At 40.8% G+C, this 72,089-nt stretch overlaps 1 protein-coding gene across 3 annotated transcripts; it reads left to right on the top strand.

The window, feature by feature from the left end:
* Positions 1-13,263: 13,263 nt before the first annotated feature.
* mapk6 (mitogen-activated protein kinase 6) lies at positions 13,264-33,803 on the top strand. Of its 3 annotated transcripts, none has more exons than XM_059952779.1 (6): positions 13,264-13,593; positions 19,270-20,491; positions 28,327-28,471; positions 28,806-28,970; positions 29,937-30,138; positions 31,334-33,803. In XM_059952779.1, exons 2-6 carry the CDS (start codon positions 19,937-19,939, stop codon positions 32,451-32,453), a joined length of 2,187 nt encoding a protein of 728 aa, XP_059808762.1. In that variant the 5' UTR covers positions 13,264-13,593; positions 19,270-19,936; the 3' UTR covers positions 32,454-33,803. The 3 variants fall into 3 exon arrangements, with proteins under 3 accessions (XP_059808762.1, XP_059808763.1, XP_059808764.1); XM_059952780.1 differs by lacking the exon at positions 13,264-13,593 and adding an exon at positions 15,135-15,279; XM_059952781.1 differs by lacking the exon at positions 13,264-13,593 and adding an exon at positions 15,704-15,812.
* Positions 33,804-72,089: the final 38,286 nt, after the last annotated feature.

Here is a 72,089-nt window from a genome sequence, read left to right as displayed (position 1 = left end):
CAACTTCAGAGCTTCTATAGTAATGTAGGAATACTGAACTTGGATGACGCAGGGAATTATTATCAATTCTATGTGTAATAATAAACTAAATTGCACACAGTATTTCAGTGTAGCCTAACCAAAGTCTTGTACAACTGAATCATGGTGTCTCAACTCCCCTGCATGTCAATGCCTTTGAACGGAAAATCCTACAAAAGGTAGTGGATTTGGCCCAGTACATCACAGGTAAAGCCCTCCCAACACTGACCACATCTACATGAAACACTGTCATCGGAAAGCAGCATCCATCATCGGAGATCCTCACCACTCAGGCCATACTCTTTCCTCACTGCTGCTATCAGGTAAGAGGTACAAGAGCCTCAATACTCGCTGCTTCGGTTTAAGAACAGTTACCACCCCTCAACCATCAGCCTCCTGAACAAAAGGGGAAAACTACACTCATTTGCCCATCCATTGAGATGTTTCCACAACCAATGATCTCACTTTAAGAACTCTCTATCTTGTTATTTCATATTCTCATTATTTATTGCTATTTATTTATATTTGCATTTGTACAGCTTGTTGTCTTCTGGTTGATCTTTCATTGATCCTGTTATAGTTACTATTCTGTTGATTTGCTGTGTGTACCTGCAGAAAAATGAATCTCAGGGTTGCATATGGTGATGTATATGTACTCTGCTAATAAAACTTACTTTGAACTTTGGAGTTAAATGCTTTTTTCATTACCCTCTCCGCCTGTGTCATCATTTTCATGGAGCTATGAACTTGCACTCCAATGTCCCTTTGTACATCAACTCTTCAAAGGTTCCTGTAATTTACCATATATAGCCAGCCAGAAGAAATGTGCAAGAAAACAATATTGTAATCTAATCCTAGTTTCATGTGTTAATCATAGAACATGGCTATTTATTTTTGTTGTCTTCTGCTTCTGAAATTCGGATTAGAGTTTACAGGGAAATGTCAGTGCAGCCTCATAGAACTCTGCATAGTCCAAGTTCAGTATTCCTGCATAAATACAGGAGCTATGAAATAGCTGGGTGCACTTTGTTAGTCTTATTCTGACCGGGCCCCACCCCTGGACTCCTAAAGGAGCCTAGAGATAGCGCATAGAGTTTTACCAGTTCCCTGCCTCTTGCACTGGTGAATCTGCGGGCTGAACTTAGGTTAATAATTGCAACTGGGCAACCTGGAAGTGCTTTAACTGACTTAGGACTGGTGCAGGTCATTCAAAGGTGTCACTAAGCAAATGGGGATATACAACCAGCCCGACAACTTGTGAATGTGGAACTGAGCAACATCACCTGCAATGCCCATCGCTAGAGGGACCCTGTACTGATGCAGATCTTGCGGAATTCAACAACAAGGCGCAAAAACGTGTCCCGTTCTGGCTGGCCCACATATAGACTGTCCGTGGACACGAAAAGAAGAAGACCTAGGTTAAGGATGGGGGCAGAAACAGTGACTCCATTCATTCAGACAGAAGGGAATGGTTGTGAGGGACTTAAGTATTAGATAATTCACTATTTATAAATGAATTAAGTTTGCTTAAAATTTTTAACTGTTTGCACCTAATTTGTTCATGTATTAGTTACTTGTAGACTCCAGTCAGTTCAGATTAATAAAAACATTTCCTCCACAATCTCCATCAGCACAGGAGCACAACAGGGATGTGTCCTTAACCCCTGCTCTACTCGCTTTACACCTGTGACTGTGTGGCTAAGGACAGCTCCAACACCATATACAAGTTTGCTGATGACACAACTATTGTGGGTGGTATCAAAGGAGGGAGATTGAAAATTTGGCTGAGTAGTGTCATAACAACAATCTCTCACGTAATGTCAACAAGACCAAGAAACTGATTGTAGACTTCAGGAGAGGGAAACCAAAGGTCCATGAGCCAGTAAACATCAGAGGATCAGAGATGGAGAGGGTCATCTTTAAAGTCCTGAGTGTCATCTTGCTAAGAAAGCACAACAAAGCCTCTACTTCCTCAGGCGTCTGTGGAGGTTTGACATGTCATCGTAAACCTTGGCAAGCTTCTATAGATGTATGGTGGAACATGTGCTGACTGGCTGTGTTTACAGCCTGGTATGGGAACACCAATGCCTTTGAACGGAATATCCTACAAAAGGTAGTGGATTCAGTCCAGCACATCACGGGTAAAACCCTCCCAACCATTGAGTACATCTACATGAAATGTTGCTGTAGGAAAGCAGCATCCATCATCAGAGATCCTCACCACCCAGGCCATGCTCTTTTCTCGCTGCTGCCATCAGGTAGAAGGTACACGTGGCTCAGGACTTGCACCACCAGGTTCAAGAACAGTTGCTACCCCTCCACCATCAGGCTCTTGAACAAAAGAGAGTAGCTACACTCATTTAAGTACTCAGTTATATTGATATTCCATGCTCATTATTTATTGCTATTTATTTGTATCTGCATTTGCACAGTTTGATTACAGTTAATAGTTCCTGATGTTTACAGTTTACAGTTACTGTTCTATAGTTTTGCTAAGTTTGGCCCACAGACAAAGAATCTTGGGGTTTTATGTGATGATGTGTATGTACTCTGATAATAAATTTTACTTTGAACATTGAATTTTGTTTCATTTAAATTCCATCAACATTTTAATTGTTTTCAATAATATTGATTGTTGTTTAATATTCCTGATTGTCAGAGGCATTCAGCAATATGCCGTTTTTATTTGGTTTGACAGCTGGCTAAACCAAGGGCATGGCTTTGCTGACTGTTAATTTTCTTTTGGTTTCTCATATTTTTAGGGCCATTTCTATTCAACCCCTACCCAGCAACATGGCTCCGGTAAAAGAGTACCCTCTTCCATCAAGCAGCTTTGGAGCTACTGCTGGCAGAGACGCTGGAGAGAATAGTTCAGAAGGCCATTTACTCTGGAGCTCCAGTTGAAAGTAAAAGGAGATATTGTCCAGCTTGTGACCTCAGCAAAAGTGTACAACATTCACTGGCCTCAGAAGGATTGCTACAAGGAGTGGACTAACGTTTTGCTTCCTGTTACAACATTGAATTACCAGTGCTTGCTTTTCCAGTGTTGAACCTACAATTACTTACAGTAATTATTTCTGGCAACACAGTTATAGAGTCAAAGAGCAGAGAAGCAGGCCTATCATGCCAAGCTAACCATCAAGTACCGATATACTAATCCCTTTTGTCTGTAGCCTTCTATGCCCCAGTGATTCAAATTCTTCTGAGGTGCTACAGAAACCTCTGCCTCCACCAATCACTCAGACAGTGCATTCCATATTCCCTGTTCTTCCTCAGAGCCCCTCTAATCAAGCCTATAACATCTAATTATGGATATTTATGCCACAGGAAAAATGTTTCATTCCTTGTGTATCCCAATTTTTTAAATCTCTCTCAGATTCCCCTCAATCTAACACTGTTCCTACTCCAGAGCCAGCAGATAAAGAGAACGAGCCAAAGAGACCCCCACATGTTCTGCCTAAATGGAGCTCATTTCAATGTCACTCAAAGCAGCTATGTGTCACAATGACTCTGTCACTCGACTCTCCATTAAATGCCATGCCCACGTTGCATCAGCACTTTCATCTCCACCACTGGATGTAATGAAGAAGCATGCTATCCTTTCATCTCTTCAGAACCTGGGGTTGAGCCCAGCCCAATTCTCAGAATGAAAACTGGATTTCTCCATTAATTATAACGTCCTTGCATTTATGTCACGTAGCAAGATCTGTAAAGCCGTAAGACACAGAAACATAATTGGGCCACTCGGCACTTTGAGTCTGTTCTGCCTTTCCATCATGGCTGATTTATTATCCTTCTCAGCCCCATTCTCTTGCCTTCTCCTCATAACCTTTGGCAGCCTTACTAATCAAGAACCTATCAACCTCTCTTTAAATATACCCAATCGCTACCTGCAGCAATGATTTTATACAGATTCACCGCCCTTTGGCTAAAGACATTCCTCCTCATCACTGTTCTAAACGGATGTCCATCTCATCTAAGGCTCTGCCCTCTGATCCTATACTCGCCCACTGTAGGAAACATCCTTTCCACCTCCACTTTGTCTAGGCCTCGGCCCCCTCACCACCCTTTGTTCTTCTAAACTCCAGTGAGTACAGGTCCAGGGCCATCTCATATTCCATATGAGATAAATCTGTGTGGCTGCAAGCCAGACCCTAAGCGGAAATGGATCTACAAAACAAAACCACCTGTAGTTTAAAATCAACAATTATCCAAATGTGTAATTTCGTACAAAGGCAGTGCAAATAACCAATGCATGGGAAGTAGAACTTTGTTACTAGGAAAGCAAAGGGTCATGTTCTGAGATTAAATAGCATGAATCATCTTAATGGACAGAATAAAATGACCCTTGTATTCCATATATCTTTCTAATGCTGGTCTTGTACACCTGGTAATGAGGTACATTATTCCCTAATACTGATATTCCTCATCTTGATGAGCAAAAACAAGCGAAAAAATAGATTCTCTTGTTGCTAAACACCACCTTAATGGCAAAATTGTCTACTATGCCCAACGTTTAATTATTATTCTGCGCTTAGCCAGAGTTTCCACACACACACACACTTCATTGTAAAGTAACAACATGATCCTCTCATTCAAATGTTCACCGCCTTGACGTCATTTTTGACAATGTCGTGTTTTTATTCACAACATCCATTCAACAAAGGATTGATGGAAATAGCAAATCACAATGAGTCCAAGGTAATAACATTCTACAGACTTTCCCCAGAGTGACCTACATTTTAATCAACTGGTTCTTCTGATCTAATCAATATTTAACTGGAAGGGCTTTACCGATTATTCTCCTCAATCCAAACAAAGCTCTTATGATCTCCTTCTGTGCCACAATTTTCCTATGATTTCATGATGATGCATTCAGCTCTTGCTGCCTTATGTTCAGTATCGCTTCAGTGCACATCCGATAATCCGAAGTAAGTTCAACCACTTTTTCTCCTCAACTTTTCAAATTTGGGTTCTGTTAAGATTGGTATTAGGTGTGGTATGTGTTAGTATGAGATTAACAATTCTGCGTTTCTCAATGATTACGCTATTTGTATAAGGTATGAATTGAATCTTTTATTTATTTCTTTGGGAATGGGTTTATTTAAGACTCTAAAGAAAGCAGAATACTGAACTCACATTTGAAATATTGCAAGTGATCACATATTCTGTATTCCCTGAGAAAAATGGTCAGATAGTGCCTCTGGATTGTCACCTACATTTCTCAATTCTTTATTGATTTCAGTGATTGAGCAGACAAAACACAATGTGTTATTTTGCACATCCCAGATTTTAAGACAGGATCTTTATGAAATAGCAAGCTTGGACTGCATAACTTACACCCACCGCTAGCTTTTATGGTTTCCACATAGCGAAGAATTCCCAGGTACCTCACAGAAGCATTGGCTTTCAGCATTTGTTTTTCTTTAGAGATACAGTACGGTAACAGCCCTTCTAGATCAATGAGCTTCCACTGCCCAGTTACACCAATTTGACTAACTAACCTACTAACCCATAGAAGTTTGAAATGTGGGAGGAAACCAGAGCATCCAGAGGAAATCCACACAGTCACAGGGAGAACATACAAACTTCTTACAGACGGTGATAGGAATTGAACCCAGGTCATTGGCACTGTAATAGCATGATGATAACCACTAGTCTACCATAACACCCCAAGTATTTTCACAATGCCATGAAAGCCTTATACAATACCAAGAGTGGTAGTGTTATAGATAGTGTACAAGATTGCCAAAGGATACAGTGGGATGTAGATCAGTTGCAGATATGAGCAGAGAAATGGCAGATGGTGTTTAATACAGCAAAACGTGGGGTGTTGTAATTCAGGTGATCAAAAGTAAAGTGACATTACCCTATTATTGGCAAGACCCTAACAATATTGGTGTACAGAGGGAGCTGGGGGTACAAGTCCATTGCTCCCTGAAAGAGACTGCATAGGTTGATAGGGTGGATGTTATTGTTGTTTCTTTCTGTGTCTTGTGCGACATTGGGTGGCATTTTTGCCATTTCCATAGCACTTGACTGTTTTTTTATGATGCAGAGTTGCCAGCTCAACGCTCGACCCAACAGAGATGGAAAGCATGCAAGGAGCTGGCTGGATTTGAACTCGGGACCATTCACTTCAAAGTCCAGTGCTTAGGCCACTACACCAAATGATAGGGTGGTAAGGAAGGCATATTGTCATCATCGTTATCATCATTATGTGCCATGTTGTATGATGTGGGCGATCATGGTCTTTCCATGACCATGATTGCTCTTTGCAAAACTTTTCTACAGAAGTGGTTTGCCATTGCCTTTTTCTGGGCAGTGTCTTTACAAGATGGGTGACCCCAGCCATTATCGATACTCTTCAGAGATTGTCTGCCTGGCATCCATTGTCACTTAACCAGGACTTGTGATATGCACCAGCTGTTCATGTGACTATTCACCATCTGCTCCCCTTGCCTCATGTGAGCCTAATCGGAGGGGATAAGTAGGTGCTACACTTTGCCCAAGGGTGACCTACAGGCTAGTGGAGGGAAGGAGTGCCTTACACCTCCTTTAGTAGAGACGTATCTCCACCCAATGTGCTGTAAAGATAGTCTGGATGAACTCAGGTTGTTTGCTCTGGAGTGGCAGGGACCTGATAGAGGTTTAAAAGTTCATGGGAGGCATACCTTTTTCCAGGCATTGAAATGTCTGGTACTAGAAAGCATGCATTTAAGGTGAGAGGGGATAAGTTCAAAGGAGATGTGTGATGCAAGTATTTTTTTTTACATAGAGAGTGGTGGGTGGCCATAATGTGCTGCCGGGGGCAGAAGTAGAGGCAAATACTATAGAGGCTTGCAAAAGACATGAGTGTGCGGAGAATGGATGTTGTGTAAACAGGAAGCATTAGTTTAGCTCGGCATTTAATTACTAATTTTGCATAATTTTGTGGGTCTGTTTCTGTGCTGTACTGTCCGATGTTCTATAATCTGACAAATGAGCAAAGGTTTAATTAGCTTGGTTTTACATAGTTTCTTAAAGGAGGAAAACACAACAGAGGAGCAAAGGGACTCGGGGTTGAAATCCAAAGTTTGGAGCAGCCTTAGCAGCTGAAGATATGAAGATGGACCAGCACTGGTCCAATTAAAGACAGAATGCTCATCGGCCTTAAAACAGAGGAACATGTATCCTTCAACTCATTGTAAAAGATAGGGATGGATAATCTCATGAAGGAATTTGAAAACATGGGTGAGAGTTTTAAAAATGAACAGTTGGTAAACTGGGACCAAGTGAAGGTCAACAAGTACTCAAGTGGTAAGATCCAAATTAAGACAAAGAACTATAAAATTTTTGGATAACTGATGGTATAGCTTATGGTACTAGTCAAGTCTGCACACTATAATTTACTTTAATCAGAGGAGTTAATACAGGAAAGGAGTTGATCATATTCCAGAGAAATTAAATGGCCTGAATGAATCTGAAAGTACGTGCTTAGTTGTACGTTTTTAATTCGAGCAAGTCACAAGCAGTCCAGTTCAACCTCAAACAATTTTCAGTGATAGGGAAGGAGTTAGTGACTGGAAAAAATTGTGGCAGAGTCTTGAACGTGATGGAACCCCGCAATTACTTCTTCTCTGAGAAATTTCAAAAATAATCTTACATCTACCGGGAACTAGGATTTGTGCTGAATTTAGTAGTGTTACAAAATTCTTTAAGATACTTTCTTCATCATGTTCAAGGATATAATGATGATAAGACATAAAGATGTGAAGGTTTCCATGAATAATCTTAGCCAAACATTAGCACTGCCTTTCCAAATATTAAAGTATTAATATTTGGCCAAGATTATAATAGTTGAAGGTGTTACACAAGTACACTTGGCCCCTTCTAAAAGATAAATATTTAATTATGTTGTACTTAAAGGCATTATGCCCAGTTTGATAAGAATCATATGCATACGTTAAGGATGTGCCAAGCCACAGCCAAGTTCTGGGAGGATGTCTTTGATTTCCTGGAGAATATATTGAAGTACACAACAGCAGAAAATGCTGAAATAGCAATTGTTGGAAAAATGCTGCTGCACAGTGAACCTATAAATCAAAATAATTGCCTTAGCTGGGTTTAGTTCTTCTTTAAATGTGTATATTACAGCTTTGGGAAGCAATGAAATCACCTGCCACGTGCAAAAGAACAGGAAAATGAACAGTTCGAAATGATTTAGAGTGAACGCCTATTGGTTAAAAGAATTGCAAACATGAGAACAAATTCTCTTTGGAAATCTGTATTAATGCCATTAAAATTTTAATTGGTTCCATGAAAAGAGGGGTTGCTAGGAAAAGAACAAATGAAATGACCTTTTCTATTAATTCTTAGAAAAATGCAGCTAAATCTTATTAGTTATTTTCTTCATTAACGCAATTATTGCATGGAAAATGGCCTGTCAGGACATTTTCTACAATGTATTCATAATAATAAGATAATCATTTTAGTAATGAGGAAGTAAAGTGGCTGTAATCTAGTGGTGTAATTTGTGGGGTTTCCTGTGAATCATATCTGCCATTGAACATCAACATGAATATTAGTGGTGTGTGACAAGATTGATCAGGAGATGTCTCTACTGTCATTAATTTGCTCCCCCTATCTCCCAAGAGGGTCAAGTCCTCATGACGAAAAACAGCAACAGAAGTAAACAAGAAAACCAAATTCAGAGATAATATAAGCTTTGTCAACTGTTCCTTTTTTGCAGACTTGGTAGGCGAGGCTATAACATCTTGTTGTTCGTTTACCAGCCAGAGCACATAGTAGTTCGGAATATTCTCCTTCTTCTGAGGTGGCACTGGCAGTGTTGCTTTCATTTCTGGTTGCCCCAGTACAAAAAGGTCATGGAGACTTTGAAAAGAGACCAGAGGAGGTTTATATAGAGGGTCTGAACCATAAAGAGAGACTGGACAAAGTTGTGCTGTTTTCTCTGGAGTATCTGAGGGGAGACCTGAGTTTATTAAATTATGAGAGGAATAGATTGAGTATACATCAGACACCATTTTTCTTGGATTAAAATTTCAACATGAGGGGGCATGCAGTGTTGAAATTTAAGGGAAATGTGTGGGGCAAGCTTTTTATTTTCATACAGAGAGCGATAGGGCCCTGAAATGGCTGCTGTGGGGAGTGGTGGAACCAGACACAATAGTTGTGTTAAAGAGATTGCTAGGTAGACACATCAATATGCAGGGAATAGAAGGATATGGATCATGTACAGGCAGAAGAGAATCAGTTTAATTTGCCCTTGTACTCTATGCAGATATTGTGGGCCGAAGGGTCTGTTCTTTTCATATCATAATCTTGATTTTCGATGCAACATACTGTGGAGATCTTCCTGATAGGAAGCACAATGCCCAGGAACGGTAAAGGCTATGGAAAGTAGTGGGTAAAACCCAGTCCATCACAGGCAAAGCCTTCCATCATCACTGAGCCCATTTACATGGAGCACTGCCACAAGAAGGCAGCATCCATCATCAAGGACCCCCACCATCCTGGTCATTCTCACTTCTTGATACTACCATCGGACAGGAGATACGGAAGCCTAAGATATCATCTAAGTCTTAGATGCATATATGTATATGGCCACGGTGCCTAAAACCTTTGCACTGTACGGTAGCAATTTTTTTTATTGCCCTTAGTACACCTTCTCTGCCACTTGTCCCACACCCATCCCAGGGCGTTCCACCCTCGACATTCCCATCATCCTCTGCTCGAGCTGGATTTACAAATTGTCTGTCTGCTCCACCTTGACACAGACAGTCATGTGCATGGGTTCATGGACTGTTCAGAAATGCATGTTTATTTGATAGTCTGCATAAACATGATGGGACAAAGGGCCTATTATGACTCAGTCCCAGACTCATGGTGGGTGTGCCAAAGCCCAGGACTAATTTCATCTGAATGATGAAATGCCAACAGTTCTGCAGGATTCAGTCCATTGAGTATATTTTGGAAATGATATTACTTTGTATACTGAGGATTTTGGGGAAATGGTGATTACACATGAAGGTGGTGCGACATTGAATCAGACAGTGCATAGCAGAGCAGGTAGCCAGTTCATGCATCCATTTCTTGTGTTCTTCAAAGCAAGATGGATCTCAGAAGCTAGTATAGACTCATCTACTGTTTACTGTACTGTATTTGGAAGTTTGGTATCATAGAGCAGAAAATGCTGGAGGAACTCAGCAGGTCAGGCAGTGTTTATGGAGAGGAATAAACAGTTGTCATTTCTGGCCAAGCCCTTCATCAGGACTGGAAAGGAAGGGAGAAGAAGCCAGAATGTTGAAGGTAGGCGGAGGGAAAGTACAAGCTGGTAAGTGAGAGATGAAACCATGTGGGGGGAAGAGAGGTGGGTAGCAGAGGGAGGATGAAGGGAGCTGCTGGAAGGGGATAGGTAGAAGAAGGAGTGTAGAGTGTACCATGGGAGAATGTGGAGGGGCAACAAAGGGGGGGTTGATGAACAAATGAGAAGAATAGAAGGGGTAAGAGGGCAACCAGAATGGAGAATTGAAAATGAGAAGAAGGGGGAGAGGGGAAGATATCACTGGAAATTGGAGAAATCAACGTTCATCCTGTCAGGTTGCTCTTTCAAACTGAGAGAGGCCTCGTCATGGCAGTAGAAGAGGGCATGGATCATCATGCTGGAATGTGAATGGAGAGTGGAATTAAAATGAGTGGCTAGCAAAAGACCTCCTTTTATGGTGGGCAGAGTGAAGGTGTTGAATGAGGAAGTCCCCCAATCTACATTGGGTCGCACCAATATAGAGAAGGCCACACCAGAAGCAGTGGATAGAGTAAATGACCCTGACAGGCAACATGGAGGCATCATATATGTCCCATAGACTACAGGCTTAATTTGGCACTGGTGAAAGACTAAGAAATCCTTTAGTCTCATGTCAGCAGAACAGTTGGTTAAAGGTGGCACTTTCCAGATCTCTAAGTGCTGATCTGCTCTATCAAATAGGACTGAAATCTCTGTTACTTCGACTTAGTTTCCCTTAGTCTCCTCAAAGACTTAACAGTGGAAATACTAGCACCCTCTGGTGCTTAGCAAGGTATCTAGAGTTTGAATTACAAAGGTGTGGATGACTACAGGCCAAGTACAGACCTGGATTGCTTTCTCTGGAGGATCAGAGGCTGAGGGGAGACCTGATTGAAGTTTATGAGATTATGAGCGGCATAGATAGAGTAGATGGTACATGACCATTATCAAACATCAGAGGTCATAGCTTTAAAGCCATAAGACGTGGGTGGCAAGATAGGGGTAAGTCTTGACCAGAGGAGGTATAAGGTACTCTTTCCCTCCACTAGCCTTTAGGTCACTCTTGGGTAAGGTGTAGTATTTGTTTAGCCTTCCCTCAACCCCCCCCCCCCACCCAAAAAACAACAGGGTCACGCGAAGCCGTGTGAGCCGCCGGTGCATTGAATTGACTTTATTACTTATATCCTTCATATACATGAGGAGTAAAAATCTTTACGTTACGTCGCCTTCTAAATGTGCAATGTGCAATTTATAGTAATTTGTAATAAATAGTGTGTTCAACAGGACGGTCAATATAATGTAGAAATGCAATTGTATCAGCGTGAATTAATCAGTCTGACGGCCCGGTGGAAGAAGCTGTCCCGGAGCCTGTTGGTCCTGGCTTTTATGCTGCGGTACCGCTTCCCGGATGGTAGCAGCTGGAAATGTTTGTGGTTGAGGTGTCTCGGCTCCCCAATGATCCTTCGGGCCGTTTTTTAAATGTCCTGAATAGTGAGAAGTTCACAGCTACAGATGTCAAAAGCCCTGCTTTTTGCGACCACTGTCGCCAGGCAAACAACTTCTGAAGAGTATTGATAATAGCTGGGGTCACCCGTCTTGTGAGAACACTGCCCAGAAGAAGGCAATGAAGAACCAGTTTTGTAGAAAAAAATGCCCAGAACAATCATGGTCATGGAAAGACCATGATAACCCACATAACGAATGAACGAACGGTAAGACATAGGAGCAGAATTAGGCCATTCGGCCCATTGAGTCTGCTCCGACATTGCGTCACAGTTGACGTATTGTCCTTCTGGACCCTATTCTCCCGCCTTCTCCCCGTAGCCTTTGTATTAATCAAGAATCTATCAACCTACTCTGCTGAGTGTTAGAAAGTTTAAGGGCGATGTTCCTGGGCAGGTATTTGCTTTACACAGAGGGTGATAGGTAGCTGGGATGCACTCCAGGGAAAGTGCTGGAAAAAGGCACGGTAGTGGCATTCAAGAGACCTGAAGATGGGTTCAGGGAGTAGATCATGTGCAGGCAGATGGGATTCATTTCATGTGGGGTAATTGTCGGCGCAAACATCGTGAGCCGAAGGGCCTGTGCCTGTGCTGTGCTGTTGTATTAATCCCCACTGGTAAATGACATTAATTTAGATGGTCGGCAGGGACATGGTGGGCCGAAAGGCTTGAATCTGTGGTGTTTGAATCGATGATTCTGACAAAATGTTTCAACTGTTACATTAAAGCTACCGTTTACCCACAACAATTAAAAAAAATCGGGAACAGCGAAATCTCAGATGACTGCTGGAACTAATCCGCTAAAGAACGGAGCAACTGTAATCCTCCAAATTATATGTTTTGAAGTATTGTCAATCGCAACGCGGCACTGGGATAGGACGGGCAGCAGCGGACAATTCAATTGCTTCGAGCAGTTCACCATCAGGTTAAGGGACGTAGCTTTGGCGCTTGAGGTCAACTCAGGGACCTGGTGTGTGTGTATACTGTCCGTCGGACCCCGTGTACTCTTGTTATATATAAAAAAATTTACTGCGCCATAAATGTAGCGCAAATTCAGCAATAAACCAGCGCAGTGGAAGGCGGACCAACCCCTCCACTGCTACGCACCGAATTATTCAAGTATCTAAAACCTATATACTCCGTTTTAAGTAGGACCATGTCTACCAAATTTCCACTAGATTATTTATAACCGGCGGGAGGGGAATATGTCTCGCACAGTTTAGAGTAGTGACTAGAAATCGTCCACCGCCTGCGTGAAACCCAATCGGAAAGGGGTAATTCCATACAGTGAGGTGTGGATTATTCAACATGACCTATAAAACCCGAAATAAATAACTGCAGTGCCGGTTCTCGCTGGTTTAGGGTCCCTGAAGAGGTGGGGGAAGGGAAGCCCTCATGCCTTGCTCTTTGCCGTTAATTTTCAAAACAAGCCTCGGTAGAAAGGTGTTTGTTTTCTGGCAATGGTAATTGTGCAAGACGAGAAAATGTGGGCTCGGTCTCTGTTTACAAGCTCGATGCGTCATTGGAAGTTGACATTGAGACTGAAACTGATACAAGCACCGCCTCCGATGCCGTGTGAAAAAAAAACAGCACAACCGCATGCAAACGCAATTTAAATTCGACCGGCGCTAGCTGCCTTCAGAATGGCTTTGACGTGTGCTAAGTAAGTGCAGTAAAAGTACCCAGATCGCTCGGTTTCTACAAGCGTGGATTCATTTTCCCCAGTCGCTTGATTACTCAAGTAAATAGAATCCAGATCTTCCGCACCGCTGTCAAACGCCAAACATGGTAAGCAAGCTCTTTCATAGCAAACTTGCCGGTTTTTAAATATATGACGGAGGAAGATGTAGACTTTTGGCTTCGGTCAGCTATCTGTGAGAAAATACTGCTGACGTCTATTCAGTAGAATTGTTCCTATATGTTTAATTCTACAGCTACAGCGCGTAGTTTCTTTTAAGAATGCGCATATTGACGTTTGGAATGAGCGAGATGTTACAACTTGTTCACTGTTACTGTATCTGGCCTGATGTGCGATCAGTCTTGACAATTTGAAGCGATAATATTGTCCATATACCGGATAGATTGCTTCATTTTGCAATATTGTTTGGTTTTCTCTCGTAAGAGGGTACACTCAGTAACGATTTGATATTCAAAATGAGAAATTTGTCTGCGCGAAATCGCCCTGTTAACTTTAAACAATTCACCTGACCTATAAGCAATTACTCAGTTAATAAATCTTAGTTTCCCATATTCCATGCAAAATAATTAAATGTGTATTTTAATTTATTTTGTATCCTCTTCCAAACTGTGCCCGAAAACACCTTCAGAGGTGCTGAGCCGAACAAATAGAAATCATGCTACCTTGCAGTATTTTACAATTACTGAACTTATGAAGAAAAAAAAAGACTTTGCTTTTGTGGTATGCAGAATACGTATACGCTAATGTAAATAAAGCTAAACTGCAAGCAACATCTCTTTCATATTGTGTTTACCCATAATTAATCCGGAATCCTATTGAAATATAATCGCAGTAAGTACGGTAGCACGAAATGTATCTTACAATTAATTAAGCTAATTTCTGAAATGGATGTACAACTCTTCAGATCGTAGGCTGCTGTTTATATTTTCACAAGTATTAAATGATGCGAATTGACGTTCATTTTTATTAGATCAGCTCTTTTAGATAGTATTCCTTGATGTCTATGGTAAAGTCAAATGTCACATTTGCCCCGGGCAATATTACGCATAGGGTGTCAAATTACTTCAGAAACATTAACTATTTAATTCATTGTTCGGTCACTTTATTTATGCCGGTAGTTACTATGGCAATGTGCGATATTTCCTGATTTTAGTCGGGTAGTAAGAAAGAACATGGGGTATATAACAAAATTACTTCCAATTAAATTTTACGATAAGTTAATATAAAGTATTAAGAATACAGCAAACTTTGGTCAGGGCAAAACTTTGTATGAAGAATAAAGCAAGATCGGGTCAGGGCAAAACTTTTGCAGCAGTGATAAAGAGAGGCAACTAATTGCAGTTAAAAAAATAGTTAAGTCCATTGTTTAGATTAATCATTACTTAGCAAAAACAGTTCAAGGTCTAAGAAGAACACCTTTGCTTTCCGTTCGAATCTTTAACCTCCCGGCTTTCAACCGACAGCAGTACGAGTGCCCGCTGTTTATAAAACTATTAAATTTTTGAACTCATTCGATCGTGTGCACTTGCACACAAGAATAAAATCCGAGCTGTATGTTTGGGCTTTGCTTAGATGCAACTGCGAAGGTGGGCAGGAGGGTGCCCGGGTTTGAACTTCCCGCCGGGGGTGGGCACGCGGGGCCTGTCGGGTAGCGGTGACGCCGCGCGGTGGGCGGTGGGTGTCGGGCTCTGTGTCTTCACCGGAGCGGCGGATCGACGGAAGCGGCTCTTAGCGCCGCACTCGGAACTCTTTCCCTCATGCTGTTGGGACGCCTGGTGAGTCGGCGGCGGTGGGGGCCCGGGGGAAGTGGCAGACGCCGGTTGCCATGTGGGTAATTGCGGCGAGCGAGAAGCGCTCCGACGGTCTAGGCCGCGCCTTCCTTTGTTTGACGGGGCTGAGGACCGGGGAAACCACGCTCTCATCCCAGGAGAAGGCAGGTGCTTCACCGCCGCTGTATGATTTCCTGGTTCGGTCCACCAACTGCGGGGAACTTTCCCCCCAGAGAAAAGGAAACCCCACTTTTTTCTATTCTTTTGTTTCTGGACGTCTGATAATTCACAATCTCCGAGCCGGAATGAAGGAGGCGCGTTGATTGACAGCTGCGCGACCACTGAGGGACGGCGCTTATGATTTAGGTGGGACTCCCGGGAGCACGCCGGCCAATCGGCGAGCGGGAGAGGCGGGACGCGTTTTAATCGCGGTTCGGCCGGTCTTGCCGCTGCTGTGGCACGGTTGATTTGCGCGGGTGCTTTATTTCGGGGGGTGGACGGGAAGTAGGCGCTGCAAAGTTACAAAGTGGAGCTAGTTGGTACGTATATACCATCCTTTGCTGCAGTAGCGCTGGCAGATAGCGCAAACGTGCAACACCATTGGTGTGCGGCCGGTCCATTGTTCAGGGACATGGTCTGTAGTGGGACTCCTTTGTACTTTTTGTTTGAACCATCCTGCTTCATTAATATCCATACCTTTTAAATGGCCGTTTAAATAAATTTTAAAAAGTGTAATTACCATTTAAAAAATAAAAGTTAATATTTTCCAGCAACTAGCCACTTTGAGTTTCCACGTCAGAATCACAATACAGATTGGAAACGGCTTTGGGTAGCTTTTTCCCCGGCAACAAGTGTGGATTAAGACTGTGTTTCTCAATTCAGTAGTTTTCTCATTGTTAAGCGATTTCGGACTGCATGCGCCCCCGCCCTATGTCAATTTGTCATGCGAAAGCTAAACTTTCAGATCTCTGGGGTAGATGTGTAATATTTCCAGGGAAGTGATATCTCAATGATTCGTCTTGCCCACAAACTGCGACGTGGCTTCATTTCATGTGACGCGTATGGTATTTCTCTCACAAGCTGCGGTTGAGTTTCCTGTCACTGCTGACGCCGGGTTTAAATGGCTACTCCCTGATAGGATTCGTCGTGTTTCGAAGTAGCTGTTCAAATTCCTTAACTAGTTTAGTCCCTGAAGATATCAATAGAGGTTACGTGCTTTTTCAACGGAAATAATTGAGTATTTGTATTTATCATTCGATCTCCGGACTTTAATTGAGTTTGGATTACATGTGTCTCAATCTTTTAATCAAAATTCAACTCAATTCAATTCAAAAGTAACTATTGGGTCATTTGATTATTTTACCTCTGGAAGTTTTCTAATTGGCTGGTTATTCTTTAGTAAAAATGAAAGCACCTAGTGAGATAATTGCAGGAGCGGTTACCCCTTTTTTTGAGTTAAGTGTTTATGCGTGATGTATTTTGTTTATTTTAGAAAAAAAAGCTTGGTCAGTATGAGCAGCTCCTAATAAGAAAGATAGTTTGGATTACACTGATGAAATCTGAATGAAAAGTAGTTACAATTTATTATGTAGGTAAGCCTTTGTACATAAATTCTGTGGTTTATTTAGAATGTTATTGTTTCACTTCTGAAACTGCTGTGTACAAATCTAGTTGTTTTTGATGGTATTACTATTTCCGGTTGATATCATAATAAATGATTAGGGTTCACTGTGCGACCTAGTGTCTGGCACTTTGATCAGAAGTTTAAGAAATTGTGTTTTTAATGTGCAGTTTGTAGCTAAAATTTGTGTTTATTGCATTGTAGAACTGTAGTTTGATCATCTGAGGTTAAAGTTATGAATATTAAGTGTTAGTATTGAGCTGTGATGAATTACAACATCTGGTGATTACATTTTTTCTCTCTATGACATAAGTAAGTGTTTCAATAGAGGATGGTCGGTTTTTGATGGTTTATTTGTGGTATTTACTGGTAGGCCTTTAAAATTAATTGCATTTTAAATCAGTTTTATCTCTTGTCTGTATGCTGCAGTTTGAACAAATCTGTGTGTACATATGTTAATTTGAAGCAGATAGCATAAAAATTAGAATCAATAACTGATTCTTAATTATGCATCAGATAGACAACATACTCCTAGAACAAGGCTGCTACTATAGGTAAATCTACAGCTTTATTTGTAAGGTGTCTTTAAAAAGTGCTAAACTTCAAAATTTTGGAAGACTGTAATGGAAGGTTTGGTAATATTCTGGTCTTGGGAGCAGATGTTTTTTTCTACCTCTTACATATCTATTGATAAGAAAATTGAAACAAGGAACTGATGTATGTTGTCCAAATTGAATAAGTATTTTAACCTACCTCTGAAACAAATTTAAGCTCAAGTGGTTGTAGAGACAGCCACTTTAACCTTATCTGAATAAATCATGACATTCAACCTCTACAGTGGTGTTTACCAGAGTTTTTCTGTTTTCTTTGATTTCTTTCACCAATCTTGATTCCATTTATCACCCCTCATCATTTCCTTAACCCAATGTAAGCATGGAATTTAAAGAGCAAGAGAGAGAAATATTAGTTTCTTACCTTTATTAGTCTCCTCTTCTTTAAAGATTATAATCTGAGAACTTGCAATATTTGCTGAAAGCTACCTATATGTATTTAAGATGTTCTCAGTCAATTGCTTATGAGAATAGGTTGAGTGAACTCAGCCTTTTCTCCTTGGAGCGGAGGAGGATGAGAGGTGACCTGATAGAGGTGTACAAGATGATGAGAAGCATTGATCGTGTGGATAGTCAGAGGCTTTTTCCTAGGGCTGAAATGGTAGCCACAAGAGGACACAGGTTTAAGGTACTGGGGAGAGGGTACAGAGGAGATGTCAGGGTAAGTTTTTTACTCAGAGAGTGGTGAGTGCATGGAATGGGCTGCCGGCAACAGTGGTGGAGGCGGATACGAAAGGGTCTTCTAAGAGGCTTTTAGATAGGTACACAGAGCTTAGTAAAATAGAGGTCTATTGTTAAGCTTCGTAATTTCTGAGGTAGGGACATGTTTGGCACAACTTTGTGGGCCGAAGGGCCTGTATTGTGCTGTAGGTTTTCTATGTTTCTGTGTTTTGTATGTTAATCATAAATCTGGAAAATGATTGTTGTCATAATGCAGGCAATTACATGGACACTACTTCTCAATTGCAATTGAGAATTATAGGGAGATAAGAATTTAAAAGTCAACACTCAGTGTAGAACTCCACCTGCTGAAAAGACTTAAAGTTGTATGTCTGAGTGACATTAGATAATCAAAGTGAGCTATCGTGAGGCAATTTGCTGTGAATTTACATTATGTGCCACTTATTTTGGCATGTATTAAGCTAAATATGTGTTGATACTCAAGATTTATACGAAGTTAATACATTTGTACATAGAAGTTAATTTCACAAGTGTGATTATTTTGCAACTCAGAGTGCACACTTGTAAGAATAGACATAATGTGAAATTCACTGAATATAATTTCTGTTTCTTCAAAATAAATATGATAAACCAGTTTTCTAAAAACCCTATATTCTTCCAATTATTACACCTAAAACAGTGTTGAATTGTAGAATTTGTTATGCTTGGTAATTAACCCACAATTGCTAAGAGATTTACTTTGGGAGCAATTTTAACTTTATTCAATTAGCATAATATACCTGATAATAGACAAAACTGTTGACCCTAAGTAGTAAAGCGTAATAATTACAAAATGACATGAACTAATTTAAACTATTGTATAAAGATGCTTCTTACTGTACTAAGACACTTCTGAGATGTCTATGCATAACATCTCGTGTATGATATTATTAATTTGAAACTGCTTTTCTCATTTTTGAAAAGTGAGCGCAGTGAAAAGTTGAAAGAAAAAGAATTAAGTCTTATTTAACGTGCTTATAAATGTTTATTGCTAAAATGTTGAGATCTTTTACTTAAATCAACTTTTTCTGTTTTTGTTCGCAGGTTGTCCAAGTATAAAATGGATGATAGCTTTGATTGTGACTGTGGTGAGCTGGAGCCACCTGATCATTAGCGAGAGTCATCTTTAGAGATAGAAAAGCTGCCACCAGTTCTTTGCTTGACCACGTTATAATTATAAAGGAAAGAAAAAGTGCTCATCAGCACTGTAGAATGTCGCTGCTCAGGACCAGTCTTACACTGAATCTATCTGCACTATGAGGAGGATATCAATAGAGGTTTATAACACATATATGTATTCTCACACACCCTGTTAAATGTTAACCTGTTTACAACAGTAGTTTGGATGCATCTGTCTGTCAAAGTTCATTCCGTTGCAATCAAACTTTAGTTTAATTTTAATGTCTGCAGGGATGCCCTTATTTGATTTAGAAGCATAACCTTTACTGACATAGGTCAGACCTGAATTTCTATTCTGCAAACTGTTCATTCTTTAAAGGAGGGATTTGTATGGGAATGGAGCTGACCTTGCTCAGCTAGGCTGGATGGCGCACGCATTTCAAAGAGAAAATACCTTGAAACTCAGAATTTGTTAGGGTTGACTTGCTCTGTAGGGAACTTTTTTATTGTGGAAGGTGAATTTTTAAAAATAACCTAATTCTGACATAGGATTAACCATCTGATAGAAGAGGAAAGTTTGAGGGTTACCAACATGGCAGAAAAGTTTGGAAGTTTAATGAACATTCATGGGTTTGATTTGGGTGCTCGGTATATGGACTTGAAGCCACTAGGGTATGGTGGAAATGGCCTGGTTTTCTCAGCTGTGGATAATGACTGCGACAAGCGAGTGGCTGTCAAAAAAATTGTCCTGAGTGACCCACAGAGTGTCAAACATGCCTTGCGAGAGATCAAAATCATCCGACGACTTGACAATGATAACATAGTGAAGGTTTTTGAGATTTTGGGCCCAAGTGGGATACCGTTGTCTGATGATGTGGGTGCCATTACAGAACTGAATTCAGTATACATTATTCAAGAGTACATGGAGACCGATCTAGCGAAGCTGTTGGAACAGAGTCCATTCTCAGAAGAGCATGCTAGGCTCTTCATGTACCAGCTGCTTCGTGGGCTAAAATACATCCATTCAGCTAATGTTCTGCACAGAGATCTCAAACCGGCTAACCTCTTCATTAACACTGAGGATCTGGTGCTGAAAATAGGGGATTTTGGTCTGGCACGCATCATGGACCCCCATTACTCTCACAAAGTAAGTTTTAATTTATTTCCCATGAATGAATAAGATAGTGTGTTAGAGTGCTGGCTGTCCTTGTTTGGATGTTTTGCAAATGATGTTTAGTGGGTGCACAATATAGCTCAAGGGGAAGTGGTGTGTCATTTGTCTTGAGTGCAAATGCTAGCATTTTGTAATTTCTAATAAAGGATGAAATTACATAAAGAACCTTTTAGCTTTGCGGCAGTCCTAATCAGTGTTTATTCCCTGTGCTGTCAGCATTAGTGCATCAAAATATTGTTTTCAAAGCAGTGAGGTGTTGTCAGCGTGGTGGGCTAAATAAATTGCATTCACATATAGGATGTTGTACTGTAATTTCTATTCAGCAATTTATCCTCTTGGTAATAGCTGTAATAAAATCCATTGTTAAATTACTGTAGTTTGGTTTTAAAAGAGCTGGTAGGTACTTTACTTGAGATTAAGAAAACGGCAATTGGGAATGAGGTGGTTGTGCTTTTAGTTGCTAGTTTAGTTGTGAATTCTGCTGTGTATTTACTAAAGATTTATCCCACTTTTGATTTAAGGAGAGGGGTGCTATTTGTCTTTCGTACAATTTTGTAGTAAAATCAGTGAAATGTAAATAAAATCCTTTTGCATAACTTAAAGAGCCTAATTAATTGGTTCCACTTGCACTGAAAAGTCTGCCTTCTCCAAACCCATACTTCACCCCATAGCAGAATGTTTATGCTATTTAACCAAGGTATTCCAATATGCATGAAGGTGTAGTTAATGGGAAATTATACCATACTGAGAATTCCCAGATGTTTTCTTTCATTAAAATCTTGTAAAGTGAATGAAGTAAGAATGTAATAAAAACACAAGATGCTGGCAGAACTCAGCAGGCCAGGCAGCATCTATGGGAGGAGGTAGTGACGACATTTCGGGCCGAAACCCTTCATCAGAAGTAAGAATGTGATTGCATCACACAAAGAAACATTAATTTCCTGAAATAATTTAATCTTGATTACTTTTTAAATCTATTTTCAGAAATGATAGAGCCAGACAAATTAATATTTGAACAAATTGGGAGTGTTGTTCCAAAACCTATGTCAGAGTTTCATTGGTCAAATAATCTTAATTTGTTGCTTCCCATCTATAGTTTTGACATGATAAATATTGTCTAGATATTGGATTTTCTGCTGTTGACATTCTGGGATGCAACTAATGGATTGTATTCTAGCAGCAGTATTTTGTAATAAGGATTATGTAAAGTTAAATGGAAGTTGAGTGACTTCGTTGATATTCCATTTGTCATCTCTTAGAGAATGTTGGCATTTGACCTAAAGTTAGTATCAGTTCCATATATGTAAATGAAATATCTAAATTCTTCTGTTGTCATTCCATTTTATCATGAAGCAATGCATAATCTGCAGTGTAAGCCACCCTGCTAGCAGTAATCTTCAGTCAGTCTTAGAGATTTCTTTCAGCTAACAAGGATAGGAAGAGCTTATTCAATCTATTACATTAATATTAACTTTTTATAGAACTATTCAATTAAATCTGATTTTCTGACTTTGCCACATAGCCATCTGGAAACAATCCCTCCTTGTGTTTATCCAATTGAATGTTTCTATGAGAATCCAAATCAACTGACCTTTTCAAGGAATCGGTTCCAGATCCCAACTGCTCCATTTATATTTGGAGAATAAACAGTCCTGTTGCCAATCAGTCACCTGACATCTGTGTCTTCTGGTTATCAAAATCGTCAGGAAATTGAAACATCAGTAGAACTTAACTTTTGCCTGAGAGTCATTGCCATGTTTCCATCTTCATCACTAGGCATCCCTTATTTGTATAAACAGATTTTGTAAATCTGTTTTGCATTTTCTTGACTTCATGCCTTCTGAAAGCCTTGACTACTTTCCTACAGTTTTGCCCAGAATTGAACCCAGTAATCTCAACTAACTCAATTCAACTAGCTCAATAATTCAATTTTGCGAAGCTCTTTTTAGACTTATCTTACTGATTGTTTATTATGCTTAATTTTCCTGTCACCCTTGCCCTTTGGACGTGCACTCTGTGCGCGATCAAATTGGAACTATTAATATATTGGGGAGAAAGGACAACTCTGGTCCTGATAACTTCTGGAACAGCAGCAAATTACTTCACTATTTTCTGCTTTGTTATGCATCCAGTTTTGTATGCACAATGCTACTGCTGCTTTAATGTTATGGGTTTTAATTTTGTAAATTGACTTGTGTATTGGTTTAATTGACTTTCAGAAGTCCACATACTTAATACTAATTTTTCTGATCACAAACATGCCTCTGCAGTAAACTTTAAAGGATTTGATCAAGCTAGTCAAGCATGAGTGCCTTTTAATAAATTGTTGCAGACCGTCGTTTGCTGAACTAAGAGTTAAAGTAATAACCAATTTTGAGTCAGACCTTTTCTGTATAAAAGTTTGCTCTTCATTAACATTAGGGTGACTGACCTAATTGTCAAGCTTATTTCTTTCAGTGAACTTGATTATACTTAATAAAGCTTGGCCCTTATCATTTCAATAATGTTTACTATTTTCTTCAAGTCTCTATAGTCTTTTAGGTAATGTTGATTTTTCTTTACCCAAATAAATGTTTTTAAAATCAAAATGACAGAAAAACATTTAGGCTGAATAGCTTAGAAGTACATTGACATGTTGGCTAGAGAATATATAAGTAATAATTCCAAAAACATTGTCACTTGTTATACTCATTTAGGAAAATGGTATTATTAAAGTATTAATTTTGGAGGCTGTATAAATCTAACAGCCTGCACTGAGCTATTTATTTCAAATTCAATGCTTGGTTTATCAGCAAAGAAGCAGGGCCGTGATGTTCAAAGCTCTCTCCTTCACGTGAATGTAATTGTAATGACTGAATATAACACAGTACACCAAACAACAATTGTCAATCTTGTGAGGTGTGAAGTTTTAGCAACTGAGTGATAGAGGATAGGACTGCATGTATCCTAGATGTCTTTCAAGTGGTCTTTGCTAAGGGCAGTCTGCCTCTTGAAGTTAGTTACCCTGAAAATTCTGTATTGAAAAGAACACATAGGAAATTCATGAGAATTTATTTTAGGGTACAAAAAATATCTGTGGAACTAGCTTCAATGTTGAAGGAAAACTATAAATAACATCATGGAAAACTAGTTAAGCATATGCAGTGCAAGGCAAAAAGAACTCTGATGAAACCAAAATATGAAAAGGCTTGAGGATTGGAGTATAAAACTTTACATGTACTAATTGGGCTAAATGGACATTTTGTGTGATGTATATTCCTTTTAATTAGTGAATAAAATATTACTTTCCATTGCGTAGTATGTAGATATTACTTAAGGAAAGTCTTTCGTGGTAATCAGTGATAACTAAAATAGCGCAACTAAGACTTATTCTGTTTACATCCTTGGGTAAATAAAGGGTAAGAGATATTATGTTTCCATTGACAGTCGTTTGCTGCTTAATTTGGGAGTATGCTGTGCAGCCAAGTTGCTAACAGGTTTTGAGTTGATTCTACTGTAGATGTCTCTTAAGTTCAAGTTCACTGTCTCTTAAATTTAAATCCCTGTCACTTTTACTTAGTGTATGGCATTAAGATGGCTTGGTTGGAGGGGGAAGCAGCTGTCTAAATAAGTGTTATTTCAAAATTCAGTGGAATCTTGCAAATTTTCTTTTTTTTCTCAGTATTGGTTTTAAAGATCAATTTCCCAGAACTCTTAACTTCAGACATAAGTTCTGGTGGCATTCTTCCAGCTGAGCTTTTTCACCTGTTGGTCTTTTTAAAAACTTCTGTTTTGTATAAGTATTATAAAGGATAACTTCTGTTTTTTGTTTAATTATTACCAGCCTTTCTTTGACTCAGTGTTTCAAGGTATAAAATGAAGGAATTGTACTATAACGTCATTGGTTTTCAGGCATTCTTCCTTTAGAATAAATTGGATGTGTGAAAATTGCAATCTAACTGGCCTGTGTTGTGTATTTGTAATTTTTTAAATCCTGGCAAATTTGCATAATGTTGTTGTGAAGTTATTCCCTTTTCCTAATAAACCCCAGACTTAGTAACTACAGGTATTAAGAAACTTTGTGGGAGGATGCTATTCAAGAATCTTGTCTTCAAATGGTAAATATATGTGAAAATTTGAGATTAATCTGTGGAAATATTCCAGAGATGAATCAACTTCACATGTATGTCCATAGGTCAGAAAATGTCCATGTCTGCTTTTCTCTAACTTGGATTTGTAGAAGAATTGAAACTATTCCTAGAAATTTATATTTTGTGGCAGGGGGTATTTTTATGAATTGAAGTGAATTTGACAGTATGATTTCAAAGCCAGCACTATTTTGTGTAAACTGGAAGGTTTTTACCTAAATACGGTAACTGCGCACTTAGTACGTATTAAGTCTTAAAACTGATCCTGCAGTTATGAAATAGTTTTCATACAATGATTTATATTTGGTTAATAGTGCAGATATTTTTGTCTTGTATTTAGTTGTCCCTTAATCTGTTTTCTTGCAAACTTCGTTATATTCAGATTGGTTAGGTTTATATTTGCTTGTCCTGATTATAGGTGAAGTTTTGTGTAAAAGAGATGTTTTACATATCAGATCTGCTAATGGAGTTTTTATTGTGGTGGAAGTTTTTATGACTGAATGTGATTGGCTGTTTATTTCTCAGTTTTTGGAGTGCAGAGTTCTTAGTGAAATTCTAAATTGGGTCCTGATGTAATAATTTAAAAATGGGATCTGCTGTTTGTTATTTGCTGTACTTATTGAAAACCAAAAGCATATCACTGAAATGTTTTTGACATTTATGCAAAATAAGTTGAGATTACGACATATTCACCTAACTACTAAATTTCTTTCACATTTTATGCACTTCAGATTTTGTCTCTCTAATGGATGCCTCTCCAATTAAGCTTTAGTACCAGAAAACACCAATATCTTCCAGCTAACTATTAGGAAATCCTAATCTTTTTGAATCTGGCTCACCAGAAGCTGATTTCCTCTGCTCCCTTCCACACACTGCAGCTCTGTTTTCCATGCTCCTTTTAAACTTATTTGTTTCTTTTGAACTTTTATTGTTGTAACATTTTTTAAAAACGTAAATTAAAGATGAATTGGAGAACTAAGGGTAACATCTGATGGTCTGTATCATCTGCTAGTGTGGCATCAGCAAAATCCAAACTTGTTAGATTAGTGTTTTACTGTAAGTGACAAGATAACAGCTGAGCCTGATTTCAGTCCCCACTTGAAGAGAGATTGGACTTTTTTTGTTTATCCTGAATTAGGCAGAAGTTAAATTTAAAGTTTTTATTTCTAGTTCCTGCTGAGAGAAACTTGCAGCAATGTGCAAGTTTATTCTATAACTTCCTCAGCAACCTTGTTAGATCTTTGATTAAATGTATTCTTTATAACTAAGTTTTTTTGATAGATAGGCTTCCTTCCATTTTATAATGACCTCAAATCACCACCATCATCATGGCACCAAAAGTAAGCTATATAGATGCACCTAGTTACATTTTATGATTACATACTGTGAGTATATAAATATATACCTGAATGTAAAGTTTTCATTAAATGTTGGTAATGCACATGTGGCTAATGTCTTTCCTAAACATTCCACGTACAAAGGTCCCTTTGTTTTCTCCAGACCTTTCCCTTCCTCTCCTGAAGGCAGAAATTTGTGCCAGGATATGGTTCCACAAGCAGTGGCCCTCCAGTACTTCTGAAATGGCCATTCTTCATGTGTGAACCTGGATGGTGAGTGCTAATTCTGCTATACACAGCCAAGCCCTGCCCTTTCTCACTTGACATTCACTTCAAGCAGGAACTGCTGATCTGATATGCTGAGTGTTTCCCAGAATTTTATTTTTGGTTTATTTCTGGCAATGCAGTTTTTAAACATTATTTACCTTTTTTTGTGTATGGCTTATGCAACAGTCCACTGAGTAGAAGGTGCTCAGTTACAATTGAGCTAAGATAGGTCATCCAATATTTGTCTAATGTAGTTTAGGACATTGTTTACGACTGGTGTAGTAAAATTAGTTACCAAAGACCTGTTTAAGTTTTGATTGGAACTTCTCTTTTGCTTGTGGTTGCTTCTTCATCTCCTTGTAGGTATTTTTCTGCAATGCCTTTCATTTAGAGGAAACTAGTGGGGATCAGGGTATCCATCTGCATCTCCACCTTGCAAGTGTCTGAGCAAGTGTGGAAGGGAGATAAAAACAGGAAAATTTTGTTCTGACCTAAGGATAGAGAACATAATAATTATGGTTTTGTATATAACAAGGGTTTGATGGGTAATAATAATAAAAATATAATGTTGAGCTCCTGCCTCTGATTGCTCCATATCTGTCACTGAGTATTTAGAGAAAAATGGCAAAATAATCTATTATTTGGCTATTTAATTAAATTAGTTGTAGATAGATCTCACCAATCTTCACAAGTCTTCCCCATCTACCTTAATCTTTCTGTTATGGCAACTATGCGAGTTGAATTTCTTATTCATAATACACTAAGTATGTTTACTTCAGTTGGCTATTTTTAGCTAGGTGAATGTGTTGGTAGGATTGATGAATGGGATAAAATGTATTCTTAAGGCCATAGGAGAAGTGGTGTTCATGCTTGCCACACAACTTCCTAAACCAGGAGGAATAATATGCTCCTTTTTAGTAATTCACTGTTCTGGATGAAAGATAATTGATCTTTTCCCTCCAGCACTTCCCACAGCCACAAGATCTTATGTTGTGGGCTGTAAAAGATGAAATAGTGCTGCATTAAGATTTTTTAACTAGTCATCTGTTGTGCAGGAGGATAATTATGTAACCTGAAGTGAATTTGATGAGTGAAAATGTATGAATTTAAAGTTATGGGGAATATGAATTGGAGTAATGCTGATGTTGCATGGCAAAGCACATTTAATTTGATGGCTTGAAATGAAGAAATGCATGATGGTCTTATTTAAAATTGCAGCCAGCATGAGCAGTATATGGTCCTCAAGTGATCATGAAGCTAATTCAGAATATTTCTTTGAAAGACTGATGGCAATTTCTTTCCTAAAAAAAAAATAAACTTTTCTTAAAAGAATCTTCACACACTATGATGGTGGGCCCTTCCGGACCAACTAACCCGAGCCACCCAATTATACCCATGTGACCAATTAGCCGACTGACCAAAATATCTTTGGAATGTGGGGTGAAGCTGGAGCACCTGAAGGAAAGCCCACACAGTCACGGGGAGAACGTAGAAACTCCTCATAGACAGCGGCAGGAATTGGACCAGGGTCACTGGTGCTGTAATAGCCTTATGTTAACCGCTATGTTACCGTGCTTCCCAATTATGATGTGTTCTTCTATGTTGATATGTCTACTTTTGATATTTCAGAATTATTCCTGCATAAAATTATAAGCCGTGGTTTAGTAACATGAGAATAGGCCACAGTTTCTTTACATAAGCTATGAGTGAACCATATTTTTAGTGTTAGCAGGCATAGCTTGTCAGGATGATTATAGAAGAGAGGTTTGTATTCAGTGTGAAAATAAGTAACTCCCCAGCAATTGGCATTATTTGTATCCAAGATCATTAAGAATATTACGTAGCAAGTAATTTAGGTTTGCATATTTCCTAGACAGATTCTGTTTTCTGAAAGTGGTATCCAAAATTTAGAAATGGCAGTTCTAGATTCCTCAATAGATTGTGTAATATAATTTGTAGGAAAGCATAGTACACATCTATAAATTAGCCAGTTTCAGTGCTGCATGAATGGATTATTGATATTGCACTTTGTAGGTAATTTAGCATGCCAGAAAAAATGTTCATTTTGTTTTTCTAGGGCCATCTCTCTGAAGGATTGGTTACTAAATGGTACAGATCTCCACGCCTTCTCCTCTCTCCTAACAATTATACCAAAGCCATCGACATGTGGGCAGCTGGTTGCATCTTTGCAGAAATGCTGACTGGGAAAACACTTTTTGCAGGTCAGTATTGCTGGAAAATAATGAGGTAAAAGTGCAAGAGCATTCCAGTTTTATAGGCAATATTTTAATCTCTATTTAATACTTTGTTTTGAACTAAGCTGTTAATTTGTTTATAAAACAAGTTTCATTGAAACTGATACTTACCCTAAATGGATAAGTGAACAGAACAGCACTTTACTTTTAGAGCCAAACATTTCACGCTATTAATGGAATAATTAATGGAACAATTCTGAACTCACTTGACTCTTATCTGTGCACAGTTCTGAAAGGGATTTTACAAAATTTCATATGTTATCCCTTCAGATATTGAAATTGCTTCATAATCTCTGTTTAGGTGCTCATGAGCTGGAGCAAATGCAGTTGATTCTGAATTCCATCCCTGTAATCCATGAAGAGGACCATCAGGAGCTTTTGGGTGTCATCCCAGTTTATTTACAAAAGGATATGACAGAACCACATAATCCCTTACCACAATTACTCCCTGGCATCTGTTCTGAAGGTATGTGCTCTACAAGCTCCCATAATTAGCTTATTTATCTTTTTATATTTAAACCTATTTTAATTTAGCCTTAATTTGTAGACTGTAGGGAAATCTGAAGTATCCATTATTTTTCTGTTAAAATAATTTAGAAACCTAGCAATTAAATCTCAAACTGCTAATTTAATTTTGGCTGAAATACAAGGAAGAAATTGAAGAGTAAATTTTGGCTTGTGCTTTGCAGCTTCTTGTTATTAATGACATTGCAGGAGCTTTGGGATAGACTTAATTCCCGTTTCCTGTGTAGGGAATTAATCTGTTATCAGTGCAATAACACAGCAGTTGTACAGTTGTGTTGCAGTGGCCATTTTATTAGGTACAGGAGTGGAATTGGTGTGGTTTTCTACTGCTATAGCCCATCCACTTCAAGGTTTGACATGGTGTGCATTCAGCAGTGTTTTTCTGCGCACCACTGTTGTAACACAGGTTATATGAGTTACTAACACCTTCCTCTCAGCTTGAACCAGTTTGGCCATTCTCCTCTGACCTCTTAACAAGCTGCTTTCGCCCAAAGAACTACCACTCACTGGATATTTTTTTGTTTTTTCACACCATTCTCTGTAAACTCTAGAGACTGTTGTGTGTGAAAATCCCAGGAGATCAGCGGTTTGAGATACTCAGGCCACCCCATCTGGCATGAACTATTACACAGTCAGTGTGCTTTAGTCCACATTTCTTCCCCATTTTGATATTTGGTCTGAACAGCAACTGAATCTCTCAACCACATCTGCATGCTTTTATGAATTGAGTTGCTACCACATGATTGGCTGATTAAATATTTGCATTAACAAGCAGGCACACCTAATAAAGTGGTCACTGAGTGTAGTTATCAGTACAATAACAGTACAATAGTGTGCTTGTGAACTTAGAAACTGGTGAAAGAAAAGTTGATGATTGTCTTACAATGTGTTTTTCTTTTTAAAATAGCATTAGATTTTCTGGAACAAATTTTGACCTTCAATCCAATGGACAGACTGACAGCAGCTGAAGCCTTGGCGCATCCATACATGAGTATTTATTCCTTCCCTTCAGATGAACCAACCTCTACCCATCCTTTCCACATTGAGGATGAAGTTGATGACATTTTGTTGATGGATGAGAGTCACAGCCATACTTATAATTGGGACAGGTACTGATTTTATTATTTGTGATAAAGTACTATTTCTCAATTTTTTTATTTTATGAAACCTAATTCAATTGCTAAACCAGAAGATTTCAGTGCAGCCAGCGCATAATTGCAGAATCCTTACTCTTTTTTAAAAAAAAATATTCCCTCACGGGATTAAAATAACTTTTATCTTTATGCAAAATTGTAAACTAGTTTTCCCCCTTATTTAACTCTGTAGTCAGACTTCCCTGTATTACAGAATTATTTGCATGTAGATTTTCTTTATGACAGTGGATCAAGTAACAGTGAAGTTTACAGCAATTAACTGAAGTTTTTGTCCTTTAATGCTAATAATGGGCACTGTGTTATTGAATCATAATGGTGAACCCTTACAAAGAAAATTTTTAGGGAAAATCTGTTTTAATTAAGAAAAACAGTTGCCTATGTAAAGCTGGTTGATGAAGAGTTTAGTATTTGAAGTGTGACATGCTTTCATAAATTAGACAAAATTATATGACTGCACTTGGATCTCTGACCTCTGTCCCAGCTCAGCTGACAAGCTGATGTAGTTAAGAGTTTAATTGAGGCTTTCTCCTGACTATTTGTGATCATCAGTTAATTATGTGCAATGCGGTTTCAGTGCAAACTAGGTTTGTATTCTATAAGAGTTCCTTAAAGGCTCTCATTCAGTGAGGTAACATTATTTCATTGACATCTCAGCTTGTCTTGAGGAAAATGTGTAAAAGTATGAGGTCTTCATTGTGATCAAATAACATTGAGTTATATTCCTATTTCCTTACAGCATCACATTGAGTCTATGCTAGGTTTTCAATCAATCCTCCGTTTACCTCCATTATTTGTCCTCTCTCCCCCCCTCCCTCTCCCCCCCACCCTGATTCCCCTACTATCTTTCTATACTAAGGCATTTGCATCAGCCTCCTAGCATGCTTTTGAGATGTATCTGCTCTACTGTCCTAAAATTTGGTATTTTTTAATTGTCAAAGTAAGGACACTTTTTAAATATGTGGATAATTAAAACCAATGTAAATTTTCCATTTCAATGTCCAACTTTGTGCTTTTAATGGATTTTATAAAATAGTTGTGGAACATTTGCTGCAATTACAAAATAGCCTGTAATATTTCAAGATGATGTTTCAATCTTAGACATTCTGCATCTTGAATGATTCCAAGCCATTGCTTAAATTGTTCATTTCAGATACCATGAGAGTGAATTATCAGACCATGATTGGCCTTTGCACAGTAATTTTGAGGCAGATGATGTTCAGCGTGATCCACGAGCAGTGTCTGACATGACTGAAGAGGAAGAAGTGCAAGTGGACCCTCGCAAGTATTTGGATGGAGACCGTGAAAAATATTTGGAAGATACTGCATTTGACTTGAACTTTTCCACTGAACATTCTTGGTCACATCCAGATCACCATGAAAACAAATATTGTGATCTGCAGTGTAGTCATACTTGTAATTATAAAATGGGGTCACCATCCTACTTGGATAACTTGATGTGGAGGGAGAGTGAAGTGAACCATTATTATGAGCCCAAACTTATTATGGACCTATCTAACTGGAAAGAGCAGAGCAGAGAGAAACCAGATAAAAAAGGAAAGTCAAAATGTGAGAAGAATGGACTGGTGAAAGCACAGCTAGCACTGGTTGAGGCATCCCAGCAGATTGCTGAAAAGGACAAAGAGAAAATTCGAGAGTTTGACTTTGATTCTTTTATGGCCAGCACTATCAAATTGGGTATGCAGCCAGAGTCTCCTGATGTAGACAAGCTGAATGACTTGAACAACTCAGTTTCCCAGTTGGATCTGAGAAGTTCAATGTCAAATTGCAAATCTGTTAGTCAGGAAAAAGAGGAGAAGGGGATGGCCAATTTGGCTCAACTGGGGTGCTGGAACGTGAATCCTTGGGAATGCCAGTTTTCAATTGAGGGAAATGGTGGGTGGGATGAAGGTTTTCTAATTCAAGGTGAAGAAGTTTGTTGGGATAGCAGGAAAGATGAACAGCTGGAAAAAACTACATTTACTAGCTACTTAGACAAATTATTCAACAAAAAAGACGATGTAGAAATAGCAGAATCTGAGCCAGCAAGTGACAGGAAACAGGAGGACAAGGTTACTGAAGAGATGAGCAGAAATGGGGAAATCCCATTTAGCAAGCAGTTGGAGTCCATTGGTATTCCCCAATTTGACAATCCTGTCAATTCACCGCTAAAAACTAGAGCAATTCAGAATACTTTAGCACCTTCAGCTGCAAAACCATCTCCTCAGATTCCTCATAAGACCTATAGTAGCATCTTGAAACATTTGAACTGAATAGAACACTCAGCAGACATTTGTTTTGTATACTTCACTATGTGCATTTGTCTTGTTTTATGAAGTCTGGAATCTTTTTTTTATTTTTGTAATTTTTGTTTTTTTGCTTTTGGTTTGAATAGTATCATTTTTACAAGACAAATTATTTTGACATTGCAACATTGCATTTTAATTTTTTGTAAACCTGTATGTCATTTGCACAGTTTAAACTAATGTACATCATAAAAAAAAAACGGTGACTAACAGAAAATTGTGACTGAAACAGTGGTGAGAAAATGCACTAAGCCAAGTGGGTACATTTTATTGGTGAAACAGAAAAGCCACCAAGCACAGTCCACTTGTTTTACAAATGGAATGGCTTCCATTTTGGCAAACACACGGTTAAAATATACGTGCATGAGTTTTTAAAAATTTCATTTAAAAATTAAAATTCCAAGCAGTAAATTGTATTTGTTTTCCCCAGCAATATATAAGATTTCTGATAGCTTAATTGTTTCTTAAACATGTGATGCCAGGAAAACCAGCAATGAATGCAGAACATGGTACGCATGTGTTATCTACCTCAAGGTAACGGCAATGAGTGGATGACCTTGAGCCACATACAGTGCTTCACAGCATGCACATGAACTTAGCCAGCAGTTATTCTGTTTGAAAAGCTGTCAGTACTTGTAACTTTCTGGTATGCATTTTCCATAGTAAAGTGTTCAGATACTTTATTTATTTTAGCAGATGTAAGATTTCTTCTGTATTTATTTTAATTTTATAGTTTCATTGTGACTTTAAAATGAATTTGAGGCATTTTGAAGCTAATTTTGTGTTTAGCACTATGGTTAATTGTGTAAAATTAAAATCTTAACCTGACACTTTCTCAGTTTTCCTTATCTATAGAATTGGCTTGTTTTGGAAAGAGCATTCACTACATAAATAGGAATTGGAACATTTTAGTGGTGCTTGATAACAAATAACAATGTAGAAACCATTTCAAATTATTTTGGAAATGCACCAATAAGTCTTAAATCCCATTATTTAATTTGTTAAAACCTAAAAGGCTAGAATTCTAGCATGAAAATACCTGAGTTGCAGCCTTACTGTAAGTTAATACTAGAGACTACAGTAAAATGAATGAACTTTCATGTTTATTTTTTATTGTACATTTTTATTAAATTTGTAACTTCTCAAGCCAGCATGGTTTCCATAGATTCAGAATATAGCATGTAGAATTATTTCTGAAAAGTTTATTTGCATTTACCAATTTAGATACAAGTTTCTGTATTACTGTTTCTTGCCCCTTTCCTTCCCCCTCTCAAAGAAATCCAAAAATGGAACAAATAAAATTAACCAGAACCTGAATACTTGTGACTTGCTGTCTTACCTGAGGTTCACTAAGGTTTCTGCCAAAGAATTAAGTTGTACGGAAAATATTTTGAATTGTTTAGAAATTTAAGTGGACAAATGATTTCACTGGAGAGAAGTGACAATCAACTAGACTTGTTTCTGGGGAGAGGCTACTCTGCTGTTATCCTGTGAAAGGCTGAACTTGAACATAATAAACAGCTTTGTATGTGACTGAACATTCAGCGAATAGCCATTTAAGTTCCATTTACAGTGCTGCTCAAATAAAATGACAAGAGGATGCTTTGCCAAACAAATCTTGACAAAGTGGCTCATTACACCAATTTCTTTGTATAAGGGGCTGCCACAAAATTCTGTAATTTTTTCCCTCTTTTTCATGTAGTTCCCCTTAATTGTCTGGCATTGTCTTTCATGATTTTAATGTTTTTGGTTGTGTATTGGTCCTATTTTAACCTGGTGAATTTTTATAATCTTTCAATGATTCAGGAACAGTTTCTTCCCCTCTGCCTTCAGATTTCTAAACGGACATTGAACCCGTGAGCACTACTTCACTACTTTATTTTGAATGACTTGTTTAATTTAACAGATACAGTTGAAGTCAGAAGTTTACATACACCTTAGCCAAATATGTTTAAACTCAGTTTTTCACAATTCCTGACATTTAATCCCGCCTTAGGTCAGTTAGGATCACTATTTTAAGAATGTGAAATGGCAGAATGATAGTAGAGGGAATGATTTATTTCAGCTTTTATTTCATCACTTTCACAGCGGTCAGAAGTTTACATACACTTTGTTAGTATTTGGTAGCATTGCCTTTAAATTGTTTAACTTGGGTCAAACGTTTTGGGTAGCCTTCCATAAGCTTCTCACAATAAGTTGCTGGAATTTTGTTCTATTCCTCCAGACAGAACTGGTGTAACTGAGTCAGATTTGTAGGCCTTGCTCGCACATGCTTTTTTGCTTCCTGGCTCATGTCTTGAGATGTTGCTTCAATATATCCAAATGATTTTCCTTCCTCATGATGCCATCTATTTTGTGAAGTGCACCAGTGAGGGACTGCACCCCCCACAACATGATGCTGTCCACCCCCATGCTTCACAGTTGGGAGGGTGTTCTTCAGCTTGCAAGCCTCGCCCTTTTTCCTCCAAACATAATGATGTTCATTATGGCCAAACAGTTCAATTTTTGTTTCATCAGACCAGAGGGCATTTCTCCAAATAGTAAGATCTTTGTCCAAATGTGCACTTGCAAACTGTAGTCTGGCTTTTTTATGACTGTTTTGGAGCAGTGGTTTCTTCCTTGCTGAGCAGCCTTTAGGGTTATGTCGTTTTACTGTGGATATAGATACTTGTCTAACTGTTTCCTCATGCATCTTCACAAGGTCCTTTGCTGTTATTCTAGTATTGATTTGCACTTGTGCCAAAGTACGTTCATCTCTAGGAGACAGAATGCGTCTTTTTCCTGAGCAGTGTGATGGCTACATGGTCCCATGGTGTTTATACTTGCGTACTATTGTTTGTACAAACGAACATGGTACCTTCAGGTGTTTTTAAATTGCTCCCAAGGATGAACCAGACTTGACATCATTTTCTGACCTCAATCTGATAGAAAATCTGTGGGCAGACCTGAAAAAGCGTGTGCGAGCAAGGAGGCTTACAAACCCTTCTGAGTTTCACCAGTTCTGTCTGGAGGAATGGAACAAAATTCCAGTAACTTACTGTGAGAAGCTTGTGGAAGGCTACCCAAAACATTTGACCCAAGTTAAACAATTTAAAGGCAATGCTACCAAATACTAACAAAGTGTATGTAAACTTCTGACCCATTGGGAAAGTGATGAAAGAAATAAAAGCTGAAATAAATTATTCTCTCTACTATCATTCTGACATTTCACATTCTTAAAATGAAGTAGAGATCCTAACTGACCTAAGACGGGGAAAGTTTTCTAGGATTAAATATCAGGAATTGTGAAAAACTGAATGTATTTGGCTAAGGTGTATGTAAACTTCTGACTTCAACTGCATATTACAGTACTGCTGCTGTGTAACAACAAATTTAATTACATAAACCAGATTATATTAAACCTGATACTGAGATATAATTTTGTATTGGGGCACAATTAAATTCCATAAATGACCCAATCCACTTTCTTCTGAGAATAGGTGTATATTGTGCACTAGATATTCTTGAGATGGGACACCCAATTGACTAATGAACAGCATCCCTGGGATGACATGCTGCAGAAACTGGACTGCAAATTTGTTCCATTTGAATTTGCTTGGAGAGATGTGCTTCATAACTGATGCAAAGCAGTTGTACACAAGTAAAGTTACTGAATGGTGAGAAGCATCAGGACACAGGGCATGCATGCAAGGATGAAGTACGCTAGGAGAAGGTGACCTTTAGGTCAGAGTAGAAGATGTAATAAGAGTAATACAAGTGTAGGGATGTCAGTTACAGATTTTTGTATCCTGCCTTGCAGAAGGAAAAGACTTAATAACCTTAATCTGCTGAATATCCTTAAGTTTACACTTTAGCATTTTTGGTCTAAGTATGTTTACTGCTTGCAATGATTTCAGTTTCTTGCAGTGGTGGCATAAGTCAGCCACATTAGATTTGATGGAAGCTGTGTTCATTTTTCATGAGGACTGAATTAAAATACCCCTTATGAAATGGTGAATTCTGGGAATAGAATACTCATGATGGTATTGGGGGTGAAATAGGAGGACCTAGGTAAAATGTTATTGTGGTTCCAGACAATTTTGACCAACAGGTGCCAACTATTGACTTAAATAGTAATCATCTTGCTTGTCTGGTGTGCAATATATTTGGAAGTGCAATTTAATTGCATGAACTTGCCTCCAATTATGAGAGAGGCTACTCTGTGACAGTAACTGTATTCTTGTACAGTACCATTCCCTAAGCAGCCCCCATTTCAAGCAACCCATTATCACAACCAACCAAGCATTAAGTGAACTTTGCTCTTGTGGCCAGTTTTTCTTGGCCTTAAGCAATGCCAGTCTTCTGGAGTGTGCTTTCATACACTAAATTTTACAACTAAAAAGGATTGTAATTGGTAAATAACAGATGCACTCACATGGTGAGGAAGACAAAGAGATGTTTAGGGTTCTGCCTTATTTAAAAGAAAACATGCTTAAGGATTAAGGCATTAGACAATGAGCTGCTGATGCATTTGCTAATGGAGTCCATCCACTGGCAATGTAAATACCGGTATAATCAGGTGTCACACAGAGCTACTATAACTGGCATTCTAATTAGACTTTGTGCTGGATCCCTTCAATGTGTTTGCACTTAACAGGAAAGAAGCAGATCAGGTGAAACATTAAACAATTGCAGTGAAGTTTGCTTTAGAACTGAAGAGCATCTCCTGAAATTCTTGCAAATTTATCACAAACTACAACTTGAGCATTCAGAGTACTAGTCCACTAAGGCAAAACGAGTAGGTTAGAAGCCTAAGGGTATGCAACATTGGATTTTAAATAAAATTAATTAGTATATATGGGATATTAAATAGGCAGATTTAGTGAAGGGTAATTCTAAACCAAAATACTGTAAATGCGGATTTAAGGCGGAGATTGCTAGGTTCTTAATTTGTAAAGAGGCTATGGGGAGAAAGTGGGAGAATAGAGTTAAGAGGGGAAAAAATAGTTAAATTTGAACCATGGGTTGAATTCCGTCTGATATCTCATTATCTTGTATCAGAAATCTCAGAGAGAAATTGAAAATGCCAGAAATAATTGATCAGGCAACATCTGCAGAGAGAAAAAGTTAACGTTTCAGGTCAATGTCCTTTCATCAAGACTAAGAAAAGTTAGAAAATGTTTTTAATTTGCAGCAAAAAGTGAAGCATGATGAGAAAGGGGGAGATGTGTATTAAGATTAGAACAGGAAAGACTGGTCGGAGTATTAATGGTGCTGACTGAAAGGCAACTGTATGCCTGAAGGAGCTGTAAGAAAGAACCAGTAAGGGGCTGCTAACAGTAGCTTAGCACTTTACAGTGCCAGCTGTAAAACTGGGCTTCAATTCCTGTTGATAAGGAGTTTGGAAGTTCTCCCTGTTACTGTGTGGGTTTCCTTAAAGTTCTCTAGTTTTTCGTATTGCAAAGCATGCAGTTAGTGTTAGTAAATTGTGGGCACACTATGTTGGTGCTGGAGCATGGTGACATTTGCAGTCTGCCAGCACGCTCCTCACTGATTTGATTTGACACAAGCTATGCATTTCACTGTTCGTTTCGATCTACATATGACAATCTTAATAACAAAGACAATCTGAAATAGCAGGGGGAGAGAGGCAGAGAAAAATAACATGGTGGACCTGTGAGATACTGACTATACTGCGGAGTTCTTAAAAAGCCAAAGGAAGTACAACTCAAATTTTTGTTGCACTTTGTTGTTGCCAAAGATAGGGGTCAATGTAGGACTGGATGGTGAATTAAAATTGCAGGTAACAAAGCCCGAAGTCATCCTTGTAGAATGGACTACAAAGCCATCATCCAATCTGGTTTCCCCAATGGCTAGGAGACTGATGTAGTAAGCCCCAAATGTAGTATAATACATTGAAAGAGCAAGTACATTGCTGTTGCTTTTGGAGGGAATGCTTGGCAGGAAGGTAGGGTATAAAAGGACAAGAATTTTTGTACCTGTGAGAAAGGGATCATGTATTTTCCAGAGAGAATCAGTGTCACAAGAAAGATGTTATTTCATTGGTTCTTTGGTCAGACTGGGAACACCTGGACAATGAAGATGCATGTGTCATTCTACACTATCATTCCCATGAAAGTCATCACTAAGCTCCAAGACCTGGGCCTCAGTGACTCACTGTGCAACTGGATCCTTGATTCCCAAATGAGAAAATCTGCAGATCCTGGAAATCCGAGCAACATACACGCAAAATGCTGGAGGAACTCAGCAGTTCTCAGGTTGGAGGAGCAACACCTCCTTTTCCATCTAGGTAGCCCTCAACTTGACGGCATGAACATCAATTTCTCCTGGTGACTTCAGCTTCTTCACTTTCCCTCCTTTTCATTCCCTCAGTCTGGCTCCCTTCTTACTCTTCTCACCTACATATCACCTCTTCTTACCCCTTCTCATCACCTGAAAAGGAGGGATGGGCAGGGTTAAAAGAAAGGGAAGGGGAAGGAGGAGTGGTGTCTCCCTCTGGTATCCCTCCTCCTTCCCTTTCTCCCATGGTCCAATTCTCCTCTCCTATCAGATTCTTCTTAAGCTCTTTACCTTTACTACCTATCACTTCTTCCTTCATCTTCTCTCCCCCACCCACCTGGCTTCACCTATCACCTTCCAGCTTATAATCATTCCCCCCCCACCTTAATTATGATTTCTTACTCCTTCCTTTCCAGTCCTGATGAAGTGTCTCAGCCTGAAATGGCGACTATTTATTAATTAGTATAGATGCTGCATGACCTCCTGAGTTCATCCAGCATTTTGTGTGCTGCTCTGGATTTCCAGCAGCTGCCCTTGATGTCCTCACCAGCAGACACCAGTTAGTACAGCTTGTCAACAACATCTCCATACTCAACATCAGCAGAGGGCTGTGCGCTTACCCTCTGTTCTACTCAACAACCTCTCACTCAATATCAGCAAAACAAAAGAACTGTTTGACTACAGGAGGAAGAAGTTGGAAATCTAAGAGTCAGTCCTATTAAAGGAAGGAATCTGGAGAAGATCAGTAATTTTTTTTAAAAAATGTTATTGAATTTTCAAATAGGTTACAGAAAGAAAAAAAGAAAATTAGAAAATTATCACCCTTAACCCCTCCCCCCTAACATATCCCTATAGAAAAAGAGAAGAAAAAAGAAAGAAAGAAAGAATGCCTGGATTTCAGAAGATCCCCACATGCTCCATGGAGTTCATAATAGCTTTAATATGTATATTTATTTCTTTCCCCTGATAACCAATAATTTATCTTCAGAGCACCTATATATTTAATCCTATTTTTTGTAAATAAAGGCGCCAAATTTTCAGAACTATTTCCTATTTATCTCCTAAATTATAAGTAATTTTTTCAAGTGGAATGCAGCTGAAAATTTCATTCTTCCAACGGTCTATACTTAAGTATGAATCCAATTTCCAAGTAACTGCAATAGCCTTTTTGGCTACTGCCGATGCAATTTTTATGAATTCTTTCTGATATTTATTCAATTTGGATCTCGATTTTATCCCTTCAATATCGCCTAGTAAAAATAATATTGGATTGTGTGGAAGTTGTATTCCAATAATTTGTTCCAATAAAACTCTTAAATTTGTCCAAAAAGGCTGAATTTTAGAACAAGACCAAGTCAAATGTAAAAAAGTGCCAATTTCTTGATTACATCGAGAAGATCAGTAATATTAAATTCCTTGCCATCAATATATCAAAGTTGCATCAAGAGTATACAAAATTATGAGGGGTATAGAAAGGGTAAATGCAAGCAGGTTTTTTTCCCACTGAGGTTGGGTGGGACTACAACCGAGGATTAAGGGTGAAAGGGGAGAAGTTAAAGGGGAACATGAGGAGAAACCTATTCACTCGGAGAGTTGTGAGAGTGTGAAATGAGCTGCCAGCACAAGCGGTGCATGTGAGTTTTGTTTCAACATTTAAGAGAAGTTTGGATAGGGCTAGGGTCCCCATGCAGGTTGATAGGAGTAGGTGGGTTAAATGGTTTCAGTGTGGGCTAGATGGGCCAAAAGGCCTGTTTCTGTGCTGTACTTCTCTCTGACTCTATCAGGCGATCTTTCCTGGGAGAAGCCCATCACTGTCACAGAGAAGGCACAACAGTACCTTGACTTTCTTAGAAGTTTGTGTAGATCTGGCATGTCGGCAAAAACTTTGGCAAACTGTACATGAGCAGTGGAGAGTTTTCACTGGTTGCATCCTGGCATGGTATGGAAACACCAATGTCCAGGAATGGAAAGGGCTAACAGAAAATGGTGGGTCAACGCAGGCAAAGCCCTCCCAATTATTGATTACATTTTCATGAAGTGCTGGCACACGAAAGCAGCAACCAGCATCAAAGACCCTCACCATTCAGAATTCTTTCACCCAAGGGATGTTTGGAATCTGGAACACACTGCCTGAAATGGTGCTAGAGGCAGAGAACCTTACAACGTTTAATAAGTAACTAGACAAGGACTTACATTGCCAAGACTCAGAAGGCTAAAGAGGACATGCTGGAGAAGGGATTAGTATGGATGGGTAGTTGATGGTCAGCAAAGATATAGTGAGCAGGGAAGCCTGTTCCTATGCTGTATGACTCTGTGATTCTATCAATGAGTGTGTGCGTGTGATATCACATTTAGTCTTTTACAACTTTCCTTCTCGATCGCTGATACTCTCGTAGTACTGAGTGAAACAGATACTCTGTATCTGCTGTTCAGAACATGGTCAGGTCAACATACAAGATATCAAATGCAAATTGGATGGCCACTAGGTAGTGCATCCTTTCTCAGAATATATAATCTTTCCCTATGGGCTATCACCTTAATTTTCTCTCACAGCCCTGAACTGGCCCTCCCAGTCAGCAGTCTCCTCCTCTATGTAGTACCAATGAAGGTCAAAATAATCCTGAGATGTAGGACTTCACTTTCTATGACACGTGATGTGGCCATCCAGACTGAACATTAGTTCCTCACAAACTTACTGCTATTTCTCTTCTGTTCTCCCAAGGCCAGTCTTTTTTTTAAATCCTTAAACTATGATCCCTTTTGTCTTTTAATCTCTCACCATATCACAGATATTTATGTCATTTGCCTCACTCCAAATTTTCTTTGGATCTGAAAACTTGCTACATTAATTTTCTGATGTGGGGCATAGGAGCAGAGTTAGGGCATTCGGCCCGGCATTCCATCATGGCTGATTTATTATCCCTCTCAACACCATTCTCCTGCTTTCTTCCTCTAACCTTTGACATCCTTGCTAATCAAGAACCTATCAACCTCCACTTTAACTATACCCAATGACTTGGCCTGCTCAGCCATCTTTGGCAATATATTCCACAGATTCTCCACCCTCTGGCTAAAGAAATTCCTCCTCACCTCTTCATCATCATGAAGCATCATTGACTTGAACGTGAAGACAAATTCTGGCTCCACAGATGCTACTTGAATTGCTAAGACAATAGATAATATTAGACAATAGTTGCAGGAGTAGACCATTTGGCCCTTCGAGCCAGCACCGCCATTCAATGTGATCATGGCTGATCATCCACAATCAGTACCCCGTTCCTGCCTTCTCCCCATATCCCTTGACTCTGCTGTAAAATCCGCTATAAAATCTGGAACATCCAGATATTTTTTGTGCCCCCATTTTACACTATAGTAGGTTAGGATATGGAACTTACAGCCAAAAAAAAATTGGACAGGACTCACAAATTCTTTGTAAAGGAAATTGGATAGTTTCTTGTTAAGGGAAAAAATGAACGTGAGGCTGGGACTGAAAGGAAGAACAAAATTGTGTTAGGTATGTCATGCTGTGAAAGCCATTGGCACAGCCTTGAGCCAAATGATACATTTCTGTGAAGTAATATTCTTTGGTTCCTAGAATGTATGGGAATTGTTTTTAGCAAGACTTTGAAAGCTGCAATGTGAACCAAGAACATTTTAAAACAGAAATAGCACAGCTTGTGACAATAATTCTGTTCCCTTAGCTCCAAGATGAAAGTATTGAAATTAAAGATCTGTTACAATTAAACATACACTCAGTGGCCAATTTATTAGGCTGAGCTGTTGACCTGCCCGTTAATGCAAACATCTAACCAGCCAATCATGTGGCAGTAAACAATGCATAAATGCATGCAGACGATGGGCCTGCCACCTCTCCTTGCCTCGGTTCTTCCACATTAAAGGGAAGTTACAGAGTTTACTTGGAATGATCGTTTGCCAGTAAAAGTGATTAACAAAGTATTTAGTTGCTATCCTTGTTCCGTTGGCCACCAACGTGTCAGAAGTCACTGAGGTACACCAGCGATCAAATGACTTTGAGCATGGAACGATTGGTGATGCTTGGTGGAGTGACTTGAGTATCTCAGAAACTGCTAATCTCCTGGGATTTTCATGCACAGGGTTTACAGAGAATGGTGCCGAAAACAAGAAGAAACATCCGGTGAATGGCAGTTCTGTGGGCAAAAATGCCTTGCTAATGAGAGAGGTCAGAGGAGAACGGCCAGACTGGTTCAAGCTGACGGGAAGGTGACAGAACTCAAATAACCATGTGTTGCAACAGTGGTGTGGAGAAGAGTTTCTCTGAATGCACAATACATCAGACGTTGAAGTGGATAGACAGTAACAGTAACAGAAGACCACAAACATTCATTCAAGAGGTTCCTAATAAAGTAGCTTTTGAGTGTATGTCAAGAATATTTTAAAACAGAAGTAATTCCCTTATTTCCTTGTGTTAAATTTAAAAATCTGTTACAATTTAACATATTTCTGATAAATCCTAGATTCAGTATGGTGAAGGATGCCTCCCAGCTCCAAGCTAAGTTGGCAGCACAGTTTTATTTTTTGTAATTTATTTTTTTATTGAAGTTCATCATCAAACAAACATTTCCATAAGATGTATTTCAGACATTGTACATATATATCATATAATCATATATATCACAAATCTCCACAAAGTATTTATCTGAGGTATACACTTATAGAAAAGAGTGGAATGAAAAACAAGCAAAAGGAAAAAACTATGTACAAGTAAGGAGTGATCTTTTTTACAACATATTCATTGATTTGTGAGAATAAAATCAGGCCTATGAGGCATTATGTAGTTAAACTATCTTTCCCAGTATGAATCAAATTGTTCCAGCTTATGATTAACACATGCTGTTATCTTCACTGTAATGGCCATCCATGCAGCACATTTTTAATGGTATGAAGAGCCTAACTTTGCAGTACCAAAATTCTGAATCTTTCACATCAGCTTTTCTGATGAAGTATTTCTGTTGTAGCTGTCTGGGGTTAATTGGAAGGTAATGGGACAATTCCACTTCCCCCAATTAAAGTAACACACACATAATGCTGGAGCACCTCAGCAGGTCAGGCGGCAGCCATGGAAATGAATGAACAGCTAAGTCTCAGGCCAAGACCCTTCATTGGCATCTGCAGAATCTCTTGTGTTTATGATTTGCTCCCCCGGATAAAGTGTTCTCTATATCAAAAATACAGTAGCACTATCACTCAAGTCCAGTATAATGTTGTCCCTAGGAGTTATTCCCTTAAAGGAGAATGTCTGTGCATGACTTTTTTTTTAATGAGGGGAGGCTGACACACGGGCAGCCACCACTTGGTCAGAGACAGTTCAGGGTCAGGGGTTCCAGTGGCATGACAAGCAAGACAGCTGGGAACCCTTGACTGCTGCAGTCTTCCTCCGCATTACTGTCATTGTAATGTATCATCGTCTTCCGCCAGCTCCACCACTGAGCTCTTGGTTGGATTGCTGATCGTCTGGACCTTGCTGCAATGGGTGACCCTAGCAGGGGCTAAGTTCTGGACCGTACTCGCTCATGTTCTCAGAAAGTCTCAAGCCTCTTCATCACAACAAGGTGACAACCCACAGAGAAGAAGTACAAAATGTAAAGTTGATTAAAGCGCATTCTATTATACAAGAAATGTTATATGATGGCCTTGGATTTTACTGCTATTTAAACAGTGGCTGGTAACGTCAAAAAGTATTTGTGGTTTATCAGCAATGACGAAATGGAAGTAATGTTTGCAAACTGAGATACCACTTTTTTTTTGTCTTACTAATATTAATGCAATCAGTAAACAAGTGGTGTCACTCTCTAGCATTGGGAAATGGCCTTGCCGTCATACTTTAGCTTATTTTTCAATTGTACTAAATTTCCTTCACTGTCGTTCACTACTTTGTTTGACTAGCAGTCCGACTAAATCAACAGATGACTGCTGGTTATGCATTCACCTACGCAAATTAAAGTTTGTACTGTGTTATCAGAAGATGAAAATGTAATTGAATCAAAGCAACCGACGATTCACGGGCAGATGGCTCTCTTTACTGATGCATCACTTAATCTGCAGCACGTTTGCTCTTGATTTTGCGATTGGTAAATGAGATACCAAGTAAACAAAAAAAAAGCAACCTACTCATATTTAGTTGCATGACCTGTAAAGGTGCAGTTAATCTCCTTAGAGCAGGAGGTCCACGGACGCCTCGGTTAATGCTATGGGTCCATGGCATAAAAAAGCATTGGGAACCCATGCCTTAGAGCACCTTTCTCAATGTAAGGAAGCAAAGTGAACCCTGTCTGATCTGTGTATATTAGAACTGACATAAAGTTGAAATTGCTACATGATTATTCAAATTATTGTCCTACTTAAAGACATCTCTAAACATCAGCCCTTAGCAAGTCAGCAATTAAAAACAGCATTTAGGAAAACACTCATGATTGGATACAGGTTTATTATCACTGACATATAACATGAAATTCGTTGCTTTACAACAGTAGTACAGTGCAAGATATATATAAACACTGATAAAAGTTACAAAATAAATAAATACGAGAGAGCATGACTTAAGGATTGAAGGGCGCCCATTCAGAACAGAGATGCGAAGAATTTTTTTGAGCCAGAGGGTGGTGAATCTGTGGAATTTGTTGCCACGGGTGGCAGTGGAGGCCAAGTCATTGGGTGTGTTTAAAGCAGAGGTTGATAGGTATCTGAGTAGCCAGGGCATCAAAGGTTATGGTGAGAAGGCGGGGGAGTGGGACTAAATGGGAGAATGGATCAGCTCATGATAAAATGGCAGAGCAGACTCGATGGGCTGAATGGCCAACTTCTGCTCCTTTGTCTTATGGTCTAAATAGTGTGAATGACAGATAATGAAATATTGTTTATCAGTTCACGGACCGTTCAGAAATCTGATGGCAGAGGTGAAGACGATGTTCTTAAAATATTGAGTGGGCATCTGCAGGCTCTTATACCTCTTACCTTTTGGTAGTAACGTGAAGTGAACATGTCCTGGATTGTGAGCAGCTTTAATGAAGGATGCCTCCTTCTTGACACACTGCCTCTTTAAGATGTCCTCGATGGGCGGGAGGATGGCTGGTGATGCAACTGGCTGAGTCCCCAATCATTTGCAGCCTCTTACGATCCTATGCATTGGAGGTTCCATAACAGGCTGTGTTGCAACCAGTCAGAATGTTCTCCAATGTACATCTATAGAAATTTGTAAGAGTCTTTGGTGACATAACAGATCTTAAATTCCTATTGAAAGTAGAGCCACTGGCATGCCTTCTTGTGATTTCTTGTTTAGCCTTGGATGGACGTCAACACTTGGAAACTTGAAGCTGCTCACCCTTTCTACCTCCGACACCGTAATGAGGATTGGTGTGTGTTCTCCTGACTTTCCTTTCTTGAAGTCCACAGGGATCAGTTCCCTGTTCTTGCTGATGCTGATGTTGAGTGCAAGGTGGTTGTTGTATCACCACTCAACCAGCCAATCTATCTCACACCCCCTCATTGCCAGCTGAGACTCTGCCAAAAAGCAGTGGTATCATTGGGGAATTTATGGATGACATTTGAGCTGTGTCTGACCACACATGAGTGTAGAGTGAGCAGTAGGCTAAACACACATCCTTGTGTTGAATGTCTCCCAGGAGGACATGTCATTACCAATCCGTTCTGACTGTGGTCTCCCTATAAGAAAGTCAAAGGTACAGAGGCCCAGGTTCCATGTTCAGCCACTTGCAACCTCCTTCCAACCAGGTAATCTCATGCAGGTGAGGAATTAAATGAGATTAGTGATGTTCAATTAGTTTAATAAATATAGTCAACACACACAAAATGGTGGAGGAACTTAGCAGGTCAGAACTGATGAAGAGTCTTGGCTCAAAATGTCAATGGTTTATTTCCCTCTATAGATGCTGTCTGACCAGTTGAGTTCCTCCAGCATTTCATGTGGGTTGTTCAAGATTTCCCGCATCTGCATAAAATCTCCTATGGTTAACAAAGGTTGCCATTTTTTTCCAGAAGGATCATATTTAGCTCTCCAATTCTTTTACTACTCTTTGTTTAATTAATTTGCTCATGGGATCTGAACATTACAGGCAAGATCCATATCAATTGGCCTTTCCCCATTTGGGCTTTAAACTGAAAAGCTAGTGAGACCAATTCAGACTGCAAGTGAGATTCAGTCATGTTGATGCTTCTCGTGCCTGTGCATTAAAACTCACTTTCTATTTCATTAAGGCTTAACTACTGGCAAAATAATTTAGATATTTCCACACAAATTTGATCAAAGAACTTTATTCTTGAGAAGGGAAGGAATTTAAACCAGAGACTGAGAAATCACCATTACGACAAAATTTGGATGCAGCCATCAAGCAGAAAATCCTCAAAGATTTGAGTGGAGACTGAGGTAGTGAAAAGGACAAAAACAATCTGAGTTTCTTATTATTTGGAGCTGACATCACATTTGCTTTGTGTCCACAAGGAGATATTGGTGCATTTTTGAACCTGATAAAAATAGGGCAATACGGCAATGTAGTGCTGTTGACCGGGATTCCATTCCTGCCTCTGTCTATAAGGAGTTTGTACATTCTCTCCGTGACTGTGTGGGTTTTCTCCGGGTGCTCTGGATTCCTCCCACATTCCAAAGATGAATAGTTTAGTAGTTTACTTGGTTATATGTATGTAGATGTGGGGGCAGGGCTCATTGGGCTGTAAGGACCTGTTGCTATGCTGTATCTCTGAAAAAAAATTAATTGTTAAAAATTAATTATTAACAGATATGGCTTTCTGTTCCAGGACATCAGAGATGTCCTCCTTTAAAGAACAGTGTTTCCATCCCTCTACTATTGATGCTGCCCTCACCCACATCTCCTCTTTTTCCTACGCTCACCACATCTTCCCGCTGCCTTCATAATGACAGAGTCCTGCTTGTCGTTACCTACCACTCCATCAGCCTCTACATCTAGTACATTATCCTCCACAACTTCTGCCATCTTCAAAGGGGTCCTACCACTAAACATATCTTTACCTCTCCCCTCCTCTGCTTTCCATAGGGATCTGTGATTCCCTTGTCCATTCATCCTTCCCAACTGATCTCTGTCCGGGCACTTATCACTGCAAGTGGCCCGAGTATTACATCTGCCCATGCACTTCCTTCCTCACCTCAATTCAGGGCCCCACTTCACCAGCGAGTTTGCTGCGGTCGCCTATTGTGTCCAGTGCTCCAGATATGGTCTTCTCTACATTGGTGAGACCCATCATAAATTGGTGGGACAACCTCGTCAAGCACCTCGTCAAGCACCTCCACAACATCCACCACAAGTGGGACTTCCCAATGGCCAAACAGTTTAATTCCCATTCCCATTCCAATGTGTCAGTCCATGGCCTCCTTTTGTTCCAAGATGAGGCCACCCTCAGGATGGAGGAGCATGCACCTTATATTTCTTCTGGGTACCCTCCAACCTGATGGCATGAATATCCATTTCTCTTTCCAGTGAACAAATCCACCCCCCTCCTCCTCTACTCCCCAATCTAACCTTTCACTTCTTCTTGCCTACTTATTACTTCTCCCCAGGTCCCCTCCTCTTTCCTTTTCTATGGTCCATTCTCTATCAGAATCTTCCTTCTCCAGCTCTTCACCTTTCCCACTCCCTGGTTTCACCTATCAGCTTCTAGCTAGACTCTTTCCCCTCCTCCCACCTTTTTGCTCTCAGTCCTAAAGAAGGATCTCTTGAAGAAACGTTGACTGTTTATTCTTTTCCATAGATGGTGTCCGACCTGCTGAGTTCCTCCAGCATTTTGTGTGTGTGTGTGTGTGTGTGTTGCTTTGAATTTCCAGTATCTACAGACTTTCTTGTGTTTATAATAAGCCATGTTTTCAATTATTTTCCGAATTTGCACTTGTGACTCTCCTACAGCCCAAATTAATTGAGTTTAGATTATTTAAAAAATGGGCCATATCACTTTCTCTCAGATTTCTGCTTCATATGTTACTCATTGCATAAACCATTATACTGAAGAATTTAAAGAAATACAACTACCAAGATGTTTTGACATGAAAGTCAACTACTGTCCCTTCACTTTCACCACAGTCCAAACCACGCTCACTTAATAAAAAACTCAATCCCAAATTATTTAAATCCACTGTCATTCCGGGGAGTACATTTCCAGATAGCGACAATTACATAATTCCAATGATCGGAACATTCAAGTCATTTTAGGATCAATATCTCATTTTTTTTCTTTGAAATTATCTGGTTATTTCATTTTTATTTTGTTTTTATAGTGGTTGATTGTAATTACCTGTGGCAGATAAATTGTATTTTTAGAAAACACCTTTTAAGTATTAGAAAAGTGTGAATTTGAATTTTAATTCCAATGATATGAATAGCCATGTTGTTTTAGGACTAATATCCTAATTATTTTGCCTTGAAATTACTGTGATTTATTTTTATGTTGTTTTAACATTGATTGATTTTAATTGCTTGAGGCAAATACACTACATTTTTTTAAATCTTTGAAGGATTAGCAAAATGGAAATACGAGGGGTGATTGATAAATTCGTGGCCTAATGTAGAAGGAGTCAATTTTAGAAAACCTAGTGCATTTATTTTTCAACATAGTCCCCTCCTACATTTACACACTTAGTCCAGCGGTCGTGGAGCACACGGATATTAGACCTCCAGAAAGAGATCGCAAATGAGTGATTGATAATTTCGTGGCCTAAGGTAAAAGGAGATGAGTTACACAGCTCTCGTTACATGCACATGCAGTTCAACTCTGAGTGATTATGCAGAAAGATTGAATAACTCAACTCCTTCTACCTTAGGCCACGAACTTATCAATCACCCCGTTGAGTTATTAGTACTAGGTTTTCTAAAATTGACTCCTTCTACCTTAGGCCACAGACCTATCAATCACCCCTCGTACTTTGTGATTTAACAGCACCACTATGCCTCCGTCATGCACCTTGAGAAACATTATATTGTGGTGCTTCAGTTTAATGGAAAACTATAATAGAGTTTTGGGAAGTATGAAATGTTTTTCCTTGACATAGCAAGTGAGACACAGAGGTAAGCAACAAAGTTCAATCTTCAAAGTTCAAGTACAAGCTGAAATACAATTTGAACATTAAATTGCAAAATAATGTTGGGAACACAATGCAGTTTTAAAGGACTGCAGTGTTCACATGGACTGTTCTATCTGTCTGTGCGTGTACCAAATAAATAGTTCTCATAGTACAGAACCTCAGCTGTCTGAATGAGCTTATTTAAAGACCGGGATTTAATTTTGTATTTTTCATCTGTAAGATGTGTGCAGTTGACATTTTCTTCATTTTTAATAGCTCCAGCCAATTGAATTATTTTTATTGTGAGCTGCACAAGCAGTAAATGATTACTTCATTATTACAGTCATTCATTGTTGCAAATCGGAAATGGATGGGTGAACTATGAGCCTCCCGACTTTTTTACTTCCCTTTTCTGAATTGACTTCCTAAAACCGTTTAATGCGGAATTAACTGTAGTCAGGCTCAACAGAATGGGATAAAAGGAGCTTCAGTCTGTGCGCTGGATTGTATCACCACAAGGATGTCAGTGTTTGGCTGGACACCCTGTCATTTCCATCCACCAGTCCCCAGAACCACTGCTGTATGGCAATCAATGCCAGAGGGGTTTACGGACCCAGCCAAGTAACTTCTCAAAGCAAATGAACCTGTCAGCTTGAACCATTCTGGCCATTCTCCTCTGACCTCCCTCATTAACAAGGCATTTTCACCCACAGAACTGTGTTTGCTGCATAGTTTTTTTGTTTCTCACACCATTCTCTGTAGACTCCAGGGACTGTTATGCATGAAAATCCCAGGGATCAGCAGTTTCTGAGATACTCAAACCACCCCACCTGGCACCAACAGTCATTCCATGGTCAAAACCACTTGGATCACATTTCTTCCCCATTCTGGTGTTTGCTCAAAACAACCGAGCCTCAGGACCATGTCTGCATGCTTTTATGCATTGAGGTGCTGCCACATGATTGGCTGATAATATATTTGCATTAGTGAGCTGGTGTACAGGTGTACCTAATAAAGTGGCCATTGAGGGTACATTTCCGAATCTCCAGGTTGTGAAATGTTACACACGAATCTACCAATAACAATTGTGAATACAAGCGAGTGTAGGTCGCCTAGGTTTCAAAGACTGGGTTACCAGACTCAGGGGAGCAAGTGCAGAGCGTGGACCCCAGGCTTAACTCCGGCCAACTCCATAAAGCAGTTACAGTTTCAGTCATTGTGGAAATTTACAAATGACTTTAGATCTTCAGTGAAACCATTTAAAATTAGTTCTGTACTTAGCTGCAATTCCAACTAAATTTAGAGAGTCTGGTTTTAAGTTAGCGCTCTAGAGTGTAGAGTGAGATCAAACTGCTTCCTTTCCAAAATCTATTGGGAAAGAGAACTCAATGTTTCTGTAACTTGTCTGTTGCTAAACCCCATAATTGGTAAAACATCACGACTGTTACCTCAGACAGCTTGCATATAGACATGTACTGTTTTGTGACTCTGTATTTTTAGTATTCAGTTGTAACAGAGGCTGTATAAAATAATATCATCATAGAAATGGAATTGGCTAATAAGGACACTTTTTGAACTGCAATTATCTCATTAGATATTAACAGGAACCCAATCCTGATGTATAGGTTCCATGTCATCTATTTGTTTAAATTGGAAGGCACACCTGGGGCATATTGCTATTGCACATATTGCACAATGAATGATTAATGTTAAGGATATAATTTTTGTATCAATAATATTAATCATCTTGGAGGATAATCCTGCTTCTGTCCTTCCCACTTTTTCCATTGCTGGTGACGTCCGTTTAGTGTAGGTTCAAGATGAATTGTGAAACTATGAACTGTTGCAAGATTGATACAAGAAGTGTTCAATTCGGAACATTGGGTCAAAAAGATGTTCTGACTCAATCTGCTGTAGAGCCAATAGGAAGCAGCTGACTTTAAAAATGCATTTCTAATGTCATGAGTCACAGTCATTTTAAAGTGAAATTACTTGATGGAGCCATTTCTAACATCTTCTTTTCTGCATCGATCTTCGGCTGAATGTAAGATTGTGTGGCCATCCTGACACTACGGTGTACAAGACTAGAGAGGGAGAAATTGAGGAAGCTATTAGCTCTGCAGATAATTCTGCAAGTCTGATACATTTCAGACCAACATGTCAGGAAAGCTACGAGTCCCAGTCCTTGTCTGTTTGCCAATGTGCTGTCCTTACGTGCCACAAATAGCTGCTTCGCTTTTAAGGAAACAAATAATACCCTTCATTCACATGAAAGTAATTACCCAGAGAACTCCTTAAGGCATCCAAAGACAGTTTGCAGATGTCAGAATGTTTTCATTCCCAATATTTAGAAAGAGTGTTGCTGATAACAGCCTAAAGTACAGCTTTGTTACTTGTAACAGAAAACAAAAGGTAGCCTTCATCGGCACAAGGGATACTGGAAATCTTGAGCAACACACAAAAAATGTTGGAGGAACTCAGTAAGTCAGACAGCCTCTTTGGAGGGGAACAAGCAGTTGATGTTTCAATCTAAGACACTGGAGGACCTGAATTATAAGGAAACATTGGATAGGTTAGGTCTTTACTCCACGGAACATAGAAGACAGAGAGGAGATTTGATAGAGTTATACAAAACTATGAGGGCAGGCTTTTTCCACTGAGGACTACAACTAGAAGTCGTAGTTTGAGGGTGAAAGATTGAAAGTTTAAGGGGAACATGAGGGGAAGCTCCTTCACTCAGAGGGTGGTGAGAGTGTGGAATGAGCTCCTAGCACAAGTGGTGCATGCAAGCTCGATTTCAATATTTAAGCAAAGTCAGGATCAGTACATGGATGGTTGGGGGTGTGGATGCAGGTCGAAAGGAGTAAGCAGTTTAAGTGGTTCAGCATGGACTAGATGGGCTGAAAGGCCTGCTTCTATGCTGTACTTTTCTATGACTCAGTGACTCTATTGTGTGTTATTTGCGACTGCGTTGAAAACATGGAATTCTGGATAATTAGTTTGTTATTGCCACATGGATACAGTGAAAAGCTTTCATTTGCATGCCACACAGACAGATCATTCCATATCGAAGTCAAATAAAAGGGGCAAAAAGATGCTAGAAAAGTGCAAGGGGCACATTGAAGTTATGGGAGATCAATAGTTCATCTTAATTGTATAAGAGGTCCATTCGAGTGGGTTAGAACCTGACCTTAACCCTGGTAGTATGTGTCTAAGTTGAGTGCACTGTTGATTGTGGTGACTCCTCTGAATGCTTGGCTTTTATATACATTACAATCAGCTGATTGGACGTCATTTCAGAAGCTCGGTTGTGATGTGGGGAGGAAATCTCGTTGCTGATTGGCCATGTGCCGATCTTCATATGGTGTGGTCTGGAATTTTGTCCGCATCACCTCATAAATAGGATGTGTCTGTTTACGGAATTCTCCGCGGAAAACCACACTTCTGGGTATTCTTGTGCATGCTGCGTGTACGCTCGCTGATGCCTGGTCGAATTTGTGCCCCTCTCGGTTTTCAGGGAGGCTAGGGAGTGTTGTCACGCTGCTTTACCGCCCGTTGGTGTTCGTGGATCTTTGTGGATAGTTTTCTCCCTGTATGGCAAACGTAATGTTTGCTGCAGCCCCCGCTTTGGTTTTCGAAGATGACTTTGATCTTCTTTTATAGCTCGGTTCATTCTCTTGGTCTGCAAAATACTCTCCTCAATGTTGCTGGTGGTATGTGTTCTCAAGCTTCTGCCCGATGGAAGGAGAGAGAAGAGGGAATGACTGGGTGGGGGAGTCCTTGATTATCTAGCTTGCTTTCCTGAGGCAGTAGGACGTGCAGGCAGAGTTAATGTGGGAGGGGGGGGGGCGGATGGAGTTATTGAAATCCATGATGTTAGCTTTCTCCTGTGTATGGCAACACATTTGCAGAGGACATTTACCGGGAAGATGCCTGCATTAGAGAGCATGCCTTGTGAGGATGGACTGTGTGAACTAGGGCTTTACGCTTTGGAATAAAGGAGGGTGAGAAGTGACTTGATAGAAGCGTAAAAGATGATAAGAGGCATAGATCAAGTGAAGGGCAGAGGCACTTTCCCAGGGCAGAAATGGCTAATACAAGGGGACATTATTTTACGGCGATTGGAGGAAAGAACTAGGAGGGATGACAGAGGTAGATTTTTTACACAGAGAATGGTGGGTGTGTGGAATGCCCATTAGGGATCGTGGTTGAATTGTAAATTATGGTTGCTATGAAATTGATTAGGATGCTTTATATGGAATAAGTATGTGTGTGTGTGTGTGTGTGTGTGTGTGTGTGTGTGTGTGTGTGTGTGTGTGTGTGTGTGTGTGTGTGTGTGTGTGTGTGTTTGTGTGTGTGTTTGTGTGTGTGTGTGTGTGTGTTTGTGTGTGTGTTTGTGTGTGTGTGTGTGTGTTTGTGTGTGTGTGTGTGTGTGTGTGTGTGTGAGATTTTTAAATTCTTGTTTTTTTTAAGACCTTTCTTTCACGATTTGAGAAACTCCTAGATGGCCACAGAGGGCTACGTAGGAGGGAAGGGTTAGATTGATCATTAAGTAGGTTAAAAGGTTGGCAGCAACATTGTGGGCCAAAGGGCCTGTACTGTGCTGATATTTTGTATCTTCTGATACAAACTTTTCCAGGTTCTGGCAGACAAAAGGTATCAGTTGCTGGATGGAATGCCAGTCATCCCTCGTTGTGATGAGTAAACACTAGGCTCAGTAGATCACTTTATCTATGGTTGATCTGTCTGTCCCTGACAGAATTGTTAGGAGAAGCCACAAAATAGGATTTCGGAGATGAAATAGACACAGGCGCTGGAGAACAGATAAACAATAACTGAAGGCCGGAAGAACATCTCCATCTTAAAAAAAAATTGCCATCATCCATCACGGAGAGACACAAGAGACTTCAGCCTCTGGGATTCGAAGCGTAAAAAACAAACCCGGTGTGTTAGACAGCATCTGTGGAGGGAAGTAGGCAGATGAAAGATCTTGACCTGAAACACTAATTATTCATTTCCCTGCACGGGGTCCTCCCGACCCACTGAGTTCCTCCTTGATTTTTAGTATCCAACACAGACTTGCAAAAGAAAAGGCTGAAACATTTTGATCCAGCTTTGACCAGTACTGCCTGGTGGATAGACACTAAGACCCTCACCATTCAGGGCATGTCCTTCTCTAATTTCTACCATTATGGAGAAGGTACAGGAGCCTGAGGACAATGTTTGGGTGTCAAAATCTCAGAGGATTGATCCTGGGCTCAACATATTGATGCAATCCATTGTGAGTTTGAGGAGATTTTGGTATGTCTCCAAGGACCTTAGCAAATATCTGTAAATACACCGTAGAGAGAATTCGGACTTATCGTATCACCATGCGGTACGAAGGCTCTATTGCACGGGATCGAGAAAAAGCAGCAGAGGGTTGTAAGCTCAGCCTGCTCCATCATAGATAGTAACTTCCTCACCATTGAGGACATCTTTAAAAGGCATTACCTCGTGACATTCATCAGTAAGGACCCTCTCCATCCAGGACATGCCCTCTTCTCATTACTACCATCAAGGAGGCGGTACAGGAGCCTGAAGATGCACACTCGATGTTTTAGGAACTGCTTCTTCCTCTCTGCCATCAGGTTTCTGAATGATCCATGAAACCATGAATGTCACTATCTTGCTCTTTTTTTTACACAATTTTCAATATATTTCTTTTTATGTATTTACATTTTTAAAAATATATTATGCTGTACTGCTGCCACATAGCAACAGATTTTATGACATACGCCGATGAAAATAAACCTGATTCTGATTATTCATGGTGTGGGATGACAACGTTCACTGGGTGCAGCAAAGCGTAACGGACGCTCGAGTGGCATCTCTACTGCATTTTACTGCATGAGTATGGTATGGTAAAGTAAAGAGTCCAGAAGTAAAACACAGCAGCACTAAAGGCTCTGATGTATGAGCTTAATCACCTCAGCCACAAAATTGTTGCAGGTGGCTGTCAAAGATATGAGCTGGGTCTATCCATCCTTGGGCTATTTATCACTGATCTTCCTTCAGTGATAAGGCCGGGAATTAGGATCTTGGCTGACATTTATTGTTGAGGTGCTTTCAGTTCTTGATGACAAGCAGATGTAGCAAGACCTGTTCAGCACATTTGTGTAGACTGACAAGTGACAGGTAGTATCTGTAAGTGCTTCAACAAGACAGAACTTAATGCCCTCCTCTTGAAATCCGGCAGATCTGCCAGCACTGGATCTTCCCACCACTAACTTCATCAGAGTCACCACTGACCAGAAACTTAAATGCACTGGCTACATGGGCATTCTGCCTGCAAGATGAATTCAAAGGTTGGATATCCCGCAGCAAATTGCTCACCTCCGGACTTTGCACCATGCACCTCATTCAACTGGGATGATCTTCGCTTCCTTACGGAAGTACAGCTCTAAGACCATTGAGGAAGCTTAAAATTTCAACAACATTAACCTCACAGTCTATCTTGTTATGATCTTGTACCTTATTGTTTGCACTTTCTCAGTAGTGGTTACACTTAATTCTGCACTGTTATTGTTTTACCTTGTTCTACCTCAATGCGCTATGTAATGATCTGAACTGTAAGAACAGCATGCAAGAAAAGCTTTTCACTGTATCTCGGTACGTGTGACAAAAATAAACCAATTCCAATTCCTATTCCAAATTAAACATTCACTCCCTCCACCTCAGGTTCACCTTGGCTGCAGTGTGGACGTCTGACAACTTGTCCTTCTGTAGAACCTTGAATGAACCGAAGTACCCCTGGCTGCTTCAGAATCAGAGTCAGAATCAGGTTTAATATCACCGAAATATGTCGTGAAATTTGTTGACTTTACAGCAACAGTACAATGGAATACGTAATAATAGAGAAAAAAACTGAATTACAGTAAAATATATATATATATATATATATATATATATATAATAAATTTAAATTGGTATTATATAGGCATCCATTAGTCATTAGTCTCGTGAGACCATGGATTTGTGCCTTGGAAGGTTTCCAGGGCGCAGGCCTGGGCAGGGTTGTATGGGAGACCGGCAGTTGCCCAAGCTGCAATCTTTCCCCTCTCCACGCCACCGATGTTGTCCAAGGGAAGGGCACTAGGACCCAAGCAGCTTGGCACTGGTGTCGTCGCAGAGTAATGTGTTGTTAAGCGCCTTGCTCAAGGACACAACACGCTGCCACAGCTGAGGCTCGAACCAGTGACCTTCAGATCACTAGACCGATGCCTTATCCACTAGGCCATGAGCCAACACAAGTTGATATATATAATAATTAAATTAAATAAATAGCGCAAAATTGAAATTTAAAGTGTAGTGAGGTAGTGCTCATGAGTTCAATGTTCATTCAGAAATCGGATTGCAGAGGGGAAGAAGCTGTTCCTGAATCACTGAGTGTGTGTCTCCGTGCTTATGGACCTGCACCTCTAGCTGATTCACAAGTGCATCATCTAAGAAAGATGACACTAAATAATATGAGGAGATATTAAGGGAGATGTCTGAATGCCTAATTTGAAAATATTTTTAAAGAGCATTTGAGAGGAAAAGTAGAATTTCCATAACACAGAGCATAGCGGCCGTATTGAACTGATTAAATTCTGGAATGACTATAAGCCAGATTTGGAAAGAGGCAGATACCTCAGAAATTCTAGAGCTGGGGGCAATCACTGGATAGGGAGAGGAAATGTGACAGAGAAGAAAGAACAACAGGAAGCCAATGAAGGTTGGAAAGCAAAGGAATGGATGAACAGTCAGTATCAGAATCAGGTTTATTATCACTGGCACGTCCCATGAAATTTATCCTTTTGCTTCAGCAGTACAGTGCAATGCATTAAAAAATACCATAGGTTACAAGATGAGATGTTAAAAAAATAAATAGTGCGAAAAGAGATCAAAATAGTGTGGTAGAGTTCACAGGGATCATTTTGAAATCTGACCGTAGAGGGGAAGAAACTGTTCCTAAAGTGTGCGTCTTCAGGCTCCTGTACCTCCTCCCTGGCGGTAGTAATGAGAAGAGGGTTTGTCCTGGATGATGAGGGTCCCTTCTTGATGTATCATCTTTTGAAGATGTCCTCGACAGTGGGCTAATGCCTGTGATGGAGCTGATTGAGTCTGAAACCTTCTGCAGCCTTTTATGAATTCAAGCCTCCACACCAGTCAGAATTCTCGCTATAGTATTTGTGAATAAGGATATGAGCAGAGAAATTTTTAGTGACCACAAGGCAAGGGGGAATAGAGTGAGGAAAGCTGGAGGAAATGTGTTGAAGCTGTCAAATTGAGATGTAACAACGGCGTGAATGAGGATTTCACTTGCAGTTTAGTTGAAGCAGAGGAGAATGCTACAGATGCAAATGTGTCAGCGAAGCTGTGAATTTGTTGCATCTAATACGAAATAGAAATAAACACTGCAAGATGTATGGTACTGCAGCAACTCAATAAGGGCTCTTCGGCATCACTTCCCAACGAGTGGTGGCTAACATCTGGAAGAGTAAAAAATGTAGGTTCCTTGAGAATGCCAGTGACTCCGAGGGCTCCTTTAAGTCACTTGAGTTATAAGTATACTGCCACGTTTTTTTATTGTTGATGGGCCAAATTGCTAGGATTCCCTTCTCTACGTCACAGTGAGTAAGGGTTCACCACACAGTTTGCTGTGGTTTGAGGAGGCGTACCACCAAGGGTAGCCTGGGCTGGTCAAGAGTAACTGTGCCATCTTATAAATAGCTTGGAATATAAAATGGAAAATAAAGGTGACCAAGGCTTTGAGAAGCCTGAGACCCTTAGTTGTTCAGAAGATTAATTTTCTTATGCTCTTCCACTGAAGATAATATGATGCAGGAGTTTGTGGACATAGATACCAATCTCATATTAATTACATTACTGATAAATTAACTAGAAAAAGCAGAGTGGTGCCTTCTTGTTTAAGCATTATCAGCAAAGACGTAAGGTTAGAGAGTGTTTCTTATAAACACAAGGAGATCCCCAGATGCTGGAAATCCAAAGCAACACAGACAAAATGCTGGAGTAACTCAGCAGGTCAGGCAGCATCTGTGGAAAGGAATAGACAGTCGACATTTTGGGCCAAGTTCTGAAGAAGGGTCTCGGCCCAAAACTTCAACGGTTTATTCTTTTCCATAGATCCTGCCTGACTTGGTGAGTTCTTCCAGAATTGGTGAGTGTTTCTTTTGGATTATATCAATTTGTTATAACTAGCATCGAAAACTAAAGGGAGTTTACCTCAGAGGTGGGTCCAGGAAGCTGTGATTGAGCACTCTTTAAAGATGGTCTTGGAGGAGAGGAAGGAAAGAGAAGAAATTAATGGAGAGAGTCAATTGACAACGAAGGAGGCCAGTCACAGGAGACAGTTCAGCCAATGCTGATCAGCAGCTAAAGCACTTAGAACGAGCTGCCGGGGCAAGTGGTTAGGGCAAGTACAGCAGCAACATTTAAGAGGAACTTAGATATATACTTAGAGGGATACTGATGGAATTGGGACCAGAGGAGTGGGCCCCGTGTTGACATCGACTGTGCTCAAAGAACCTATTTCTACACTACTTTGCTTTATAGCCTTATGTTCCCCATTGGTGTGAAGCGCCACTGCACTATGCAATTACACAGTTTAACAGATCTTCTTGTGCACAGCAGAACCACGTTGCTGGAAATTAACATCAAAACCTCATTCAGCTGGGTGTCCACAATGTTTCCAGCAATGTCGAGTGCTTACCTTGATACTATTTTGCAAAATAGTCTTAATGGGAGAGTTGGGACCAACTACCATGTTATTTGTTGGTTTATTATTGCCACATGTACCAAGATACAGTGAAAAGATTGTCTTGCATACTGCTCATACAGATGGAATCATTACACACTGCACTGAGCTAGAATACGGCAAAACGATAACAATGCAGCGTAATGTGTAAAAGCTACGGAAAAATGCAGTGTTGGTAAGCCATATAAAGTGCAAGACCATAATGATGTAGATTGTGAGGCTGAGAGTCTATCTTAGTATACAAGTGGTCCATTCAAGCGTTACTTAACAGTGGGATCGATGCTGATGGTCAATGTTCCCTCTAAGGTTGGGAGAGAGCTCTCTCAAACTGGAAAAATGAATGTTCATACCGTTGGGTTGAAGACTATAGAACATAGAACATAGAATAGTACAGCACATTACAGGCCCTTCGGCCCACAATGTTGTGCTGACCCTCAAACCCTGCCTCACATATAACCCTCCACCTTAAATTCCTCCATATACCTGTCTAGTAGTCTCTTAAACTTCACTAGTGTGTCTGCCTCCACCACTGACTCAGGCAGTGCATTCCACACACCAACCACTCTCTGAGTGAAAAATCTTCCTCTAATATCCCCCTTGAACTTCCCTCCCCTTATCTTAAAGCCATGTCCTCTTGTACTGAGCAGTGGTGCCCTGGAGAAGAGGCGCTGGTTGTCCACTCTGTCTATTCCTCTTAATATCTTGTACACCTCTATCATGTCTCCTCTCATCCTCCTTCTCTCCAAAGAGTAAAGCCCTAGCTCCCTTAATCTCTGATCATAATCCATACTCTCTAAACCAGGCAGCATCCTGGTAAATCTCCTCTGTACCCTTTCCAATGCTTCCACATCCTTCCTATAGTGAGGCAACCAGAACTGGACACAGTACTCCAAGTGTGGCCTAACTAGAGTTTTATAGAGCTGCATCATTACATCGCAACTCTTAAACTCTATCCCTCGACTTTTGCAAGCTAACACCCCATAAGCTTTCTTAAATACCCTATCTACCTGTGAGGCAACTTTCAGGGATCTGTGGACATGTACCTCCAGATCCCTCTGCTCCTCCACACTACCAAGTATCCTGCCATTTACTTTGTACTCTGCCTTGGAGTTTGTCCTTCCAAAGTGTACCACCTCACACTTTTCCGGGTTGAACTCCATCTGCCACTGCTCAGCCTACTTCTGCATCCTATCAATGTCTCTTTGCAATCTTTGACAATCCTCTACACTATCTACAACACCACCAACCTTTGTGCCGTCTGCAAACTTGCCAACCCACCCTTCTACCCCCACATCCAGGTCATCACAAAAAGCATAGATCCTGTGGGACACCACTAGTCACAACCCTCCAATCTGAATGTACTCCCTCCACCACCACCCTCTGCCTTCTGCAGGCAAGCCAATTCTGAATCCACCTGGCCAAACCTCCCTGGATCCCATGCCTTCTGACTTTCTGAATGAGCCTACCGTGTGGAACCTTGTCAAATGCCTTACTAAAATCCATGTAGATCACATCCACTACACTACCCTCATCTATATGCCTGGTCACCTCCTCAAAGAACTCTATCAGGCTTGTTAGGCACGATTTGCCCTTCACAAAGACATGCTGACTGTCCCTCATCAGACCATGATTCTCTAAATGCCTTTACATCTTATCTCTAAGAATCTTTTCCAACAGCTTTCCCACCACAGACGCAAGGCTCACTGGTCTATAATTACCCGGACTATCCCTACTAACTTTTTTGAACAAGGGGACAACATTCACCTCCCTCCAATCCTCCAGTACCATTCCTGTGGACAACGAGGACATAAAGATCCTAGCCAGAGGCTCAGCAACCTCTTCCCTCGCCTCGTGGAGCAGCCTGGGGAATATTCCGTCAGGCCCCGGGGACTTATCTGTCCTAATGTATTTTAACAACTCCAACACCTCCTCTCCCTTAATATCAACATGCTCCAGAACATTAACCTCACTCATATTGTCCTCACCATCATCAATTTCCCTCTCATTGGTGAATACTGAAGAGAAGTATTCATTGAGGACCTCGCTCACTTACACAGCCTCCAGGCACATCTTCCCACTTTTATCTCTAATTGGTCCTACCTTTACTCCTGTCATCCTTTTTTTCTTCACATAATTGAAGAATACCTTGGGGTTTTCCTTTACCCTACTCGCCAAGGCCTTCTCATGCCCCCTTCTTGCTCTTCTCTGCCCCTTCTTAAGCTCCTTTCTTGCTACCCTATATTCCTCAATAGACCCATCTGATCCTTGCTTCCTAAACCTCATGTATTCTTCCACCTGACTAGATTTTCCACTTCACTTGTCACCCATGGTTCCTTCACCCTACCATTCTTTATCTTCCTCACCGGGACAAATTTATCCCTAACGTCCTGCAAGATATCCCTAAACATCGACCACATGTCCATAGTACATTTCCCTGCAAAAACATCATCCCAATTCACACCCGCAAGTTCTAGCCTTATAGCCTCATAACTTGCCCTTCCCCAATTAAAAATTTTCCTCTCCTCTCTGATTCTACCCTTTTCCATGATAATGCTAAAGGTCAAGGACCGGTGATCACTGACCCCCAGATGCTCACCCACTGACAGATCTGTGACCTGACCCGGTTCATTACCTAATACTAGATCTAGTATGGCATTCCCCCTAGTCGGCCTGTCAACATACTGTGACAGGAATCCATCCTGGACACACTTAACAAACTCTGCCCCATCTAAACCCTTGGAACTAATCAAGTGCCAATCAATATTAGGGAAGTTAAAGTCACCCATGATAACAACCCTGTTATTTTTGCACCTTTCCAAAATCTGCCTCCCAATCTGCTCCTCGGTATCTCTGCTGCTACCAGGGGGCCTATAGAATACTCCCAGTAGAGTAACTGCTCCCTTCATGTTCCTGACTTCCACCCATACTGACTCAAAAGAAGATCCTGCTACATTACCCACTCTTTCTACAGCTGTAATAGTATCCCTGACCAGTAATGCCACCCCTCCTCCCCTTTCCCCCCTCTCTATCCCTTTTAAAGCACTGAAATCCAGGAATATTGATAATCCATTCCTGCCATGGTGCCAGCCAAGTCTCCGTAATGGCCACTACATCATAATTCCATGTATGTATCCAAGCTCTCAGTTCATCACCTTTGTTCCTGATGCTTCTTGCATTGAAGTACACACACTTTAGCCCTTCTACCTTACTACCTTTATACACTTTATTCTGCTGCTCTTTCCTCAAAGCCTCTTTATATGTTAGATCTGGCTTTACTCCATGCACTTCTTTCACTGCTCTATCGCTCTGGGTCCCATCCCCCTTGCAAATTAGTTTAAACCCTCCCGAACCATACTAGCAAACCTACCAGCAAGGATATTGCTCCCCCTCGAGTTCAGGTGCAACCCATCCAATCTGTACAGGTCCCACCTTCCCCAGAAGAGATCCCAATGGTCCAAAAATCTAAAACCCTGCCCCCTGCACCACTCCTCAGCCATGCATTCAACTGCCATCTCCTCCAATTCTTACCATCACTATCACGTAGTACTGGCAGCAATCCTGAGAATGCCACCCTTGAGGTCCTGTTCTTCAGCCTTAGCCTAGTTCCCAAAACTCACACTTCAGGACCCCATCCCTCTTCCTGCCTATGCCGTTGGTCCCAACGTTAATCCGGGTGGAATATGAGGTGTTGTTCTTTATAGATTAGATTGGGCCTCACACCTGCAGTGAAGAAAACAGAGGACGAACACACTTTTGGTTGCACCTGATACTGCCTTTCCTCTTCTCTTGTCTCTGTGTTCAGTTCTTCCAGTTGTGCCTGCTCTACATTGGTAAGGCCAAGCAGAGCTTCCAGTTGCATTTCATTTCACCTCCATTTCCTATTCCCTCATGGACCTCTCTATCCTCGTGGTCTATCTTCCCTTTCCACTCACAGGCCCCTGACCCAAAACTTTGATAGTTCCTCTCCACCACCCCCACCCCTCCAAAGGTGACATTTGACCTCAGTAGACTGTGTTTTCTACTATCACCTGCAGACCCTCCTCCCTATCCAGCCTGCCTGGATCTTTTCTCATTTATGCCCCGCACCCCAAATCCATTTCCCAGCTCACTTCCTCTGAGAATCTCTACACATCTGCAATGGCATAAAGTTTCAGAGAAAGAACTGTATGTGAGTTTCCTTGTTCTCAGCTCATTCCACGCTTCCCACCTTGGGCCTCATTATGAAAGAGTATCGGAGGTCATTTGCACAAAACTGTTATAATAATACACACCCAATCCTTCCTAACCCCATGCAGTGTGCCCTTAACACTCACGTGCTACAGCCTTGTTATTTCTAGGTTGATGTACTCTGAAACAAATTTTGTGACAATATAGACATTACAGAGGCAAAAATCACAAACTGTTGGATTAGTTTATTTTATTTTCCGTCAGCTAGTGGGAACCAGTGCTGACCCTTCTTTGTTGATCACTGTGATTTCAAAATGATGCTCTTTATTTCTAAAAGAGATGTTAATTTTCTGTTTTCATCCAGGTCTGCCTGTCTTTCTTTTACTTAAAATAAAACCAAGTTACAAACGGAAGTTCATTGTTACTTGCTATTACGCATGGGCAAGGGTTCGTGTTCGATGTTATGAGCTTTTCTAGCCCGAGAACTTGGGACATAATTGCACATTACAATAGCACCACATTTTGTGCATGGCACAGCTGATGGTCCAGGCTCACATCACTTTGGTGTCATGTTAACTGTCATGCAGTTGACTCCGTTAGAAAACAATCTTTTAAACACTCTGTGCCAGACTTGGCCCTAGTGTGGGCCTCCCATAGCCAGAAGTTAAAATTCCACAGCTGACAGTTCTACGCTTAATGGAGATTTGAAAGCGCGGTTCGTTTTGTTTGCTCAGGGGGATGTTGGGGAGCAACTGATGTGTCTGAACAAGAGCCAGAAAGGCACCCTGGCTAATGTTTTACCAGAAAGCAGATCGACTGATCATTTTCTCCCATCGCTACACCACTTGTGAAACTTTGTTGTAGGAAACAGAAGGCTGGAAACTGGATCCATTAGCACCTGTTTTTAATATGCAAATTGTATATAAAGACAAGTTAACTCTGGTTCCATCGCATTGCTCATAATTTCCGAAGGTGGGGAAATTGGCTCAGGCAGGTCTGTGTGCAACTTACATAAATATCCCAGTGGCGGTGATGCATTGTAATCCTGACACTCGATGCAGACTGGGGGACCTTTTCTCTGCCCCCCACAAAAGGCAACATTTCCAGGTGGATACTCATTTCAACTTGACTTCCCATTCTGACGTATTGTATCTGTCCGTGGCCTTCTCTACTGACACGATGAGGCCAAACTCAGCAACATTTCATATTCCAATCACAAACAAGAGATAATCAACGGATGCTGGAAATCCAGACTACCCAAGCAGAATGTAAGGTGTTATTCCTCCAGCCTGAGTGTGGTCTCATCGCGATAGTAGAGGAGGCCACAGACTGACATATCAACCTGATGGCATGAAGATCGATATCTCGAACTTCCGGTAAATCCCCCCCCCCACAGCTTTGCCCCTTTCACCATTCCCCATCCCCTTTTCCCCTCTCTCACCCGATACCCTTGCCTGCCCATCGCTTCCCCCTTTTCTTTTCTCCATGGCCTTCTGTCCTTTCCTATCAGACTCCCCTATCTCCAGCCCTGTAATTCTTTCACCAATCAAATTCCCAGCTCTTTACTTTTACCCCTCCTCCTTCTGGTTTCACCTTTCACCTTGTGTTTCTCCCTCCCCTCCCCTCACCTTTTAACTCTACTCCTCATCTTTTTCTCTCCAGTCCTGCCGAAGCTCTTGGCTTGAAATAATGACTATACGCTTTTCCATAGATGCTGCCTGGCCTGCTGAGTCACTCCAGCATTTTGTGTGTGTTGCTTGTGTCTCATATTCTGTCCGGACAGCCTCCAACCTGGTACGAATATCTATATTTCTAACTTCCAGTAATTACTCCCACCTCCCTCCTCTCTCTTTTTCCATACCCCACTCTGGTCACCCTCTCCCCCCTTTTCTCCTCCTCACCTGTCAATCACTGGATCACTGCCATCTGGCTCCCCTTCTCCACACTTTATTCCACAGCCGTTGTCCCCTCCTCTTCGAGCAGGGGTTCCCAACCTTTTTATGCCATGAAGGCTTAGCATTAACCAAGGGGTCTGTGGAGCCCAGGCTGGGAAACCCTGTAGAGTAACACACACAAAATGCTGGAGAAACTCAGCAGGTCAGGCAGCATCGATGGAGGGGAATAAACACTCGATGTTTTGGCCTGAGACCATTCGTCAGGACTCAAAGGGAAGAGGGAAGAAGGCAGAGGGAGCAGAAGGAGTGGAGGCTGGAAGGAGACAAGTGAAGTCATTTGCAGGGAAAGGTGGGTGGGTCAGGGAAGGGGGGCTGAAGTGAGAAGCTGGGAGGTGATAGGTGAAAAAAGGGAAGGGGGCTGAAGAAGAAGGAATCTGATAGGAGAGCAGGAGGAGAGGTTCCTAAGGCAAGTGAGGAGAAGAGAAGAGAGCCAGAACAGGGAATGGGGGGAGGGGGAAGAAATGACTGAAGCTGGAAAAATCAAACTGTTAGGCTGGAGGCTTCCTAAAAGGAATATGAAGTTCCCTTTCTCCACACTGCTTATTCCTTCCTCCTACCCTAGATCCACAAAGGCCCATTGCTTCTGCCCCACTAAATTCACATCCCCATAACTCCACGTTATCCTCCTTGGTTCAGTCTCTTCCTAAACTTTCAGTTCCCTAGCCCTGACTGCCTCATTTTCACTATGGACGTCAGTCCCTGTACACAACTATCCCCATCAAGAAAGCCTTAAAGCTCTCTATTTCTTTCTGCTCAAATGACCTAACCCATTGCCCTGCAACATTACCCTCATCTGTCTGCTGGAACCAGTCCTCACACTTAACAATTACCCCTTTGGCTTCTCCCACTCTCTACAAACCCAAGGTGTAGCCATGGGCATCCACATGGGACCCAGGCCTGTTTCTCAGCTACATTGAATAGTCAATGTCCCAAGCCTATGCTGGTACCTCTCCCCAGCTTTTCCTACGCTACTTTGACAACTGTATTTGTCCATGTGGAGTTTGTCGACTTCATCAACTTTGCCTCCAACTTCCACCCTGCCCTCAAGTTTACCTGGTCCATTTCTGACACCTCCCTCCCCTTTCTCTGGAGACAGCTTATCTACTGATGGCTATTATAAACCCACTTACTGGACTATATCTCTTCCCACCCAGTTACTTGTAAAGCGCCACCCAATTCTCTCAGTTCCTCCGTCTCAGCCGCATCTGCTCTCAGGATGAGGCTTTCATTCCAGAATAAAGAAGATGTCCTCCTTCTTCAAAGAAAGGGGATTCCCTTCCTCCATCAGCAAAGCTACCCTCAACCACATCTCTTCCATTTTGTGCACGTCTGCCCTCACCCCATCCTCCCACCACCCTATCAGGGATAGGGTTCCTCTTGTCCTCATCTACCACCCCACCAGCCTCCACGTCTAGCACATAATTCACTGTAACTTCCACAATATCCAACGGGATCCCACGTCCAAGCACATCTTTCCCTCCCCCCCCCCCCCCCACCACCGTCTGGTTTCCACAGGGATTGCTCCCTACAAGACTCCCTTGTCCATTCATCCCTCCCTACTGATCACCCCCTGGTACTTACCCTTGCAAGCAGAACAAGGGCTACACCTGCCCCTACACCTCCTCCCTCACTATCCTTCAGGGTCCCAAACAGTCCTTCCAGGGGAGGCAACACTTCACCTGTGAGTCTGTAGGGGTCATCCACTGTGTCCGGTTCTCCTGGTGTGGCCTCCCGGTGAGACCCGACGTAGATTGGGAGGCCACTCGCTGAGCACCCGTCCTCCGTCTGCCAGAATAAGCGGGATCTCCCAGTGGCCCTCCATTTTAATTCCACTTCCCATTCCCATTCTGATATGTCAGCCCATGGCCCCCTCTACTCATGTGACGAGGCCACACTCAGGTTGGAGGAGCAACACCTTATATTCCATCTGGGTTGCCTCCAACCTGATGGAATGAACATTGATTTCTGGAACTTCCAGTAATGCCTCCCCATCCCCCTTCACCATTCCCCATCCCCATTTCCCTCTCTCACCCTATGTCCTGCCTATCACCTCTCTCGCGTGCTCCTCTCCCCTTTTCTTTCTTCCATGGCTTTCTGTTCTCTCCTATCAGACTCCCAGTTCTCCAACCCTGCATCACTTTCACTAATCGACTTCCTAGCTCTTTACTTCACCCCACCCCCTCCCACCTCAGTTTCACCTATCACGTTGTGTTTCCTCCTCCCCTCCCTCCATGTTCTTGCGCGACTCTTCATCTTTTTCCCAGTCCTGATGAAGGGGCTGTACTCTTTTCCATAGATGACACCTGGCCTGCTGAGTCCCTGCAGCATTTTGTGTGTGTTACCTCGTCTCACTCTATCACTTGCAAAGATGCCATTCCCTTTTCCTGACGTGTGCACAGTTGCGCAATAATCATTAACCTTTCACCACTCTCGTAGACAGCATTAGGACGACTGACGAGTGAAACTGTATTTGGCAGTCTGGTTTGAAGGAACGGTATTGTACACGGTACCAAGATGATTTTCAGAGTTCCTGGGGACCGTTCATCATATGACCTGTGGAAGCAAGAATATATACTTCAGTTTCACATTTTGCTTAATGAATAGTGCGTCTGGCCATATAAGAATCCTTACGTTGCTCTGAGGTATTACTTAAGCTATCCATTCACGTGCTAGAATGCCCTCATACCTGCAAAGTTCTGTCTTGGGGTAGGAATGTTTTCAACAAATTTCACAAGCATATTTCATGACAGTGATAATAAACCTAATTCTGGTTCTGTTAAAAGCTATGTGCAACGACCTTGAAAGAGGTGATGGGTAATTTATTTTAATTTATAATGTTGCTGGCAAGGCCCACACATAATTACCTGAAAAAAGCCTGTATGTTCTGCCACTACGTGAGTTACATGACTAAGACTCTACTGCGAATAAGGAAGGATAATTTAATTCCAAAGGCAGGTTCATGTTTGACTTGAGGGAGCATCAGCAGGAGGTGGTGTGTCCATACATACATTGCCTTTGTCTTTGTCCTTTTTGTGATCTAGCGAGTGCAGTTATAGCAGACTGGTGTACCTCAGTGAATATGCTGATGGTAACACGTAGCAACACACACAAAATGGTGGAGGAGCTCAGCAGGTCAGGCAGCTTCTATAGAAATGGAGAAACAGCCAACGTTTTGGGCTGAGACCCTTCTTCACAACTGGAAAGGAAGAGGAAGATGCCAAAATAAAAAGGTGGGAGGAGAGGAAGGAGAATAGCTACAAGGTTGATAGGTGAAACCTAGTGGGTAGAAAAAGTAAAAGGCGGGAGAAGAAGGAATCTGATGGGAGAAGAGAATGGACCATAGCAGAAAGGAAAGGAAGAGGGTACCCAAGGGGAGATGATGGGCAAGTGAGAAGAAGTAAGAGGTCAGAGTGCAGAATAGAAGAAGAGGGGAGGGGAGGGCATTTTTTTTAACTGGAAGGAGAAATCAATATTTATGCCATCAGGTTGGAGGCTACCCAGTCAAAATATAAGATAACACGTACAACAAGCTGGAGGAACTCAGCAGATTGGGCAGCATCCGTGGAAACGAACAGTCAACATTTCGGGCCAAGAGCCTTCGTCAGGACACATGTTTGAAATACAAGGTGTTGCTCCTCCATCTTGAGGTTTGCCTCATTGTGGCACAAGAGGAGGCCATGGACCGACATGTCGGAATCGGAATGGGAATCAGAATTAAAATGTTTGGGCACCATGAAGTTCTGTTTTTGGCAGATGGAGTGGAGGTACTCAACGAAGAGGTCCCTGATGCACCATAAATAACTCTCTCTGAGACATGAAGGCAAGATATCGGCTTTTATTGATTGGAAGAGAGAACAAGCAGTGGTTGACCACCATACATTGAGGCTCCTGCCTCAATCTCCTTTGTACTGGGGTCTGTGGGAGGAGCCACAGTCAGTGGGAGTGGCCACAGGAGCAGTCAGCAGGGGGCGTGTCCAGACAGATATATGTAGTTCACCACAGTCCCCCAGTTTACGAACGTGTGCACTGCTGGTGGAGGGAACAAATGTCCATGATGATCAATCAGACGCCTTGTCATGGACCCAAGTTGTTGGAGTACACTCGCTCCGTGGATGACATTTCCTCTAACTCCTGATCAGTGCCTTGTAGAGAATGGAAGGTTCTGGGAATTAGGTAAAGCACTTTAAGCAGACCTAAGCATAAGTTACAATAGGAACTAAAAAAATTAGAAACAGGTTTAGGCATTCAGACCTTCATTTAATAAGATCACATTTGATCTTAGCTCTCTTTCCTACACTTACACCAGAAGAATCAGGATCAGGTTTATTATCAGGCAACACAAGTGAATCTGCAGATGCTGGAAATAAATAAACACACAAAATGTTGGCAGAACTCAGCAGGCCAGACAGCATCTATTGGAGGAGGTAGTGATAACGTTTCAAGCTGAAACCATTCATCAGGAGTGAAGTAACATGGGATGGTTGAGGGGGGATATGAAGTGGGGGGAGGGATAAAGTAGAGAGCTGGGAAGTGATAGCTTGGAGGGAAATAGGCTAGGGGGAAGGTGGAGAATTATGGGAAATAAAAGAGAAAGAAAGGTAGGGCTGGGGGGAGATTATAGTGAGGGGGGTAAAAAGAGAGAGAAAGAGAACCAGACTGAAATAATAGATAGGGATGGGGGTAAGGGGGGGCAGGGATATCAACGGAGGTCAGTGAGTTGGATGATCATGCTGGCAGGAAGGAGGCTACCTAGGTGGGAGATAAGGTATTGCTCCATCGACCTGCGTGTGGCCTTATCTTGACGGTAGAGGAGGCCATGGACAGACATGTCGGAAAGGGAGTGGTCTGTGGAATTGAAGTGTGTGGCCACAGGGAGATCCCGCCACTGCTGGAGGACTGAGCGCCGGTGTCTGGCGAAACGGTCTCACACATCCCGATGCGGCCATTTATACATTGGGGAGACCCGCCGCAGACTGGGTCCCTCCCCCCACTTCTTATCCCCCCTTGACCATCCTATGTTACTTCACTCCTGATGAAGGGCTTTGGCTCAAAACGTCATCACTACCTCCTCCCGTAGATGCTGTCTGGCCTGCTGAGTTCTGCCAGCATTTTGTGTTTTTATCAGGTTTATTATCACCTGCATGTGTTGTGAAATTTGGTAACTTAGCAGCAGCAGTTCAATGCGATACATAATATAAAAGAAATAAATAAAATAAGTAAATCAATTACAGTATGTGTATATTGAATAGATTAAAAATCGTGCAAAAACAGAAATCATATAAATTTAAGAAGTGAGGTGGTGTCCACAAGTTCAATGGTCATTTAGGAATCGGATGGCAGAGGGGAAGAAGCTGTTCCTGAATCACTGAGTGTGTGCCTTCAGGCTTCTGTACCTCCTACCTGATGGTAACAGTGAGAAAAGGGCTGGAGGTCTTTAATAATGGACGCTGCCTTTCTGAGACACCACTCCTTGAAGACATTCTGAACACTTTGTAGGCTAGTAGCCAAGATGAAGCCAACTAAATTTATGACCCCCTGCAGCTTCATTTGACCCTGCACAGTAGCCCCTACCCTTCCTGATGCAGCCTGTCAGAATGCTCTTCACAGTACATCTATAGTTTCCTACCAAATCGAAAAAATCTATACAGCCCCAATCTGAATAAAGTCAGTGATTGAAGCTCCACTTTATCTCATTTCTGTATCCCTATTACATTCTGTCTTCAAGGTGAGAACATGTTGGTCTCTCTGTGAGAATGTGTGAGTTTGTTTTTTGATTTTATTCGACAGCTGAGTCCTGTAGAATGTCTGTTTCGTCACAACAAAACAGTTTCACAGACATTCTGAACTCGGGATTCTGCAGATGCTGGAAATCTAGAGCAACGTGTATAAACTTATTCAATAATTATTCAGGTCCAGATGAAGGGTCTTGTTCTTAAACACAGGCTGCTATTCTCCTACGTTGATGCTGCCTGACTTGCTGAGTTCCTCCAGCGTTTTGTGTGTGTTCACAGATATTCTGTCACGTTAAAACACATATTCACTTTTAAAAATTCCTTACTTACCTCTCAGCTATTTCTTTTGACAGAATTAAAAGCTTCTCCTACCTATGTGGGGAGATTCTCTTAATAACACCCTTGAACTGTTTAACTCCAATTGCTAAATTATACTTCCCTATTTTGGATTCTCTCCAAACTCCAGCACCCCCTGCCCTCTCTCACAGCCCATCCTTTGCTCCAGCAGAGGAAGCAAGGGGAATTCATGGAGTTGCCGTATACTGCACGTTCAAAACAGTTTGTCAACAGCTGAAAAATAAATGCAGA

The sequence above is a fragment of the Hypanus sabinus genome, chromosome 28 (genome assembly GCF_030144855.1).
Source record: "Hypanus sabinus isolate sHypSab1 chromosome 28, sHypSab1.hap1, whole genome shotgun sequence".
Lineage (NCBI taxonomy): Eukaryota > Metazoa > Chordata > Chondrichthyes > Myliobatiformes > Dasyatidae > Hypanus > Hypanus sabinus.
Note: the sequence above shows the minus strand (reverse complement) of the source record. Positions and strands in the feature narration are given on the sequence as shown.

Excerpts from the sequence above, each read along its gene's own strand:
- mapk6 (XM_059952779.1), top strand. The coding sequence starts at position 19,937 with ATGGCAGAAAAGTTTGGAAGTTTAATGAACATTCATGGGTTTGATTTG. Across the intron at positions 28,971-29,936 it reads CCCTGGCATCTGTTCTGAAG|CATTAGATTTTCTGGAACAA; the intron begins GTATGTGCTCTA and ends TTTTTAAAATAG. Across the intron at positions 30,139-31,333 it reads CATACTTATAATTGGGACAG|ATACCATGAGAGTGAATTAT; the intron begins GTACTGATTTTA and ends TGTTCATTTCAG.